Source organism: Cololabis saira, chromosome 10 (genome assembly GCF_033807715.1).
Source record: "Cololabis saira isolate AMF1-May2022 chromosome 10, fColSai1.1, whole genome shotgun sequence".
NCBI lineage: Eukaryota > Metazoa > Chordata > Actinopteri > Beloniformes > Belonidae > Cololabis > Cololabis saira.
This window is the reverse complement of record NC_084596.1, coordinates 8,566,636-8,638,516: the sequence shown is the minus strand read 5'-3', so window position 1 is coordinate 8,638,516 and position 71,881 is coordinate 8,566,636. Positions and strand designations below refer to the sequence as shown.

The 71,881-nt window shown below is 44.8% G+C and overlaps 3 protein-coding genes across 3 annotated transcripts in view; 1 reads left to right on the top strand and 2 right to left on the bottom strand.

The window, feature by feature from the left end:
* Positions 1-229, bottom strand: part of dusp28 (dual specificity phosphatase 28) — a 3,089-nt gene extending 2,860 nt beyond the window's left edge. The window contains exon 1 of the mRNA XM_061731652.1: positions 1-229. This exon is cut by the window's left edge and continues 390 nt beyond it. The gene's annotated coding sequence lies outside the window, so the exon portion shown is untranslated.
* A 12,414-nt stretch (positions 230-12,643) lies between these two features.
* LOC133452171 (oocyte zinc finger protein XlCOF8.4-like) lies at positions 12,644-37,579 on the top strand. Its single transcript, XM_061731391.1, has 6 exons — positions 12,644-12,785; positions 19,174-19,551; positions 20,780-21,927; positions 32,171-32,236; positions 32,324-32,507; positions 36,326-37,579. Exons 1-6 carry the CDS (start codon positions 12,644-12,646, stop codon positions 37,342-37,344), a joined length of 2,937 nt encoding a protein of 978 aa, XP_061587375.1. The 3' UTR covers positions 37,345-37,579.
* Positions 37,580-43,582: 6,003 nt separating this feature from the next.
* vcpip1 (valosin containing protein (p97)/p47 complex interacting protein 1) lies at positions 43,583-67,287 on the bottom strand. Its single transcript, XM_061731643.1, has 5 exons — positions 66,750-67,287; positions 58,607-59,411; positions 54,615-56,145; positions 50,253-50,339; positions 43,583-44,725 (listed from the first exon to the last, which is right to left on the bottom strand). The coding sequence occupies exons 1-5, from the start codon at positions 67,121-67,123 to the stop codon at positions 43,986-43,988; spliced, it is 3,537 nt and encodes a 1,178-aa protein (XP_061587627.1). The 5' UTR covers positions 67,124-67,287; the 3' UTR covers positions 43,583-43,985.
* Between the last annotated feature and the right edge of the window lie 4,594 nt (positions 67,288-71,881).

Genomic DNA, 71,881 nt, shown 5'->3' with positions numbered 1-71,881 from the left:
CTCTTGCCAGAGGCCTGCTGGGTAGAGCAGGAAAAGAGAGAACAGACAGAGAGAATTGTCATAACCTGGCCCGTAGGCCATGACAAAAATGGACAACAACACAGTGCAAATAAAAATATGCTATTTATTTTTAAAAAAAATACGGCAAATGCAAAGCAAACCAACTTGTGAGGTGTGGAGGTCAGCATCAGTAGTGTCAGTGTGTGTGAATGTGGAAAATGTGTGGTGCGTGTTGTTAAGAAAAATAGAATCAAAACCAAACAAATGAATGGGGCTGGCAGGGAAGGGTGAGCCACACTGAAGGCAGGGAGGTTTTATAGCCTTGGACACTGGGCCCAGGTGCTCCAAATCAGCCCAATCAGCTCATCTCACACCAGACTCCTCAAAGACAAACAGAGAGAAAGTCAGGCATGCCCACAATTAGACAGGGTCGTCATTGAATATAAACAATTTAAATTACTCAAAAGATCAAAAGGAAGAAAAAAAAACAAATGTACACTTAACTTCCCCCTGCACCCCCAACTTGCTACTCCCCCAACCCATCCTCAGCAACCTCGGTACCTGAAGAAGTCATTTAAGACAATAGGCAGAGCAATAACAAGTTTAGCATGCAGCATGAAACAGTATACACTAGCTCAAAAATTCAGCTGACGTCAAGATCATAGGCCTGCAAACACAGGCACCACCTCATTAGCCTTTTATCCGGGCATCTTAGGGATTGTAAGAAGGTCAGCCTATTCCTACAGCAGGAATAGGCTGCAGTGGAGCAAGTTTGATACTCTGGTTTGGTTTTCCCGTTACCTGACACACGACAGGTTTTTATGTAACCAGCAACATCCCTTTTAACGCACGGCCAAAAAAAATGCGTCAACATGTTGAGATAAGTCTTTCTCACACCAAAGTGTCCACTCTCATCATGGGCCATTTTTAAAACCAAGGGACGAAACTTAGCCGGCACAACCACAAATCACAAATTTCTTGTAAGGATGAATCACCCTGCTGCTCCTGCAGCAGCTCATGGTGTGACACTGACAGTGGAAAATCAGACAGAGAGGGAACCGCCAAATCCACGTCACCACATGTCCCATCAGGTAACACCACCTGCTCAGATTTAGCCATGGCGCGTGTGACAACACAAGCTGAAGAGACCTCATGTGAAGAGACCTCACTGGAGCCATCAGGAACAGAGTCAATCGGACAAAGTGTAACTACTGGTGATGGGGGAGTGTCAGCCCAAACACGGCTACCAGCCGAGCCATTGCCCAATACAACCTGCACCCCTTCAATGGGCAGCCCCGGCCGCACCCCTACAGCCACCTCGCCTTGCACCAGCTCACAGTCAAGGATAGTTTTGTGCAAGGGAATAGGCAGAATTGTTAAACCCATCCCCCGACTGAGGATGCGGTCACCGGTGTCAGTTTCTCCTGAAAAAGGCAACACAGAGTCCACTATGTACGATTCATAAGCACCTGTATCCCTCAAGATTTTTACAGGAACTTTTGCCTCGCTTCCAACTAGTGACACAAAACCATCTCTTATAAAAGGATGATAGGCAGCTAGAACCTGAGGTTCACAACTAGAGAGAAGCGCATCAGAGACACCCCCTGTAGCAACAGGTGCAGCAGCCGCAGCTGGTTTAATGTTAGGCTTCGCCCCCTCTTTCCTAGTCTATAACACAGGACAGTCAGCTTTCCAGTGGCCTGTCCCGTGGCAATAGTTACAGCTTGTACCCTGACATTACCTCGTGGTTTAGGGTCAAACTTAAACAAGCAAGCTTTCCCTGGCCACATCTGGTCAGAAGAAACAGCGCCAAACTGATTTCCTCTCCACGTGTCATCACGCACAGCCGTGCCCTCTCTAAAACTCCCCTTGTGGAGCAGCATATATTCGTCTGCTGACACAGCAGCGTCCGCAGCAGTGGTCACCTTCTTTTCATTAATGTATGTTGCATTTGGCCAGGGAGAACATTTTTGAACTGCTCTAAAATAACCAAATCACACAAGTCATCAAAAGTGGTTACCTCAAGTGCAGTTATCCAGCGTTTAAAATGACTAGCCAAGTCCCTAGCAAATTCAACATACGTCTGGCCATTTCTCCTCTCCCACGACCTGAATCGCTGACGATATGCCTCTGGCACAATCTCATAAATCCTGAGCACAGCAGACTTTATCTTCTGATAGCTAACGCTATCTTCAGAGCTCAAAGAAGAATATGCTTCCTGTGCCTTACCCGTTAGAACGCACTGGAGCAGCAATGCACAGTCCGCATCAGACCAACTCCTCGCCTTGGCAACACGTTCAAACAATGCAAAAAAAACATCTGGGTCCCTCTCATTGAATTGTGGCACCAATCGCAGATTATTAATATCAAAAGGACACACTTGTCTGCCCTGATCTTCAGACCCCTCACTATCTTTACCCAGAGACAGACGCTGTACCTCCAGATCTAATTTGATCTTTTCGTTTGTTGGCGGATCACCTCCACCTCAATCTGTTTTTTCACCTCCAATTCCTTAAATTGCAGTTGCAGCAAAATAAGCTCTTTTTGTTGTTCAAAAGTGAGCCCATGTGTCTGGATAGGCATAGTAGTGGAAACTGGAGGAAATGCCCCAGGATCAAAAGTCATCACTCCTATCTCAACTAACTTCGCCTTCACAGCCGCTTTAATATTCTCGAGACGTTTATCCCCAACAATAACCCCTGAATAATGCTCAGCAATTCTAAGCAACTGCTCCTTTGTGCATTTCTCTAAGGCGTCCTCAGACGGAGCAGCAAAAAACGCCTCAATTTCAGCCATTTCAACCCTGAATTCACACACTACGACCAGTCCACTAAACAACTTTATACGTAACAGGTGCAGCAAGCCAGTGAAATGATCTGTGCGCGCCGAGCAATCACATCCCCCAGCTGGGTCTGGAGCTTCCACGCTATTTTTTCAAAAACAAAGGGAAAAGGTTAACCCAAAAGTAATGAAACAAAAGGAGATGGAGATCCCAGCCAAAAAGAACAAAAGAGGGGTCAGCACAGGGCCAGCCACGCAATGGGCCGTCGGACCACGCACTTTCCCCACTAAATGAGAAAACCCAGGTAAACTTATAACCAAACAAAACCGATAACAGGACTACAAATCTCCAAAATAGAAAAATAGAAGGGTCGTCACAGAATGAAGAACAGATAAAGGAGACACAGACACAATAGCTAGCTGCTGCGCTACTGAGATGACTATATAAGCAGGTGGAAGCAGCAGTGGGATGATCGGAGGGGGGGACTGCAGGTCAGGATGGAGCTCCTGAAGCTCTGGCCTGCAAATGAAGAAGAAGAAGAGAAAAGGAGGGGGGGCTTTACTGAACACTAACTAGAGGCTTTACTGAACACTAACTAGAGGCTTTACTAAACACTAACTAGAGGCTTTACTAACCACTAACTAGAGGTTTACTGAACACTAACTAGAGGCTTTACTAACCACTAACTAGAGGCTTTACTGAACACTAATGGCGCTTTTGCACTAGTCTCACTTCTCCTCGGTTCTACCCGCTACGGCCCCATTTTGCGCTTTCGCACTAGGGCTGAGACGGGTAAAGCCGTTCCAAGTCGATACTTTTTTCTGTAACCATTTCAGTGAGGTTCTTTGCAGGCTGAGTAGGGACTATTTCTGAGGTCACCACCCTCCGCGCCACCGATTGGTCGGGGGCGGGGCCGTCACCACCCTCCGCGCCTCTGATTGGTCGGGGGCAGGGCCGGCAGACGTTTGAATCAGGAAGCGGGAGTCAGTGCGAGGCGACTCGCGGCTCGCAGCGATTTTATTATAAAGCGCAAAACGTCTGTTTGGTGATCCAACTCTGAGGTGCAGATGTTCATAAACCTGGTGGCTGTCGAGAAAAAATTAAAAAAGCGATGTAGACGGGCTGTTTTACTCTCAGCCGCTCGCGGCTCCAGCTGATTTCTCATCAGCGCCGACATGAACAAAGCGGTTGCGCAATCGAGTACGTCACAGCAGCTTCACCACAACCCCCCCACTTCTCACCTGGCAGTGCGAAAACACACGTGTGGAACCGTGCCGTACCGCGCCGAGCCGAGCCGGGCTGAGCCGATACTAGTGCAAAAGTGGCTTAACTAGAGGTTTACTAAACACTAATTAGAAGCTTTACTAAACACTAACTAGAGGTTTACTAAACACTAACTAGACGTTTATTAAACACTAACTAGAGGCTTTACTGAACACTAACCAGAGGTTTACTAAACACTAACTAGAGGTTTTACTAAACACTAACTAGAGGTTTACTAAACACTAACTAGACGTTTATTAAACACTAACTAGAGGCTTTACTGAACACTAACTAGAGGTTTTACTAAACACTAACTAGAGGTTTACTAAACACTAACTAGACGTTTATTAAACACTAACTAGAGGTTTACTAAACACTAACTAGAGGTTTACTGAACACTAACTAGAGGTTTTACTAAACACTAACTAGAGGCTTTACTAAACACTAACTAGAAGTTTATTAAACACTAACTAGAGGTTTTACTAAACACTAACTAGAGGATTTACTGAACACTAACTAGAGGTTTACTAACACTAACTAGAGGTTTACTGAACACTAACTAGAGGTTTTACTAACCACTAACTAGAGGTTTTACTAACCACTAACTAGAGGTTTTACTAAACACTAACTAGAGGTTTACTAAACACTAACTAGAAGTTTATTAAACACTAACTAGAGGTTTACTGAACACTAACTAGAGGTTTACTAACACTAACTAGAGGTTTACTGAACACTAACTAGAGGTTTACTAATCACTAACTAGAGGCTTTGCTAAACACTAACTAGAGGTTTACTAAACACTAACTAGAGGCTTTACTGAACACTAACTAGAGGTTTACTGAACACTAACTAGAGGTTTACTGAACACTAACTAGAGGTTTACTAAACACTAACTAGAGGTGTACTGAACACTAACTAGAGATTTACTGAACACTAACTAGTGGTTTACTGAACACTAACTAGAGGTTTACTAAACACTAACTAGAGGCTTTACTGAACACTAACTAGAGGTTTATTAAACACTAACTAGATGTTTACTAAACACTAACTAGAGGTTTACTAAACACTAACTAGAGGTTTTACTAAACACTAACTAGAGGTTTTACTAAACACTAACTAGAGGTTTACTAAACACTAACTAGAGGCTTACTAAACACTAACTAGAGGTTTACTAAACACTAACTAGAGGTTTTACTAAACACTAACTAGATGTTTACTAAACACTAACTAGAGGTTAACTAAACACTAACTAGAGGTTTACTGAACATTAACTAGAGGTTTACTGAACACTAACTAGAGGTTTTACTAACCACTAACTAGAGGTTTACTGAACACTAACTAGAGGTTTACTAACACTAACTAGATATTTTACTGAACACTAACTAGAGGTTTACTAAACACTAACTAGAAGTTTATTAAACACTAACAAGAGGTTTACTAACACTAACTAGAGCTTTACTGAACACTAACTAGAGGTTTACTAAACATTAACTAGAGGTTTACTGAACACTAACTAGAGGTTTTACTAAACACTAACTAGAGGTTTACTAACACTAACTAGAGGTTTACTAAACACTAACTAGAGGTTTACTGAACACTAACTAGAGGCGTTACTGAGCACTAACTAGAGGTTTACTAACACTAACTAGAGGTTTACTAAACACTAACTAGAGGTTTACTAACACTAACTAGAGGTTTACTGAACACTAACTAGAGGTTTACTAACACTAACTAGAGGCGTTACTGAACACTAACTAGAGGTTTACTAACACTAACTAGAGGTTTACTAAACACTAACTAGAGGCTTTACTAAACACTAACTAGAGGTTTACTAAACACTAACTAGAGGTTTACTAACACTAACAAGAGGTTTACTGAACACTAACTAGAGGTTTACTAAACACTAACTAGAGGTTTACTAACACTAACTAGAGGTTTACTGAACACTAACTAGAGGTTTACTAAACACTAACTAGAGGTTTACTGAACACTAACAAGAGGTTTACTAACACTAACTAGAGCTTTACTGAACACTAACTAGAGGTTTGCTAAACACTAACTAAGGGTTTACTGAACACTAACAAGAGGTTTACTAACACTAACTAGAGGATTACTAAACACTAACTAGAGGTTTACTGAACACTAACTAGAGGCGCTACTGAGCACTAACTAGAGGTTTACTAACACTAACTAGAGGTTTACTAAACACTAACTAGAGGTTTACTAAACACTAACTAGAGGTTTACTAACACTAACTAGAGGTTTACTGAACACTAACTAGAGGTTTTACTAACACTAACTAGAGGTTTACTAAACACTAATTAGAGGTTTATTAAACACTAACTAGAGGTTTACTGAACACTAACTAGAGGTTTACTAACACTAACTAGAGGCGTTACTGAACACTAACTAGAGGTTTACTAAACACTAACTAGAGGTTTACTGAACACTAACTAGAGGTTTACTAACACTAACTAGAGGCGTTACTGAGCACTAACTAGAGGTTTACTAACACTAACTAGAGGTTTACTAACACTAACTAGAGGTTTACTAACACTAACTAGAGGCTTTACTAAACACTAACTAGAGGTTTACTAACACTAACTAGAGGTTTACTGAACACTAACTAGAGGCGTTACTGAGCACTAACTATAGGTTTACTAAACACTAACTAGAGGTTTACTGAACACTAACTTGCTTATGGCAGTCCATCGTTGTCGATGATGACTTCATATCTCCCAGGGGGGGGGGGGGGGGGGGGGGATTCAGCGCTTGGTGCGCTCATGCCACCTCTTGTGGCTGTGAAGACCAATTGCTGATCCGCACACTTTTCCACACAAGGGGCAGGTGTGTGTTGAACCCGGTTGAGCAGTCCTTGCAGCGCGCTCATGCCGCTGCCTGCGTTTTTCCGCACGTGTTCGGGATGACTTCTCCTCCAGGTGGGAGACACCTGAGAGGCAGGAGGATCGCCAGATGTCTCGGTCTGCTGCTGTCTTTTCCAGGTTGGTTGGTGCTATGTTGCAGTTCTTGAGCAGTGCCTTCATGTGGTCCTTGTAGCGCTTTTGTTGCCCTCCTGCAGACCTCAGGCCGGATTGAAGTTGACCATAGAGGACCTGTCGAGGTAGGCGGGCTGCAGGCATGCGGATCACATGACCTAGCCAGCGTAGCTGTCTGCGAGCCAGAATTACCTCTATGCTGGATGAGTTGGTGCGCTCGTAAATCTCTGCAAAGGTCATGTGATGTTCCCATGTGATGCCCAGGATCCTTCGCAGACAACGGATGTGAAAGGCCTCCATAGACCTTATGTGTCGTCTGTATGGTGTCCAAGCTTCAGAGCCATACAGTAGTGTGGACACACATACTGCCTGGTACACTGCTGCCTTGGTTGATGCCTTCAGGTTCTTGTTGGTGAAGACCCGTGATCGTAGGCGACCAAACGCGGCAGAGGCAAGGTTGATGCGAGCTTGGATGTCGGCATCAACATTACAACTGTCTGAGAGGATGCTGCCGAGATACTTGAAGTGTGGTACCTTTTCCAGAGGGGTGTTGTCAATGTAGAAGACCGGTGTGGGAGTGTGTGTGGAACTTGGTTGGTGGACTATTTGCGTCTTCTTGATGTTGACCTGAAGACCAACAGCTCTGTAGGTGGCAGCTACCACATTGAGGGCATGCTGAAGGGACTCGGGGGAGTGAGCAACCAGTGTGCAGTCATCAGCATACTGGAGTTCACAGACTTGGAGGGCAGTAGTCCTGGTGGATGCCTGGAGGCGCCGGATATTAAATAGGTTTCCATCCAGGCGGTAACTAATGCTGACTCCATCCGTGTTCCTCAGATGTTTATGTGAGATGAGTGTGACTGCTGTGAGGAATATATTGAAGATAACGGGGGCTAAGACGCATCCTTGTTTTACTCCAATCTTGACATCGAAGGGGTCGGACAGTTGTCCACCAATTCGAACCCTGGCTTGCATGCCATCATGGAACTGTTGGAGGATGGAGAGGAAATTGGATGGGACCCCAAACCGGGTGAGTATGCCCCAGAGTAGCTTTCGATCTACTGTGTCGAAAGCCTTCGACAGATCAATGAAAGCCATGTACAGATCTTGCTTGTGTTCTCTGGACTTCTCCTGTATTTGCCTGGCAGTAAAAATCATGTCTGTTGTGCTACGGTCCTTACGAAATCCACATTGGGTTTCTGGCAAGATGTTCTCTGATATGTGCATAGCCAGGCGGGAAAACATGATCCTTGCCAGGATTTTGCCTGCAACTGACAGGAGTGAGACACCTCTGCTATTGTCGCAGGAGGACTTATCGCCTTTCTTTTTGTAGATGGTGATAATGGTGGCATCTTTCCAGTCTTGTGGGACAGTCTGAGTTGTCCAGATGGCAGAGATGAGTTGGTGTAGCCGGCGTGTGAGGAGGTAACCTCCACACTTGAAGACTTCGGCAGGGATGGAGTCTGAACCTGCGCTTTTATTGTTTTTAAGGCATTTAATTGCTTTCTTAACTTCCTGAAATTGGGGAACTTCATCAAGTTGGTGAACTGAGGGGAAGCTGGGGAGTTCATCCAGGATGGACGTGTCTGTGGGGTTGCTCTGATTTAGTACAGTGCTGAAGTGCTCTGCCCAACGTTTTATTATATGTTGCTGATCCTTTATGAGCGTGGTGCCATCTGCAGATCTGACTGGTGCGATGCTTCTTCTCTGTGGGCCATAGATGGTTTTAATGGCATCATAGAAGCCGTGCGTGTTGTTGATATCTGCGAAGGATTGAATTTCCTCCGCTTTCTTGACCCACCAGTCATTTTCCATCTGCCGGAGGGCTCTTTGAACTTCCCATTTGACAGTGGACAGTTTTTTCCTGAGGGCTGCCGATTGAGGGTTGGCTAGGGCGCTGGTATGTGCCTCGCGTTTTACCTTGAGAAGGTCATGAATGCCAGGTGCATTTTCGTCGAACCAATCTTGGTGACGTTTTTTCCTGAATCCCATTGATTCTTCGGCAGCATGGTAGATGGAGGAGCGCAGTGTGTTCCAGGCAGCATTAGCATCCTCGATGGCAGGGCTTTCTGGGATGTTGTACAGCTTGGCAGCAAGTCGGTCTCTCAGATGGTCAATGGCTGTGCGGGATTTAAGGGCACCACAGTCAAGCTTCATGCTGGAAGCCTGTTTGCGTTGCTGCGGGCGGATCTCCAGGTTGACTTTTGACCGAATCATCCTGTGGTCCGTCCAGCATTCTGCCCCCCGCATAGCCCTGGTGAGCTGGCATTCTCGCTGGTCAGACCGTCTGATGATTACATAATCTATCAGGTGCCAGTGTTTGGATCTTGGATGCTGCCAGGAGGTCTTCAGTTTGTTTTTTTGCTGAAAGATTGTGTTGGTAATGACAAGATGGTGCTCAGAGCAGAGTGTTAGTAGTCTGAGACCATTGTCGTTCAGCTTGCCGATCCCATGCTTGCCAAGTACGCCTTCCCAGAGCCCGTAGTCAGAGCCCACACGAGCGTTAAAGTCGCCCATCAAAAGGAGTTTGTCCTCAGGCGGTGTCTTCTGGATGATGGAGTCCAGCGTGTTGTAGAAGCAGTCCTTCAGGTCCTCACTGGCATCTAGGGTTGGTGCGTATACACTGATGAGAGTTGCATGTCGGCCTCTCGTGAGGGGAATCCGCCATGTCATCAGCCTTTCATTGATGCCTGTTGGTGATTCTGGGAGCTTTTTGAGCAGACAGGTCTTCACAGCAAAGCCTACCCCATATAGGCGGCGGGAATCTGGGGGGAGCCCTTTCCAGAAAAAGGTGTAACCTTCTCCAACCTCCGTTAGAGAGTCCTCACCATGGAAGCGGGTTTCGCTGAGTGCTGCTATATCCACGTTGTACCTCTTCAGCTCGTGGGCAACCATTGCTGTTCTCCTGCATGGACGGGTGGATTCCTTGGGTGCGTCTAAAAGGGTCCGGACATTCCAGGTTGCAACTGTAAAGGGTATCTTCTTTTTCTTTGTATTTCGACCGCAGAAAGGGATGACCCGACAGCCGCGGTGAGCTGTCCGGGTTGAGGAGGAACCGGCTATTTTTGGGCCACCTTTTCTAGGCCTTTCCCTCTTCAGGGTGAGCAGAGCGGGGCTGCTCAGTCACATGAGTAGCTGCCGAGGAGACGTGCAGTTCCGTCCCACGTCTCAGCGACCATCACTCCCATGCCGCCTGTGTGTAGGGTTGGGCTAGGTGCTTCCAGTCACATCCTGACCTCCACCCACCGCACTTCCCCATCGCCACAGGGCTTTGAAAGGGGTCGGGGGGGGTATGGGCCTGCGCAGAGAGTAGATTTAAGTGTGCTTAGGGGCGCGCAGTCCCTGCTCTCACTATCTTGGCTCCATCTAGCGTCTTCCAGTGGCATGAGTATCATGACGACCTTCTGCTAGATGCAGTTGCAGGGGACTGCCAGAGATCCGGTCTGTCGGTATCCTGCCCAATGTGAATCCCCAGAACACAGATTTTTCGTTCGGGGTTTACTCCCGTAGCCATACACCCCCCCAGGCTTACCCACATGACAGTGGGGCAGTGGTTGGTGGGGTGCCAGGGCGTGTCCACATTACTGTGGGCCTGCACACCCCACCTCTAGGGACCACTGCTGCTCCGAGATCCCCTACTGGTTTAGCCTGGCCTCGCAAGAAGCCAGCCCGTGTGCTGCCACGTGGAGGCACAATAGGAGTCTTGGTGAGGGAGAGGCTATGTACTGACCTCGGAAGACTTACGCACTTGGCTTCCTTTACCCATACTGGGTTGGTCAGCGGCAGGAACTAAGGGAGGAAGGTCACATGCATCCCTGCATGCAACGTCTCTCTAGCATACTGCACTAGACGCATCACTACACCCTGCGAGCAGAGCCCGCATAGCACACAACACTAACTAGAGGTTTACTAAACACTAACTAGAGGTTTACTAAACACTAACTAGAGGCTTACTAACACTAACTAGAGGTTTACTAAACACTAACTAGAGGTTTACTAACACTAACTAGAGGTTTACTGAACACTAACTAGAGGTTTACTAAACACTAACTAGAGGTTTACTAACACTAACTAGAGGTTTACTGAACACTAACTAGATACTTTACTAAACACTAACTAGAGGTTTACTGAACACTAACTAGAGGTTTACTAAACACTAACTAGAGGCTTTACTAAACACTAACTAGAGGTTTACTAAACACTAACTAGAGGTTTACTAACACTAACTAGAGGTTTACTGAACACTAACTAGAGGTTTACTGAACACTAACTAAAGGTTTACTAAACACTAACTAGATATTTACTAAACACTAACTAGAGGTTTACTAAACACTAACTAGAGGTTTACTGAACACTAACTAGATGTTTACTAAACACTAACTAGAGGTTTATTAAACACTAACTAGAGGTTTACTAACACTAACTAGAGGTTTACTGAACACTAACTAGAGGTTTACTAACACTAACTAGAGGTTTACTAAACACTAACTAGAGGTTTATTAAACACTAACTAGATGTTTACTAAACACTAACTAGAGGTTTATTAAACACTAACGAGAGGTTTACTAACACTAACTAGAGGTTTACTGAACACTAACTAGAGGTTTACTAACACTAACTAGAGGTTTATTAAACACTAACTAGAGGTTTACTGAACACTAACTAGGGGTTTACTGAACACTAACTAGAGGCTTTAATAAACACTAACTAGAGGTTTACTAACACTAACTAGAGGCTTTACTGAACACCAACTAGAGGTTTACTAACACTAACTAGAGGCTTTACTAAACACTAACTAGAGGCTTTACTGAACACTAACTAGAGGCTTTACTGAACACTAACTAGAGGTCACACCGGAGCCCAAAGTTGCTTTGGGTGGTTTTTGCTGACCAGAAGGAGGGAGACGGTGACGTCATCTCAGAGTCCTTCAAATGAAATTCAAACTGATATTTTAACATAAAAAAACCTCTCCTTCACATAGACGGTGTTTAAAGACGATCACCGATAATCAATATATTGACCCTCCGACCTGCATTCACCAGAGACTTGTCTCACCTGTAAAATGTCCTACCGGCTGGAAACTGCAGTGAAGCTCCGTAGAGCTGCAGCAACTCAGCCCATACGTAGTTAGCAGTTATTAAAATCATTAATAATAGCTACTCAACTAACTGAAAAGAAAGTACTTTTATTTTGAAAATCAACAATCAAATATTGAAAAGAAGCTCTTTTTTATTCATTATTTTTTTAATAAACATGTTTACATTTATTTCAGATTGTAACATAAGTAAAAAAAAAAAACAATAAATATTGCTGAGGCTCAAAGTTGAAAGAGCCAGCAAAAACAACGGTCAGTGAACGCGTCGCAACACCGGACCCGCAGGACGCTCAGACTGACCTGCAGCCGTCAGCTGGTCTCCAGCTGGTCTCCAGCTGGTCTCCAGGTGGTTTCCAGGTAGTTTCCAGGTGGTTTCCAGGTGGTTTCCAGGTGGTTTCCCAGTGGGTTCCTGCTGGTGCCACTTCAGACGTGTCTGTGGCTCCGTCCTCGGTCCTGATTGCGGAGAACCGAACCCTCAGACCCGGTCCAGGTCATTTAAACCTCCACATGACCCTGAACGGCTCATCAACTCTGCTGCTATATTTACCGACCTGCTCCGCCCCGGGTCCTAGTGCCGGACTGTTCCAGGCTGGAAATGTGCTGATTCCTGTTTCCATGTCCTTCAGAAATCATCCCATCATCGCAGAAGGTGACGGGGGGATGAGGGGGGATGGCATCCCCCCCTGAAATAAAAACGGTCCAAATCATCCCCCCTGTAAAACTGCCATCCCCCCTTTCCATCCCTTATGTCATTTCATCAATGAATGTGGTTTTACTGCTATTTCAACATTTAGAGTCATCACCAGAAAAATAACACCAGAAAAATAACTTATTTGACCATTTTTACCCGTTTCAAGTAAATTTTCACTTGAAATAAGTAGAAAAATCTGCCAGTCGGACAAGATTTATCTTCTCATTAGAAGCAAAAAAAACTTGTTCTACTGGCAGATTTTTGTACTTATTTTAAGTGAAAATCTACTTGAAACAGGTGAAAATTGTTGTTTTTTCCAGTGATGAGTCTTGTTTTAAGTGTAATGAGATTTTTTTTTACTAAAATGAGACATTTTAACTAGAAATAAGACAAATATTCTTGTTAAGATTTTGAGTTTTTGCAGTGATCCATTTTACTTAGCCTGTGAAAGACAGAGTCACATTTATAAGTTCAGAAAAGTGTTTTTTATTGTTGTGTTTTGATGTATTTGATGTAAGCCCAGTGGATATTTAAAGCTTACAGAAGGCTGCATTTAACTGCTGCTATGTCATTCCTGCAGTATTTCTGCAGGTGTTTTGGTCACTGCTATTATTTGTAATATATTATATTATTTGTAAGCAGCACAAATTATCTGTCCCCATATGATAAAATCCACCATCCCCCCTGATTTGTGTTTACAACTTGAGTACTGGTGACAACAGAACCTCAGAGAAACCTTCAGTGCAGCAGAACCCAACACAGACCCGAATACAGAACCAAAGTATAAAAATGGGGACCTCTAAAGGGCTCAATTTGCCTTCTGTATGTATTTCTTTTATTATAATTCTGTTCCTTTTGTGATACATCATATACGATCCAAATGTAACTCCCTGCATTCATGGCTGGTCATGGATCATCAAAAAAGTGACTGGGAAATTACATTTTTGAGTTTAGGATATTGTGGGAGGCCGGTTTAATTATGCCTTGATCTTTGTTTATTGGTTGTTTGTGTTGTATTTATTTATTTTTTTGTTGATATTTTGTCTTTTCTTTCTTTTCTTATTTTATTTTATTTTAATTTGTAATTTTTATATTTTCTATGGCATATATGATATGATATTGTGAGGAAGGGACGGGACTAAAAAAGCGTTCTGCTTCCTCCTGTTCCCTCTCCAACACATTGTTTTGCTGTCATTCTTTATTTCTGGATGAGACTGTTAAATTGTTTTGCTTTTTTGATATTTTGACGCTTTTAATTTGATGGGTTTTGTTGTTGTTCGAGACAAAGCCAACAATAAACAAAATAAACACGTTCATCATGAATCTTTATACTTTACATATTGTTTTGCTATTTGATCTATTTGAAAACAAGACATTTTCTAAATTGTTCTAAATGGTTTTAATGATCATATGTATTTTATTATTTATATGGTTAAATATATATAATTTTGTTGTTATTGTTATTTTATTTTTTTCATACTGTTTCATTTTTTTACATTTTGTACACTGGTGTATGCTATGGTTAACATGCTTATTCAAAATCTTTGTAATTAGCATTCAGCATTACACCTTTGTTACATTGAGAAAACCTCAATAAAAAATATCTTGAATTTAAAAAAAGATATATCATTTTTCTAAGTGCCCCCCTTCAAATTCTACCAGTGTTTAGCTGTTTGTGTCATCGACCGTCACGTGGCTCAGAAAGAGCTGATGCTGCAACCTCTGGAAAGATGAAGGGGTCACCGTTTCTAAAGATGCTCTTCAAAAGATGCACAAACAGGAAATGTGGAGGGAACGTGTGAACGAGGTAACGTTAGTTAGTGGTAGTTAAGCATAACTAAAACATAGCAGTCAACATCTGTGTCGTAGGACGGATGTTTTTGAATCCGCTGCAAAGGCATGTTGACCTTTGCTGCTCATCAGTTTTTAATGACACTTTCTGATCGTGTGGGAACTGATAGATGTAATTGTTGTGGGTTTTCTGGCCCGGAGCCATTTCTTAGTCAGTGGAAACAGAAAGCCCGGTTCCAAACTCAGCACTGGCCCAGAACCAGAAACAGAACCAGAACCTGGAACAAGTTCGGTGGAAAAGGAATAGCGTCATGTATCAAATAATTCACATAAATTATTTACTGACTTAACTGGTATACTGCAAACTAACCTCTAACGAACCATAATCCAGGCTGTTTCTATACCGTGAGGTTTTAGTTGATTCTGACCAGAGCCGGCCCAAGCCATAAGCGAACTAAGCGGCTGTTTAGGGCCCCGTGACCACTAGGGGGCCCCCAAGAGTTAAAAAAAATGTTTCTGGTACCTCTGTTCATTTTACGGAGCCCTAAAGGGACACAGATTTTTTTTATATATATTATGAGTTTTACGCGCGCGCGTGAAACCTTTAAGTGAGCACGTAAGTTGTTTACTTGCAAGCAAAGTGGTAATGTCCTTATATTGAAGTCCCAGGTTAAAATATAGCTCAGCTAAATCCAGTAATGTCATTTCCATTCAGGGCACAACTTGATGGTCTCCTGTTCCAGCAATACTCCCATGTACTTGTTTTTACGTGCTCACGTGGAACAACTTTTAGGCGCTCACTTATAAGTTTTGCGAGAGCGCGTGAAACTTTTTAGTGAGTGCATAAACGTTTTTCGTGCTCACGTAAACAACTTTATGTGCTCACTTAAAGGTTTCACGCGCGCGCGTAAAGGTTTCACGCGCGCGCGTAAAGGTTTCACACGCGCGCGTGCAGTGACACAAGTGTCAAGCGCAAGTGTCCAGACATGAACGCCAGTGGTTCCACAACATAGATGTGAACCTGACTGAGCTAAGTGCAGGATTCGTTAAGCAGGTAATAATGCTATTTAAAGGGGACCTATTATGGCATTTAATGTGTATTTTAAACAGGCCTTGAATGTCTTAAAAACAATCTAAAGCTTGTTTTTTCTACATGAATAAGAAATCCAGCCTGTGGGCCATGTCTCTAGTTTTACCGCTTCTAACCCCAGAATCTGTGCTGGATTCTGAGGGGGCGGGGCTATGATAATGAGGCTCTGTGCTGATTGGCTGCTTGAATGATGTGTAGCAGGGGAGGAGACAAAGCCTCTCTCCGGGCTGAAGAGCAGCGGCTGCGTACACAAAGCGTGTCCCATGCGAGAAGCTTCTGCGACAAAATAAATTCTGAAAGAAACGCGTGTTTGTTTGTCTGGTGAATCAAGAAAGACTAGTGGAAAGAATCACAGGTTAACAACTTTTAATCTTTTCAAGCACAAGGTTTTTTCCGGCCGGAGGAGACTTCTCTCAGACCACGTAGGTACAAGAGAAAATCACCCCGAGGTCATCGATCCAATCTATTTTATATGAAAAGGGGGATGTTCTTTGCAAATGATTTTCATTGGTGGAGGGAACGGGAAAAAAAACCCCAAACGTGTCACTTCCATCTTCCTTTACTGTCTCCCATCTGAGGTGTCAAACAGACCGCAGACCAGACCCCCCAATGTTAAACATCTGTTTCTCTCCATTTGTCTTATCTTCAACAAATTGTATGTGTATTGCTAATTAATTTAATTGGAAGAGCCAGCTTCAAGGAAAGTCACCTTAAGGTGTCACCTTTCCCCAGTCTCTTCTCCAACAATATGTGTATTGTATTTTAACTTCATTAGTAGAGCCAGATGAAGGGGAAATCACCTTAAGGTGTCACCTTTCCCCCGTTTCCTCTTCAACAATGTGTATTTGTATTTAACTTCTAATCTAATCTCTGTCTACTCTTTGCTCTTAATCAGAATGAGATTAGCCTACTTTGAAGAGAGAGCCCAGACAGTTTTGGGCTTCAATAATTTCATAAAATCCTAACAATTCCATGCTTTATTTTTTTTGTATTGGACTGTCCTAACTGGCTGCTAGTTTAACGGTTTCAGTGTGGACAGAGAGCGTCCGATGTCACGCAGCTTGACGCGATAGTCGGACGCTCGCATTCAGTTACACGGTGTAAACGGATCTTAAAGCCTGATTTACGGTTCTGCATTAAATCGACGTGTACCCTACACCGTAGGCTCTGCGTTGGTGTAACGCGGAACCAAAAATCAGCCTTTAGTTCCCTGAAGGGGGATCCGGGTCACCTCGTCTTCACAGTAATTCACACAGGAAGATTGAATTGAATTCTAAACAGGTACACCACAGTTATTTACTCAGATTCCTCATCATTTCATTTCTTATGTTACAAGACAAATGAATCATGTTAACTGTGAAGAAATCACAACACTGAATTTTCAAAAATGTCAACTTTATTGTTAAAATAAGAACATAAGTTGTATAAAATAACATGTATGCACAATCGCTGGCTCAAGGAAGGACCGTGCGTCTTCTGAAGGTGTTGTTGAAGCTTCAGGTGCTTGGAAGATCTGAAACCATGAACAGAAGAAAAATGTATTACTAATAGAGCTCCAGTGTTACCTAACACTCCGTTAGGGAACACCGGAGCCGCCGGGGCCCGGGGCTCCTCACCGGTGCGGTCCGGTGAGTGGCCCCGGTGTGTGGCCTCCGGCAGCTCCGTGAGCGGCCCCGGTGCTCCGGAGCTAAGCTAAATACTTAGTCCATGCAAAGATCATACTTGTAGACAAATATAAAAAACATAAAAAAATAACGTCACTTACCGCTGACTCATGTGCAGTTGCCGGGTCCGTGCTGTTGGAACTGATCCTTTTATGAGGTCAAGTGTCGATGCAAAACCTCATTTTAACTGTCCCTCGCTGTGGAAACCGGTGGAAACAGCCACCGCTTCTGAACAATGGCGGAGCTCCAGCCGGCGGAGTTAGTTGTGGGCGTGGTTTCAGCAGCGGAGGCCGACCTATGGAAATCTGCTCCTGTCGTTACGTAACGATGGGAGCAGATTCTGAACGGCTCGCAGAAGTCACATGACACTAGAAGATTCAGCCGGGCGGGGGTACAGACCCTGCAGAAATTCATGGGATTTCATCTTTCCTGTGGTGGCAGGGTGAGGGGAGACCACTTTATATATGTTAAAACAAGAAAAAACGTGTTTTTCATAATAGGTCCCCTTTAAAGAGTTAGATACTCTCCATATAAATTTATATATCAAGTTCCGTAGCACAGCAGCACAGGTTGGTACTCCAACACTAACAAACAGATGACGGGCACTACAGCTCCTTGGGACTTTAAGAAGCAGCTTCATACAGTCATTATAAGCCACAGTTTAGCCTCTGCATGCTGCTTTTCTTGTACCGACACTCAGTGTTGGACAGTAACGGAGTAAATTTACTTGAGTACTGTACTTAAGTACATATCCAGAGGATTTGTACTTTACTTGAGTATTGGATTTTTTTGGTACTTATTACTCTTACTTGAATACATTTCCAAGACAAATATTTTTACTTTTACTCGAGTAAATTTCTAGGGAGGCTGAAAAGTACTCGTTACTTTCAGGTCTGCTCTTTTTTCTTCTTCGCTAAAATCCTATTGGACACAAGCTGTTTTTGTCAAAGGAGGAGACCTATCACAGTGCACGCTCTCCACTGGGATGTACGTAAAGCAGAAATACGTCAAGCCTCCTCAAAACGATACCGCCAAAGTAGCCTGCGTTTGTCAAGACAGAGCCGCAACAAGTCAAGACAGAGCTGCAACAACGGCTACGCCTGCGTCAGGAGAAGAAAGACAATCCGCTGAGTCGTCTGAGTCTGATAATGAGCCGGACTCGGAGCAGGGACTTTCACTAAATCCTTGGCCGTATCTTAACTCAATGTTTGAGTTCGACCGAGTAAAAAACGAGGGCACGGACAAACCACACACATTTATTTTCAAATGTTTATTGTGTCTGCCGAAGCAGAACTACCTCTCTGCTTTCAACAACTCAACATCGAATTCTCAGAAACAAGAGTTAAAAGATCCTTAAATTAATTTAGAAAAATATAGTAATTTACTGATGTGGAAAATAAGAAATTTACTCCTACTCTTACTCTTACTTTTACTTAAAGTAAATTTAAAGCATTTACTTTTGGATACTTAATGGATATAAAAGCAAGTACTTTTCTACTCTTACTCGAGTAATATTTTGACTGAGCTACTTTTACTTGTAACGGAGTAAATTTTGACCAGTAGTATTTGTACTCTTACTCAAGTACTGGGGTCGAGTACTCTGTCCACCTCTGCCAACACCACAAGTGGCCAGTGGATAGGGTGGACAATATATATATATATATATATATATATATATATATATATATATATATATATATATATATATATATATATATTATGTATTTATATACTTTTATCTGCTTTTAACTCTCACAAATTATTTTGGTTAAAATTGCCTTTATTTCTCTTTAAATTGAAGGACCCCTGCAGTACCTCCGCGGCCCCCCTAGGGGTCGCGGAACCCCGGTAAAAGACCCCTCCTTAAACGGAGTACCGACTCCGCCCACCCGGTTCCCGGCGGTGTGCGCCGGCGCCGCAGCGGAGCGGACCCCGGAAGTAAACAGAGCTAACGGCTACTCCAGCAGCATGTCCTCGTGTGAGCTCCTGCGGGACTTCATCCAGCACAGACTGGCGGCCGCCGCCCAGGAGATCTTCTCCGAGGTGGAGAGGACCGTGGTCCGCTACCAGGACCAGCTGGACCGGTACCAGCAGGAGATCAGCCGCCAGAGGAAGCTGCTGGACCGCAGCCGGACCCCCGACCCGGACCCGGACCCGGACCCGGACCGGGGCTCCGCAGGTACCGGGGTCTGCTGGGGTCTGGGCGGACCTCTGGTTCTGGTTCTCTGGGGGGGTTCTGTCACTTCTCTGTTTAGCTCTGGTTCGGCTGACGAAGCGGGTTCGGACCACCAGGGGGGGGGCGGTTCTGATCAGAACCAGGTGGTTCCGAGACCCAGAACAGATGTTTCTTTACCTCCTCGAATCTGACTTGATATACGAACTTTTTAGAGGATTTTAGGGGCTAAAGTTGAGAACAGTTGAGTTTATGGGCCATTTTGTATTGTATTTTATTTGTACTTTAGGGGCTACTTTATATATTATTATCTTATATATTTTGTTATATTATATATTTTTTATTTTATATATTTTTATATATTGTTTTATATATTATTTTTATATATTTTATTTTATATAGTTTGTTATATTTTATTATTTTATATATTTTTGACATTATTATTATTATTTTTTATTTTTGTTTTACATATTTATTTACATTATATTATTTTACATGTGTTTTAAATTGTATTATTTTAATATTTTTTATATTGTTTTATTATATTTTATCTTATAATTTTATTTTATATAGTTTGTTATATTTTATATATTTTTTACATAAAAATTTTATATATTTTATTATTTTACATATTTTTTTTACATTTTATTATTTTTATATTTTTATATTCTATTTGTTTTTTACATTTTGTTATATATTTTTTATATTGTTTTATTATATTTTATCTTATATATTTTATTTTATATAGTTTGTTATATTTTATATATTTTTAACATTTTATTTTTACATATTTTTTTACATTATATTATTTTACATATGTTTTTGCATTTTATTATTTTAATTTTTTTATATTTTATTTGTTTATATTTTATTTTATATATTTTTTAATATTTTATTATTTTATAAATATTATTTTATGGGCTGCTTTTAAGACATTTTAAGCTGCATTCATTAACATTCTGGAAATGGGAATTTCGAGTTTCATACCGAGGAAAAAAAAGAAACACCACCTTGTCACATATTTGTTTACTGTGATAAAGGAAAATGCATAAAATGGCGAAAAGTGCAATTAAATGATAAACCTCTTGTTTATGTTTATTGGTTTCTAATATCGGTCAGTATCTGACGGTGCAAAAGAAATCGGCCAAACGTTGGTGGGGCATCAGGACAAAGGAAAGTCCCTCAGTTTGCTCCTATTATTGTGTAACAGCTTGTGTCCCTCTGCCCCCCCCAGACCCCGCAAAGAAAGATGTTCACCAGGAGGAGGCGGTTCCAGCGGACCAGCAGAACCCCGGTCTGGACCAGCAGAACCCCAGTCTGGACCCGGAGGAACCGGGGCGTCTGCAGATTAAAGAGGAGGAGGAGGAGGAAGTGGGCGGCAGTCGGGACGGAGAGCCGCTGGTTCTGAAGCAGGAGACGGAAACCTTCATGGTGACGCTGACGTACGAAGAGAGCGACCACAACGAGACGGAACCAAACACTGACCCGTTTCAGGACCAGGACCCGGAGGCGGGTGAGGATGTAGACCTGGGGGCCACCAGCAGTGCGGAGCTGAAGGTCCGGGAGGGTCTCCGTGTGGTTCTGGGTACCGACGGAGACGGTTCCTCCGCGGCGGAGCGTCCGCGGGACGCCGATGCCGACGCCCCCAAACCGACCTACAAGTGCGGCGTCTGCGGGAAAGTGTTCAAGAACAAGTACCACGCGAAGATGCACCAGCGGATCCACTCGGGCGTGAAACCGTACGCCTGCAGCCACTGCGCCAAGCGGTTCAACGACGCGTCGACGCTCAAGTACCACACGCGGACGCACACGGGCGAGAAGCCGTACGCCTGCGAGACGTGCGGCAAGAGCTTCCGCTGCAGCTACAGCGTGCTGGTGCACATGCGGACGCACACGGGCGAGAAGCCGTACGCCTGCACCACCTGCGGGAAGCGCTTCACCAACCTGTCGGCCTTCAAGTGGCACACGGCCATCCACACGGGCGAGAAGCGCTACTCCTGCAAGGTGTGCGGCAAGAGCTTCACGCAGAGCGGGAACCTGACGGCGCACATGGGGACGCACACGGGCGAGAAGCGCTACTCCTGCTCGGTGTGCGAGAAGAGCTTCAGCCGCAGCAGCAACCTGATCGTGCACATGAGGACACACACGGGCGAGAAGCCGTACCCCTGCGCCACCTGCGGCGAGCGCTTCAAGTACGCCTCCACGCTGAAGAAGCACCTGAGGACTCACGCCGACGGAGACTCGTACTCCTGCGAGACTTGTGGGCGGGGCCCCGCGGGGGGGAACCCCTCGGCCCAAACGGCAACTCACGCCTGCGGGCAGGGCGGCCCGGAGACCTCTGCAGGGAAGGGGGTCCGGGTACCCAAGCTGGAAGGAGACCTGTGAGGGGTCACGTGGGTGCTCTGGATGTTGATGCACAACATGGCTGGAACCTAGGGATGGGAATTGATAAGATTTTTTCGATTCCGATTCAATTTTCGATTCTTTATCGATTCTCATTTGGAAAAAAAGAGAAAAAACTATTTTAGTATCAACTTTATTTTATATCTTTGAACAAAAAAATATAAGTGAGGTCTTAAGACGCCCCCAGCCTTGGACTCCTCCATGGTGCCAGGGGGTCCCCAGAAAATTATTTTTAATATAAAATATGTATTTAATATAAAATAATAATAATAATAAAATAAATATTCTTCTGTAGAAATGAACTAAATACAATAAATTATTTTGTGGCAATTACACAATAATGTCCAATAACATGTTCAACACCACAAACTTAGTCACTGCTGGTAACATTCATCTATCCTGGCCTGATTCTCTTCCCTGCCTGGATGAAAGGAGAATCTAGCGGTAAATGCTCTTTAACTTCTCCCATAGATGCGTTGATTTAACGCGGAATCATAAATCAGCCTTACCACAAGCCGGCTGACTCAGCCCGCCGAGCCCTAGTTTCCCCCCTTTGTTAAAATGTCCACATTTCAAGAATTGTCGCCCTGTTTTCATCCTTTTTGGTAAAATGTAACCAAACTTTCGAGCGTTTATGCCGCTTTGTCCCCGTGTTTTCCTGCTGGGCGCGAATGCGCACGTTGCGCAACGTGCTTGGTGACGTCATTCACGCCCACTGGAATCGATAAGGGAATCGTTTGCGAAAAAGGCAAACGATTCCAAGGAATTGAAACACTGGGAACCGGTTCTCAACAAGACCCGGTTCTGGATTCCCATCCCTACTGGAACCGGCCCCTCGGATCGGCCCCCAGGACAGACGCCCGCAACAGAAAGACGGTTGAAGCTGGAGGGTTCAGAGGCGACCGAGGAAACGGTTCTGTCCGGTTCAACGGTCCAATCCTTGAGCTTTGACACGACTGAACCTTGTTTTTACTTTCTAGCATTTAGGAAATGTTTCGTTTGCATGTGAATTTATTGTAATCCCGTTTGTAAGAATCCACGATGGCTCTTACGTCCTGATGGTTGGATTAAAACCAACTTCCTGTTCAGTAACGGACGGATGAATCGCAACCAACACGTCTGTAAACAGCTGGACTCTAATGTTTTATATGCAGCTGCACTTTTATTAAATAAATCAGTACTCGGAGACGCCGGCGCTGCTGAACGTCTGTCCTTCATTTATAATCATACCCCTTTTCCACCAAACGGGTTCTGGTTCTGGGCCAGTGCTGAGTTTGGAACCGGGCTTTCTGAGGTCTGGACCGTCCGGTTGGTCGGGTCTCCTCGGAGACCAGCAGCAGGCCGTCCTCAGTCCTGAGAGCGATGAAAACCCGCATCAGTCTCCGGGTCATTTTCTCTGAGGTTTTGGGGGAAAAAGAGAATATTGAAGCGAGGAGCTTGTCACTGTGGGAAATAGTTTCTTAAAGGAGCCGTCTGTAAAAAATGTCCAAAACTGATACTGCAGTCACTTTCAAAATATTGTTCTATATTGCGTGTTCCCTCCCCCTCCTCCCCCCGACCAGAGGTTGCCAGGTAGGCTGCAGAATGCAGCAGGAACGTAGGCTGCCATGGCTGCGATAATTAGAGCCGAGCTGGCAACCCGGATGCCGAAACAATACTGACTTGGTGATTGGGAGATAGGTGGAGGGTGGAGCTTCAGAAACAATACTGACTTGGTGATTGGGAGATAGGTGGAGGGTGGAGCTTCAGAAACAATACTGACTTGGTGATTGGGAGATAGGTGGAGGGTGGAGCTTCAGAAACAATACTGACTTGGTGATTGGGAGATAGGTGGAGGGTGGAGCTTCAGAAACAATACTGACTTGGTGATTGGGAGATAGGTGGAGGGTGGAGCTTCAGAAACAATACTGACTTGGTGATTGGGAGATAGGTGGAGGGTGGAGCTTCAGAAACAATACTGACTTGGTGATTGGGAGATAGGTGGAGGGTGGAGCTTCAGAAACAATACTGACTTGGTGATTGGGAGATAGGTGGAGGGTGGAGCTTCAGGCCAAAACAAAAAATGACAACATAAACATCAGTTGAGGGCTGCAACTCCTCTTTTTAAACTGGAATATCCTGGCTTGAGTGCTGTTGTCAGTGACATAAGTATTTGAAATCAACATGATTTTTAAATGTCTGTTGACATATCGGGGTCATTTTATGATTCGTTTTATTATTGCTCTTACATACGGCTCCTTTAAATGACTAAGATTTAAACCTGCGACCATCACCAGGTTCATGTTTCCTGGTAATGAAACATAAAGACGACCTTTGGGGACATTTAAAGGGTCTTGTTAATTTTTTTGCAGAGGTAAACCATGAAAGTACCAGGAAACAGGAATGGTTCGCCGTTAAAGAAGACAAAGACTTGTCTTCTCACTGCAGAGACCAAAGTTTTATAGTTTTTATAGTTTTATCTGGATCCCCATCAGCAACAGCAAAACTGCAGCTATTCTTCCTGGGGTCTGACATATAATACACAGTACATTACAACAAAACATTAAAAGCAAACCTAAAGCGTATAAAAAAAAAAAGAAAGGAAAAACAGAAAATAAAGAAAAAATAAAAAGTAATTCCGTTTAACATTTAGATATAAATAAAAACAATACATATTCATATATTTTATAACATCATCAAATTCAAACAATGTATATAGGACTCTCAGAAAATTAGAATATTATGATAAAGTCCTTTATTTTCTGTTATGCAAAAATGTCATACATTCTGGATTCATTACAAATCAACTGAAATATTGCAAGCCTTTTATTATTTTAATATTGCTGATCATGGTTTACAGCTTAAGAATACTCAAATATCCTATCTCAAAAAATTAGAATATTCTGGGAATCTTAATCTTAAACTGTAAGCCACAATCAGCAATATTAAAATAATAAAAGGTTTGCAATATTTCAGTTGATTTGTAATGAATCCAGAATGTATGACATTTTAGTTTTTTTAATTGCATTACAGAAAATAAAGAACTTTATCACAATATTCTAATTTTCTGAGACAGTCCTGTAGTTATCATAGTTTGCACCAGAGTTGGGCTGAAACTGGAGTGAAAACGGATTTGGTTTCTCTTTTTCCGTCTTTATTTAACTCAGAGTTGAAACTTCTGAGGACGTGAAAACGAAAATCGGCCTCACTGTCCGGGTTTCAGTCTGGCCAGCAGATGGTGGGGATTTGAGGCCCCACATCCGCCTCTGGTTCCCCACCGGGCCCATATCGGGCCTCCGGGGTCCGAACATCAAACAGAAGAATGCAGCGCAGCGATGGAACCAGGAACCTTTTACTGGAGCCAGAAACGTTCGTAAATAAACTGAAGGAGAAGCTAAAGGTGTAGAAGATCAGAGATCTGGTGTCGAGCAGAGGTGTCTTCAGTATTCACATTCATTACTCAGGTAGAAGTATAGATACTAGAGTTTAAAAATACTCCTGTAGAAGTTGAAGTATCAACTCAAGTTTTTTACTCAAGTAAAAGTATAAAAGTACTGTTTTCAAAACTACTTAAAGTATAAAAGTGAAATTAATGTAAGGGTGGGGGGGGGGCATTAAGGTCAAAAGCCATTGAAAATGAATGCATCTTAGTATAATGCAAATATATTAAAGAACCATATATGTGTACTATTGAGCATTAACATGTGTTTCAGAGAGCAGCAGATATGATGACTAGTTGCCTATAAGTATTGTAATGGTGCAAAAAGTCAAACTTCAGAGGCATGTTATCATTTATCCTAACCTTTATTGGAATGTACATCCAAGTTTAGTTGCAGGAATCTGAGGGAACGGATGTAAGAACAAAACTGGACAAGAACATCTGAAACAACCACAACCAAATTCACTCTATCCGGATGGAGCAATTTAACTGGATAGTTTTTTTTTAAAGGCCAAAATGAAATAGAGTAACGAAGCTGTTTTTAAAATGTAAGGAGTAAAAAGTACAGATAATTGCGTGAAAATGTAAGGAGTAAAAGTAAAAAGTCGTCTGAAAAATAATTACTCCAGTGAAGTATAGATAACCAAAATTTCTACTTAAGTAAGGTAATAAAGTATTTGTACTTCGTTACTTGTCCCAACCGGTGTCCTGGTCCTGGAAATGAGGTCAGAGGGTGAGGGGTCGGGTTGGGACCAGGCTGGTCCCAACCCGACCCGTCACCCTCTGACCTCATTTCCTGTCTAAACGCCATCGAGACGCAGCACCAGAGCTGCGTTTTTATTTAAAGGGGACCTATTATGGCATCTAATACCTATTTTAAACAGGCCTTGAATGTCTTAAAAACAAGCTTTTGATTGTGTTTGCTAACTAAATTAGAATTTCAACCTCTAAACCATGTATTTTAAAGACAAGAGACTGGGATGCTAAAGACTTTAGCATCCCATTCTCTAACCTCATTATCTATGCAGGATTCTGAGTGGGCGGGGCTATGATAATGAGGCTCTGTGCTGATTGGCTGCCTGAATGACGCGATACACTGCTACGGAAAAATGGCGGAAGCTCCGACTGGCGGAGTTACGCCGTATCCTAACTGCATGCGATGCGAGTGAGAGTCAGCTACAAAATCAATTCCATTGCTTTATTTTCTATTGGACTTTCCTAACTGGCCGTTTTGAGCTGAACATTTGTCGGACGCCCTGCTTCTATTTTCTTCCTGTCGCTCGCGTTGAAAGCCGGTTGAAATCGCTGTATGGATGAGGAACGGCTGATCCAGTTAGTTGAAATGAGAAGTTATCTCTATGATTCCTCCTCATTTCACTACAAAAACCTCAATAAAGTGGCAGCTGCTGGAGGGAGATGGACAGAGAGCTGGAAGTTTCTGACCGTTGTTTTTGTGTTTTGTCAGGATGCTGAGCAGACGATTATTTACCGTTCTGTTAATGTACTCCGTAAACCGTCGAGGGAGGGTAGTTAGCAAATTCAGCACAATAATATGGCTTGTTAGAGTTGAACAAACATTAAGAACAGAACTGCATATTAACGGTTTCAGTGTGGACAGAGAGCGTCCGATGTCACGCAGTGTGACGCGATAGTCGGACACTCGCATGCAGTTAAGACACGTTAGTTGTGGGCGTGGTTTCACGCATCGGAGGCCAACCTATGCCAATTGCATTTTGGTTACGTAACGAAGGGAGCATAGAGCATATGAGCATAGGCTCATAGATCCACATCACACTGGATGGATCATCCGGGCGGCTGACTGTACAGACACTGCAGAATGTGGTTGCTTTCCTCCTTCTCTGTGTTGGCAGGCTGAGGGGAGACCACTTTATAAATGTTAAAGCAAGAAAAAACCTGGTTTTCATAATAGGTCCCTTTTAAGGCTGACGAGGGAGAATAATAGAACAAAAAATGGACCTAATACTTTTCTTTCATCTATTTATTTTAATATGAAGAATTGTCTTCTTCACAGAACTAAAAAGTGGCAAAATTATATAAAATAACAGCAACATCGTTTGGTTCTGTGTTGCATCATTGAAAAGAGCTTCATAAACACAGTGTCTGACCTCAAGTACGGCTGGGCGATTTTGGACAAAAATAAAATCCAGATTTTTTTTCTCTGAAAACCCGATTTTCGATTTCGATTTTTTTGGTAAAACTACAAAAGACAATGGAATAAATCGTTTCAAATATTTTATCTTTATTTTTAAAGAAAAATAGCAAACACATTTCCCTATTGGGAATGAAGTGCAATTGAAAGATACTGTAAATCCTCCTTGAGTTTAGTAAAGTGACAACATTTAAAATTTTCTTGACCAAACAAAGATGACTAGACGAGCTCTGTCTGTAATGCAGCTGCAAAAAAGGAAAATTGATTTTCCGATTTTCATTTTTTTAACATCGATTGTGATTAATAAATCCGATTTAGATTTAAAATCGATTAATCGCACAGCCCTAACCTCCAGTATCTGAACCGGCAGAAACTGATGAGGCGAGAGGTTGAAGTCGCTGATCTGAGGTTTTCTGCCCTGAACGTGATCACAGCTGCAGCAAATCACTAATTAGTTCTCCCCCGGTGATGAATCAGACGGTTGAGACGGTTGAAGCTGGAGGGTTCAGAGGCGACCGAGGAAACGGTTCTGTCCGGTTCAACGGTCCAAGTCTTGAGCTTTGACACGACTGAACCTTGTTTTTACTTTCTAGTATTTAGGAAAAGTTTTGTTTGAATTTATTGTAATCCTGTTTGTAAGAATCCACGACGGCTCTTACGTCCTGATGGTTGGATTAAAACCAACTTCCTGTTCAGTAACGGACGGATGAATCGCAACCAACACGTCTGTAAACAGCTGGACTCTGATGTTTTATATGCAGCTGCACTTTTATTAAATAAATCAGTACTCGGAGACGCCGGCGCTGCTGAACGTCTGTCCTTCATTTACAATCATACCCCTTTTCCACCAAACCGGTTCCAGGCTGGTTCTGGTTCTGGTTCTGGTTCTGGTTCTGGTTCTGGTTCTGGGCCAGTGCTGACTTTGTAACCAAGCTTTCTGTTTCCACTGACAAAGAACTGGCTCCGGGTCAGAAGAACCGGTTCCAAGGTACCAACTCATTGCTGGACTAGAGGAAAGAACCGCTTACGCAAGCCGGAGGGGGGGGGTTATTAAGACCAACGGCAACAGCAAGACTGGGAGACGGAGACATTTTCAAATAATAATGAATCTGGATGCAGCAAAGCATCATGGGAGGAGGAGACAACCTGTCTTTTAGAGATGTGTCCACGGAGGAACTACGTGGACCAAGTCCTGTTAGAGCAGATACCTGGTTGTTGCTGCAACTTTCACACAAACACAGCAACGTAACCAGTACTGGAGTTGAGGGGGGATGAGGTGAAATAAAAAGGGTCAAAATCATCCCCCCTGTAAAACTGACATCCCCTTTTCCATCCCTTATGTAATTTCATCAATGAATGTGGTTTTACTGCTATTTCAACATTTAGAGTCATCACCAGAAAAATAACACCAGAAAAATAACTTATTTGACCATTTTCACCCGTTTCAAGTAGATTTTCACTTGAAATAAGTAGAAAAATCTGCCAGTGGGTCAAGATTTATCTTATTATTACAAGCAAAAAATCTTGTTCCACTGGCAGATTTTTCTACTTATTTCAAGTGAAAATCTACTTGAAACAGGTGAAAATTGTTGTTTTTTCCAGTGATGAGTCTTGTTTTAAGTGTAAGTAGATTTTTTTACTAAAATGAGACATTTTAACTACAAATAAGACAAATATTCTTGTTAAGATTGTGAGTTTTGGCAGTGATCCATGTTACTTATCCTGTGAAGGACAGAGTCATATTGATAAGTTCAGAAAAGTGTTTTTAATTGTTGTGTTTTGATGTATTTGATGTAAGCCCAGTGGATATTTAAAGCTTACAGAAGGCTGCATTTAACTGCTGCTATGTCATTCCTGCAGTATTTCTGCAGCTGTTTTGGTCACTGCTACTATTTGTAATATATTATATTATTTGTAATCAGCACAAATTATCTGTCCCCATATGATCAAATCCACCATCCCGCCTGATTTCTTTTTACAACTCGAGTACTGGACGTAACTGACGTTTGCAGTGTTGAAAAATAGTATAAAATCCAGTTCAGAAGTCCGCTGTGGTGTAGTGAGTTCTATTCAGTAAGCCGGCGGTGAACAGACCTACTGCGTGTCTGGGTTGGTGTGCTGACCAAGAATGATTTGAAATCATGACTTTTATACAGTAAGTTCAAAGCACAAAAGGCATGAATAAACGAGCCAAGTGAGAGACAAAAAGCCATTTACAGTCAAATGTGATCTGTGGCCAAATGCCGTTATCGGGCATTTGGCATGACTGTCACTAAGTTATAAATTACCCCATAGGATGTTCTCGTGATTCAAGTCTGTGGCCAAATGAGTTGGTATTAACATATCAGTCAGTCAGGAACTTCATCATATGGCATTCCCGTGGTTTCAAGTCTGTGTTTGAGCCCAGTTCAAAGCTTGTGAGCCCTGCAGGGGGTAGGAAGCTGGAGTTTCACGTCACAATGGTGTTGCAGTGTCTAAACCGCAGCGACGTAATGACGAGGCTCTTCTTAGCACCCGAGCTGTGGAGCTGTTTTCCCGGTGTGTCCCGCACGTCGCCACAGGTCGGCAGCCCTTCGGCAGCTTTTAAACTGTAATGTAAACTGTAAGCCATAATCAGCTATATTAAAATAATAAAAGGCTTGCAATATTTCCGTTGATTTGTAATGAATCCAGAATGTATGACATTTTTGTTTTTTTAATTGCATTACAGAAAATAAAGAACTTCATCACAATGTTCTAATTTTCTGAGACAGTCCTGTAAATTCCAGACAGAACAATGGAAATGTCAATGTTTTTTCTTCTCTCTAATGTGTAAAATAAACTGAACCCAAACCAGGAAGGAAAAAACAATACAAAATAACGGTGGACTTGTTGAAATGTTAAACCTCTACTTACTGTTCAGTTTTCTTTTTCCACTGCAGCAGAACTGAACTGCTTCACTAAAACCTAGGACCAATAAGCCATTATTGTTGGATGGTTACATTTTTCTAAATTAAAGGTCCAAAATATTATTTTCTACCTTCTTTTTTCCCCGTTGTACCAAGCTGGTACCTGACTGTGACTTCTGGGTACCGTTACACCCCCACGCCAAGGAAGATTGTGCCCCCCGAAAGATTTCAGCAACAGCCGGACTGGATACTGGATACCAGTGAATGTTCGGAGTCAGCTTGAGTCGTGTCTGGGATTTTCTTCGTTCAGTTTTTATTTTATTTTATTTTATTTTATTCTTTATTTCATTCATTAAAAGAAAAACAAAACAGTTCAATATAATGACAACAAATCTCTTTCCTTGTATGAAAGGGAGCAGAAAGAAGACTAAGCTTATTTTATCTGTCCCTTTTTCCTAAGAAATCAAATTTCAATTAATGTAATAATAAAAGAAAAAAAAGAAAAAAATAAGCAATTTAAAAAAACACTTTCCAATAAACTTAATTAAAAAAAATAGTAATAATAATAATAATAACACTAAATAGCTGTCGTCAAACACAGATATTCTTTTTTGATTCAAAGAAAAAAATATGACAATGGTGCTAAAAAGAGAGAGAAAAAAGCCTAACTTAAAACCCACCTAACTTAACAATTATCATGTTATTTCTTCATCAAACTTTTATTATTCTTTTAAATGTAATGTTTGATTTGCATTCTTTGACTTCTGTATCCAGATTTTTTTTTTTAAGATCTCTGTTCCTTTTAAGTTATACTTATTTTCTCTTTTTTCTAACTTTTTAACAGTTAACAGTTCAGTTATTTACTAATTTATAACATGTTTATAACACATTTATTACATGTTTATAACACAAAGGGGGTCTTTTCAGTTATTTACTAATTTATAATATGTTTATAACATGTTTATAACACAAGGGGGGGTCTTTTCAGTTATGTACTAATTTATAACACATTAATTACATGTTTATAACACAAAGGGGGGTCTTTTCAGTTATTTACTAATTTATAATATGTTTATAACACATTTAATACATGTTTATAACACAAAGGGGGGTCTTTTCAGTTATTTACTAATTTATAACATGTTTATAACACATTAATTACATGTTTATAACACAAAGGGGGTCTTTTCAGTTATTTACTAATTTATAACACATTTATTACATGTTTATAACACAAGATCTCTGTTTAAGATCTCTTTTCCTTTTAAGTTATACTTATTTTCTCTTTTTTCTAACTTTTTAACAGTTAACAGTTCAGTTATTAACTAATTTATAACATGTTTATAACATGTTTATAACACAAAGGGGGGTCTTTTCAGTTATTTACTAATTTATAACATGTTTATAACACATTAATTACATGTTTATAACACAAAGGGGGGGTCTTTTCAGTTATTTACTCATTTACAATATGTTTATAATATGTTTATAACACAAAGGGGGTCTTTTCAGTTATTTACTAATTTATAATATGTTTATAACATGTTTATAACATAAAGGGGGGGTCTTTTCAGTTATTTACTAATTTATAATATGTTTATAACATGTTTATAACACAAGATCTCTGTTTAAGATCTCTGTTCCTTTTAAGTTACACTTATTTTCTCTTTTTTCTAACTTTTTAACTCCACGTGACTCTCGTCAAACTCTGCAAAAGTATTTTTTAATCATCTCTTTTTAATCCAGCCTGGTGCGCTGGCGCTGCAGTTCCGCTCGCGGCCGCCAGGGGGCGGCGGCGGCGCCTCCACCGCTGTGACGCGCTGAAACAAACCCGGAGAAGAAGCTGTCTGCAGGGAGACTGTAAACAACAGTTTCACCATGGATGTTTTATGATAAGAGGTTCACCGATGTGGACACGCGTTTCAGAGCGCAATTCCCGTTGCCATAGCAGCCATGTCTTCGGTTGAACGTCTGACGGAGTTTATAAGCGAGCGGCGACGTCCAGCCGCGGAGAAACCCGCCGTTAACGACGATATTCTGATCGATATTCCCCGCAAAGCACCAATAAACCTGAACCCAGCAGGTATGTGGCTTGTTTTAAAAAGCACGAGTGAAATAAGAAGTGAATAAAGCTGTTTGTTTCGAGGGAAGCAGGAAGATGATGATGATGAATGCGCAGCAGTGAAGTTGGTTTCAGTCTGGGAGCCAGACGGGTTATTATTACCTTTATTTTCATTTTTATATCGCTTCTAAAACACCCAAACAAGTGACTCCAAACCTGAGCCCAACTGCATTAGAAAAGGGGAAAAATACAAACCTATTCGGGTCTTTTGATTGTTTGGTTGGTTTTTCAAATTTGTGTCAATACTGGTTTTTATTTTTTTCAACAGCCTAAAGACCTTTTAGTGTAATAACTTCATACATAGGCCACATTCAGTTGCTCCAAGAGACAAAATAAGATGCACATATTTTGATTTTATTCGGTCACTTGCTTTGAAAGCTGCTGAAATAAATAGATAAATCATAAAATAACTGATGCTCAGTGAACGTCCAACCTAAAACAGACTTCGCTGTAGTGCTGCAGCTAGAGCAGGGGTCGCAACCCGCGGCTCTAGAGCTCTTTAGCGCCGCCCTAGTGGCTACCTGTGCCTACTGGCAATATTTTTTCTTTTTTTTCTTCTTTTTTTCCTTTTTTTCTCTTGTTTTTATTCTTTTTTCCTCTTTTCTCCTTTTTTTCCTTTTTTCTCTTTTTTTCTTCCTCTTTCCTTTTCTTTTTTAATCTTGACATTTTGACTGTTTCCTCGACATTTCAACCTTTTCTCAACATTTCGACTTTTTCCTTGACTTTTTTCACGAAATTTTGACTTTTTTCTCGAAATTTTGACTTTTTTCTCGACATTTCGACTTTTTTCTCGACATTTCGACTTTTTTCTCAAGATTGTACTTCAACATTAATCTTGACATTTCGACTTTTCTCTCGAATTTCGACTCTTTTCTCTACATTTCGACTTTTTTCTCGACATTTCGACTTTTTCCTTGACTTTTTTCACAAAATTTTAACTTTTTTCTCGAAATTTTTACTTTTTTCTCGACATTTCGACTTTTTTCTCGACATTTCGACTTTTTTCTCGATAGTATTTCAACATTAATCTTGACATTTCGACTTTTTTCTCAATTGTATTTCAACATTAATCTCGACATTTTGACTTTTTTCTCAACATTTCGACTTTTTTCTCGACATTTCGACTTTTTCCTTGACTTTTTTCACGAAATTGTGACTTTTTTCTCGACATTTCGACTTTTTTCTCAAGATTGTACTTCAACATTAATCTTGACATCTCGACTTTTTTCTCGACATTTCGACTTTTTTCTCGACTTTTTTCTCGACATTTCGACTTTTTTCTCAACATTTCGACTTTTTTCTCGAAGTGCATAATGAAAAAAACAATCTTCTCCCAGTTATAACTAATATAGAAACATGCAGCATGTGTTGTCTTCATTCTAAGGCTGATACAAGACTTTTAATTTTTTGCGGCTCCAGACATATTTGTTTTTTGGTCCAATATGGCTCTTTCAACATTTTGGGTTGCCGACCGCTGAGCTAGATGTATACAGTATTTGAAATGCATTAATATGCATTTTTTTAAAGAATAACAATAGCAGATGCTCATGTCAGTATCTGCATGGTTAATCTCAGTTATTTCTCCGGGTCTGGATAGTTCCTGTAACCAAGCTTACTATAATAATGACCCCCCCTTCAGGGCTCCAACAGATTCAGTTCAATAATACTTTATAATATTGATTAATAATAGTTTATAATATTGATTAATAATACTTTATTCAGCCCAGAAGAGAAACTGGATGTTACATAAGTGGCCACTATTAAAGTCTCTTTAAATAACCTTTATAAAAAGTTGTAGCCGTGTCCTGAAGGATCTCCTGTAGAGGTCTGAAGGATCTCCTGTAGAGGCCTGACGTTCCTGTAGAGGTCTGAAGGATCTCCTGTAGAGGCCTGACGTTCCTGTAGAGGTCTGAAGGATCTCCTGTAGAGGCCTGACGTTCCTGTAGAGGTCTGAAGGATCTCCTGTAGAGGCCTGACGTTCCTGTAGAGGTCTGAAGGATCTCCTGTAGAGGCCTGACGTTCCTGTAGAGGTCTGAAGGATCTCCTTCTCCTCCCTCATCTCCAGAATCCCCAGAAAAGAATCACCATTCTTCATCGGTTTGTTCAGTTTCTTTAAGTTTCCGGTTCTGATGCTGCAGATGTGACTGAACTCTCCACAACAGACTGATGGAAGAGATTAAACATCTCGCTGCAAACGCTGAAGAACCTGAACTTCCTCTAGAAGTAAATAAAGATTGATTAAGGAATCCAGAGGAGCTTTAACCTTTTAGTCCAGAAGGTCCTCTAATAGGCCTCTAATGTTGCTTTGTTTATTGTTGGCTTTGTCTCGAACACAACAAAACCCAATCAAATTAAAAGCATCAAAATATAAAAAAAGCAAAACAATTTAACAGTCTCATTCAAAAATAAAACACACAGCAAAACAATGTGTTGGAGAGGGAACAGGAGGAAGCAGAACGCTTATTTAGTCCTGTCCCTTCCTCACAATATCATATCATATATAACCTATAAAAATTTTAAAAAAAGAAAAGAAAAGAAAAGAAGGAAAAGACAAAATAACAAAAAATAAATACCACACAAACAACCAATAAACAAGATCAGTCATAATTGAACCGGTCTCCTACAATATCCTAAATTCAAAAGTCCAATCTCTCAGTCTCCTCTACCATGATCCACGAACAACCTTGAATGCAGGCAGTTATATTTATATCATATATAATCCATCCCAAAAAGAACAAAATAATAATCAAAGAAATACATATGTAAGGTAAATTACGTTCTTTAGAGGTCCCCATTTTTATACTTGTCAAGAATTGCTTTCTTGTTTGTTTTTTTAAACTGTATAGAGTTAGTGCTATGTTTGATTTCATCCTCTAAACCAGTGTCTCCCAACCTGGGGTCCGGCCCCCCCTGGGGGGGCGCCAGAGATCTCTGGGGGGGCGCGAAATTTTGTCTGCTTTGATATTATGCGGTTGTAAAAATTATATTTGTGAATGAGTCATTCATAAGACATTGTTAGGAATAATTTATGAATGTCTTGAATATCTTTTGTGTTTTTTATACACTGGTGACAAACACAGGAAATGATTTCATTCCTTATTATTATATCATTACTCAACATTTAATCTACTCCAACAGGTTGTTAAAGGGAAAGTTCGGTTTTTTACAACCTGGACCTTATTTCTGGCATTTTTTATGGTTGTATACTCACCCAGGCAAGTTTGGTGTCATTTGGAGTCCTTCGGAAGATATTAGGATTTTTTTTGCGAGACCGCTTCTCCATATAACGGTAGTGAACGGGGCACAGACGGACACAGACGTTGCAGCGTCTAAATAACACATGATTGCCGCGAAACTCTTCATTTCTTTTATGAATCACTAGATCTGCTTCCAGGACCCGTTGTCTTCATCCGGGGCTTTGTGTGTATTAAATAAATCCATTTGTAAACAAGACCTCTGACCTGCGTGACGTCATCTCGAAAGTTCGGTTTTTTACAACCTGGACCTGGCTGGTCTTAGACACAAGTAGGGGGGGAACAAGGAAAAAAGGTTGGGAACCGCTGATCTAAACCATTCCACAAAGTTTCCCCACAGACAGATATGCACATGCTTTTAGGAGTAGTGTGTATACGTGGTTGTTTAAAATGTAATTTTCCTCTTAGAAAATATTGTCCTTCTTTAGCTTGAAACATTTTAGTTTCAGCTTTAGTTGGCGCAAATGTCATTCCTCTCAGGAAGACTCGTGAGTCTGAACTGCTTTAACACCCGTCTCTCCCCAGGTGGCCCCCAGGGGCCCGTGTGGAGGGAGGAGGCTGCCGCCCAAGGGTGCTGGGACCGGGACAGCAGCTCCAGCCTGGACCCGGAGGAGCTCCTGCAGGTGAAGGAGGAGCAGGACGAGCTGTGCGCCGGTCAGGAGGGGGAACTGGTGGTGGTGACGCTGAAGGAGGACCCGGACTCTGAACCGGACACGGACCCGCGTCCGCCCCAAAACCCTCCTGGAGAGGACACGGCGGACCGGGACGGAAACAAGCACCTGGACTTGTTGAAATGTGACATTTGCGGTAAAATCTTCAGCACGAAGCAGCAGATGAGGAAGCATCACAGGAACCACACCTGCGAGAAGCGGTTTCCCTGCAGCACCTGCGGCAAGCGCTTCAAGGACGCGTCCTCCCTGAAATACCACGTCCGGATCCACACGGGCGAGAGACCCTACTCCTGCGAGACTTGCGGGAAGTCCTTCTCCTGCTGCGGGAAGTTGATGGTCCACAGCCGGATCCACACGGGGGACAAGCCGTACCTGTGCAACACCTGCGGCAGGGGCTTCTCCCAGTCGTCTGCGCTGAAGCGGCACACGGCCGTCCACACGGACGAGAAGTCGTACTCCTGCAAGATCTGCGGCAAGAGCTTCAGCCAGAGCAGCGACGTGACGGTGCACACGAGGACGCACACGGGCGAGAAGCCCTACCTCTGCAAAACCTGCGGCAGGAGGTTCTCCGACTCGTCGGCGTTCAAGCGGCACGTGGCCATCCACATCAACGAGAAGCCGTACAGCTGCAAGATCTGCGGCAAGAGCTTCCGGCAGAGCGGCCACCTGCTGCGTCACAAGACCATCCACACGGGCGAGAAGCCCTTCTACTGCGAGGAGTGCGGCAAGAGCTTCAGGCAGAGCAACAACCTGCTGCGCCACCTGCGGATCCACTCGGACGAGGGCTCCTTCGTCTGCACTTCCTGCGGGAAGCAGTTCATCCGGCCCTCGTGGCTGAAGAGGCACATGGAGACCCGCGCCTGCGAGGCCTAGCGCCAGGTCTCGTGTTCGCCGTTGATGCTGCCACGGATTCACGTTCGCTTCCGTTTCTGGACATTTTGGAGAACTTGGGTCATCGGATAAACCGCTTTTTTAACTTTGTACCACCGATCCGTGACAATGATTACCGTGGTACTGAAGAACTTGTCTCTACGGAAGAGTATTAAGGCCATGCAGGAGAAAAAATATTTGAGGTGAAGATTTTTTTTTATTGTGCACTTCGAGAAAAGTCTAAATGTCGAAATTAATGTTGAAATACAATTTTGAGAAAAAAGTCGAAATGTCGAGAAAAAAGTCAAAATGCCGAGATTAATGTTGAAATACAATTTCAAGAAAGTAGTCGAAATTTCGCAAATAAAGTCGAAATTTCGCCTTTTTTCTCAACATTTTACCTTTATTCACAAAATTTCGACTTTTTTCTTGAAATTGTATTTCAACATTAATCTTGACATTTCGACTTTTTTCTCGACATTTCGATTTTTCTTCGACATTTCGACTTTTTTCTCGAAGTGCATAATGAAAAAAAAAATCTTCCTCCTCTAACATATTTTTATTTTTCTCCTGCCTGGCCCTAATAATCTTCCGTACGTCTCAGATCTGATTTGATAAAGATTCAACCCTCTTCCTGCTTGCATGCACTTATCCTGGAGCGCTGTGATGTAAATACAGGGGGGCGGGGCTGCATCAAGCTCCGCCTCCTGATCATCTGCTGATCTGCAAGCTTTTGGGACCAAAGACAAATCTGGCGTAAAATCATGTAGTCTTCAAACACGCTTTAAAGACCTGAACTAAACTGTTATAACTTTAAATACTCTGGTATGTGTTTTTGGGTGGAGCTACTGGGAACCAGTTCTGCTACATGAAGATCGTGTCTCACATTTCTCTCTGCATAACTGCATGAATGTTTGTTTTCTTTTCTTTTTGTTAAAAGCTTTATAAATGTAAATGTTCAAGTTGTGCAACATGTATTTAATTTAAGGTGTAACTGACTTGGAGCATGAACATTCGTGCAGGTGTCGGTATTAAAGGGGACCTATTATGAAAAACAGGTTTTTTCTTTCTTTAACATATATAAAGTGGTCTCCCCTCAGCCTGCCAACTCAGAGGAGGAGGAAAGCAACTAAATTCTGCAGTGTCTGTACAGCCGCCCGGATGAGCAATCCAGTGTGATGTGACTTCTACGAGCCGTTCAGATTCTGCGCATTTTCGTGACGTAACCAAAATGCAAACGCCCACAACTGTAAAACCGTGTAACTGCATGCAAGCGTCCAACCATCGCCTAGCACTGCGTGACATCGGACGCTCTCTGTCCATCTCCCTCCAGCAGCTGCCACTTTGAGGTTTTTGTAGTGAAATGAGGAGGAATCAGAGATAACTTCTCATTTCAACTAACTGGATCAGCCGTTCCTCATCCGTGACTGTTTCCTACAGCGCTTTCAACCGGCTTTCAACGCGAGCGAAAGGAAGAAAATAGAAGCAGGGCGTCCGACAAATGTTCAGCTCAAAACGGTGCGCTGCGTCGCTGTGGCCATTTAGGACAGTCCAATAAAAAATAAAGCAATGGAATTGATTTTGTCGCTGAGCCTACCCAATGTCGAGAAAAAAGTCGAAATTTTGTGAATAAAGTTGAAATGTTGAGAAAAAAGGCTAAATTTCGGCTTTATTCTTGAAATTGTATTTCAACATTAATTTCCTCATTTCGACTTTTTTCTCAAAGTGCACAATAAAAAAAAAAAAATCTTCCCCTCAAATATTTTTTCTCCTGCCTGGCCCCAATGCTCGTACATTTCCCTTTGGGGGTTAAGAAGTATTATTTAATGTTATCTTTTATTGCTGAGGTATGGAGCCACTGTGGCCAATTATCTAACACAAAAACATAAATAGATTTTTTTTCTTCTTTATTTTAAACAAAAAAGTTAGTTTTTTTTTAAATCACATTTAGTAGCAGAGACAGAAAAACCAGAGGGAACGAGTGAAGGAGGTGATTTTTATTGTTGAGGTTGAAAAGCTGTCACACATGCAAACAGCGATGTTGAAGCCGAGTATCATCAATATTTTATTAGCAAACCAGAGAGAAGTTAACAAAAAAAAAGGAACTGAACAAACTTTCTGTACAGGTCCAAATATTCTACAATATGTACTATTATACAAGTGAATTACAACTCAAATCTTTAGTGCAGAAGTCACAAAGCAGGACTGGGAGTCCGGCCGAGTCGTTGGTCGGACACCTTCCTTCCTTCTGGTCCGACCATCCGACCGGTTTCCCCGGCGACCGGTCAGCGCTAGCACGCGCCGCACCGACCGTCCCTCTTGCTCCACAAAGTGCTAAATTTATATTTGTTCACCTCAAACTTCAAACGGCTGAAAAACTGCGGTTCACTTTTCCGAAGCAGAGTTCAAAAGGTCAGACGTGGAGGTCCGAGACGGACCAGAACCAGGAAGTGAAGCAGGTCCGAGACGGACCAGAACCAGGAAGTGAAGCAGGTCCGACATGAGAGGCGGACCAGAACCAGGAAGTGAAGCAGGTCCGACATGAGAGGCGGACCAGAACCAGGAAGTGAAGCAGGTCCGACATGAGAGGCGGACCAGAACCAGGAAGTGAAGCAGACGAGTTTGTGTTGAAGTGAAGAATCTTAAGGCTGGATGAGGAGTTCTGCCGCCGTTTCCACGGCAACGAGAAACGTGGTGCTTGGCAACAGAAGAGGAAACTGGCTTTCAGCTTTGTATTTCTAAAGTTCAGCCCTCAGACGAGTCTTACAAGTCTCTAGTCTCGGGCCTCTAGTCTCAAGTTTCAGGTCTCAGGTCTTTAATCTCAGGTCTCTAGTCTCACGTCAAAACCTGTCTTTAATGTCAGGTCTTTAATGTCAGGTCTTTAATCTCAGGTCGCTAGTCTCAGGTTTCAGGTCTCTAGTCTTTAATCTTAGGTCTCTAGTGTCAGGTTTCTAGTCTTCAGTCTCAGTTCTCAGGTTTCAGGTAAATACTCTTTAATCTTTATCTCAGGTTTCAGGTCTCTAGTCTCAGGTTTCTAGTCTCAGGTTTCAGGTCTCAGGTCTCTAGTCTCAGGTCTCTAGTCTCAGGTTTCAGGTCTCTAGTCTCAGGTTTCAGGTCTCTAGTCTCAGGTTTCAGGTCTCAGGTCTCTAGTCTCAGGTCTCTAGTCTCAGGTTTCAGGTTTCAGGTCTCTAGTCTCAGGTTTCAGGTCTCTAGTCTCAGGTTTCAGGTCTCTAGTCTCAGGTTTCAGGTCAATACTCTTTATCTCAGGTTTCAGGTCTCAGGTCTCTAGTCTTTAGTCTCGGGTCTCTAGTCTTTAGTCTCGGGTCTCAGGTCTCTAGTCTCAGGTCTCTAGTCTCAGGTCTCTAGTCTCAGGTCTCTAGTCTCAGGTCTCTAGTCTCAGGTCTCTAGTCTCAGGTCTCTAGTCTCAGGTCTCTAGTCTCAGGTCTCTAGTCTCAGGTTTCAGGTCTCTAGTCTCAGGTTTCAGGTTTCAGGTCTCTAGTCTCAGGTTTCAGGTCTCTAGTCTCAGGTTTCAGGTCTCTAGTCTCAGGTTTCAGGTCAATACTCTTTATCTCAGGTTTCAGGTCTCAGGTCTCTAGTCTTTAGTCTCGGGTCTCTAGTCTTTAGTCTCGGGTCTCAGGTCTCTAGTCTCAGGTCTCTAGTCTTTAGTCTCGGGTCTCAGGTCTCTAGTCTCGGGTCTCTAGTCTTTAGTCTCGGGTCTCAGGTCTCTAGTCTCAGGTCTCTAGTCTCAGGTCTCTAGTCTCAGGTCTCTAGTCTCAGGTCTCTAGTCTCAGGTCTCTAGTCTCAGGTCTCTAGTCTCAGGTCTCTAGTCTCAGGTCTCTAGTCTCAGGTTTCAGGTCTCAGGTTTCAGGTCTCTAGTCTCAGGTTTCAGGTCTCTAGTCTCAGGTCTCTAGTCTCAGGTCTCTAGTCTCAGGTCTCTAGTCTCAGGTCTCTAGTCTCAGGTCTCTAGTCTCAGGTCTCTAGTCTCAGGTCTCTAGTCTCAGGTCTCTAGTCTCAGGTCTCTAGTCTCAGGTCTCTAGTCTCAGGTCTCTAGTCTCAGGTCTCTAGTCTCAGGTCTCTAGTCTCAGGTCTCTAGTCTCAGGTCTCTAGTCTCAGGTCTCTAGTCTCAGGTTTCAGGTCTCTAGTCTCAGGTTTCATGTCAATACTCTTTATCTCAGGTCTCAGGTCTCTAGTCTCAGGTCTCTAGTCTCAGGTCTCTAGTCTCAGGTCTCTAGTCTCAGGTCTCTAGTCTCAGGTCTCTAGTCTCAGGTCTCTAGTCTCAGGTCTCTAGTCTCAGGTCTCTAGTCTCAGGTCTCTAGTCTCAGGTCTCTAGTCTCAGGTCTCTAGTCTCAGGTCTCTAGTCTCAGGTCTCTAGTCTCAGGTTTCATGTCAATACTCTTTATCTCAGGTTTCAGGTCTCTAGTCTCAGGTCTCTAGTCTCAGGTCTCTAGTCTCAGGTCTCTAGTCTCAGGTCTCTAGTCTCAGGTCTCTAGTCTCAGGTCTCTAGTCTCAGGTTTCATGTCAATACTCTTTATCTCAGGTTTCAGGTCTCTAGTCTCAGGTCTCTAGTCTCAGGTCTCTAGTCTCAGGTCTCTAGTCTCAGGTCTCTAGTCTCAGGTCTCTAGTCTCTGGTCTCTAGTCTCAGGTCTCTAGTCTCAGGTCTCTAGTCTCAGGTCTCTAGTCTCAGGTTTCAGGTCTCTAGTCTCAGGTTTCATGTCAATACTCTTTGTCTCAGGTCTCAGGTCTCTAGTCTCAGGTCTCTAGTCTCAGGTCTCTAGTCTCAGGTCTCTAGTCTCAGGTCTCTAGTCTCAGGTCTCTAGTCTCAGGTCTCTAGTCTCAGGTCTCTAGTCTCAGGTCTCTAGTCTCAGGTCTCTAGTCTCAGGTCTCTAGTCTCAGGTCTCTAGTCTTTAGTCTCAGTTCTCAGGTCTCTAGTCTCGGGTTTCCGGTTTCGAGAGTTTCCAGCTGACGTCGGTTGGATGAATCGGAGAAACCCAAAATAAAAACGAACAGTCCTCCCGTAAGCCCCGCCCCCACCCTGCTGTGATTGGCTGTGACCGGGAGGAGAACCGGACCCGTCTGAGGGCTGAACCGGGTTCTGGGGAACCTGACCCGGGTTCTGGGAACCTGACCCGGGTTCTGGGGAACCTGACCCGGGTTCTGGGGAACCTGACCCGGGTTCTGGGGAACCTGACCCGGGTTCTGGGAACCTGACCCGGGTTCTGGGGAACCTGACCCGGGTTCTGGGGAACCTGACCCGGGTTCTGGGGAACCTGACCCGGGTTCTGGGGAACCTGAACCTACTTTGGCTTGAAGCGAAACTCACTCTGAGCGGTTGCCATGGCAACACCATCCCCCCACACGTCTGTGTGTGTGGGAGAAGCCGGGCCTGGACCCGATTGGAGCGGGTCAGAACCAGAAGAACTTTACTGGACTGCAAACTTGAACTTTGTTCTTCTTTGGGAAGTTTAAACACGAAGCGCCGGCGTGACAGGAGCGGTTTTGGACAGTTCTGTTCAACAGAACCGAGCTCTGTCCAGAACCGAGCTCGGCCCAGAACCGGGCTCGGCCCAGAACCGGGCTCGGCCCAGAACCGGGCTCGGCCCAGAACCCCCCCGGAGTTCTGGTGCTTCCAGAAATAAAAACGGCGTGAAGGAAAAGCTTTTGAGCGCGAGAGAATCCCCTGGTTTGGACCTGGACCCGGTTCTGGACCCGGTTCTCTCCTCCGAACACAAACCGGGCTTCAGGGTCGGCCCGACGACCCGCGGTTGGTACGGGTCGGCCTGAGGGTGATACGGGTTGGCCCGATGGCCCAATGGTGGTAAGGGCTGCCCCGGGGTTGGTACGGGTCGGCCTGACGACCCGGAGTCGGTACGGGTCGGCCTGACGACCCGGAGTCGGTACGGGTCGGCCTGACGACCCGGAGTCGGTCCGGGTCGGCCTGACGACCCGGAGTCGGTACGGGTCGGCCTGACGACCCGGGGTTGGTACGGGTCGGCCCGACGACTCGGGGTTGGTACGGGTCGGCCTGACGACCCGGGGGTTGGTACGGGTTGGCCGAAGGGTGGTACGGGTCGCGGGTCGGTACGGGTCGTTCCCATCAAGGGAAGACCCAACTTCTGTAGCATTAAACCTTCGTGTTGATAATTTGACAAAAACTCATTTCTCGGGTCAAGACGGGTTCAGAACCGGGTCGTCCCTCAGACGGACAGAAGAAGAGCGGATCAGCGATGGCGGCGTAGACGTGGTGGGAGTGTCTGACCACGAGGGGGGGGTTCTGAAGGCCGCAGGTCCGATCCCGCCACCGAGCAGGCGACTCCAGAGTCTCTATGATGCGTCAACGGAGAAAACCTACTTTTAAAAAGGCAAAAGAACGTCTCCCAGGAAGCCAGAATCTACTATTTATTAACTGCAGCTGAGATGAGAGCGAGCACCGCGGCGTAGCCGGGTCGCCGCGGCGTGGACACCAACGCCGCCGGGTCGCCGTGACGTCGGTATGAATGATGGTCGCCGGCGGCGTGCGGCGCGGTCGCGGACTCTGGTCTGCGGCGGCGAGGACGGCCTGCGACCCGGTGAGGACCAAAGCTCGGGGACCCGACCTGAGGCGCCGGCCCGGCGGAGCTGGGGGCGGAGCTGGACGCCGGGCGCCATCAGGAGTGGTCCATGGGTTCGGTGGCGCCGGCGTCCTGGCTCTCCATGTCCTCCGGTTCCTCCGGCTTCCCGCCCGCCGCTCCCTCCGCCGCCGGAGGCTTGGCGCCGGCCGCGGTAGCAGGCGCCGGCTGGTCTGTCTTAGCCCCGCCCCCGGCGGCAGCGGCGGCGCCCTGCTGCTCCCGCAGGTGGCGCTCCATGGACGCCTGGATGGAGGACACCATCTCCTGCAGCTTGCGGCGCTGCTGCTCCATGAGGGACGGGTCCAGGCCGCGCCCGTCCTTGGTGGTCACGAAGCCCGGCGCCATGCGCACCAGCTCCCGCGTGGTGTCCTCGGGGATGTCCGACAGGTCCGGCGGGCCCCGGGACACGCTGGCGCTCAGGTCCACGCCGCTGCTGTGCTGGCGCGTGATTGGCCGGTGCTCCGGGGGGGAGGAGCCCCCAGAGCTGCCCAGGGAGTGGCCCTTGCCCTGGAAGGCGGTGACATTCTGCAGCGCCTCCTTCTTCCGGACGACGCCCCCGCTGCCGAGGCGCAGGACGCCGTGGGACGGGCTGCCCTCCCGGCTGCCCCTGGAACCCCCCAGCTGCAGCAGGGCTTCCTTCACCAGCTCCTCCACCTCGGGCCCCACGGGGAAGTGGCCCGCCGCGTCCACGCACAGCTCCAGACGCTGCTGCGCCGCGTTGAACACGAAGGTCTTACCGGTCAGGTGGGGCAGCGTGCAGTGCTTCCCGTCCATCAGGCCTGCAACAGACAAGGGGGTCAGGACTGGACCGTGGGGGGGTCCTGGACCTGAACTAGCCCTGGACCCTAACCCGTCCTGAATTAGTCCTGGACCCTGACTAGTCCTGGACCCTAACCCATCCTGGACCCTAACTAGTCCTGGACCCTGACTAGTTTAAAAGTTTACTTACTTTAAAATTAAACTTAAAACCTTTCTGTTTAGTAAAGCTTATAGTTAGTGTTTAGTAAACCTCTAGCTGGTGTTGGTAAATCTCTAGGTAGTGTAAACTCTAGTGTGTTAGAGTCAGTAGTCATAGTTGCAGCTATAGAACAAGACTATAATAAGTTAGTATCAAATATAGCTTCGCGGTAGATATGCTGCTATAGGCTTATGCTGCAGGGGGGACTGACATGATCCGCTGGGCGGTGCCTCTCACCCTTCTTCTCCTCTTCCCTTCCTCTCTTCTCCATTACCATTTTTATTTATTATAAATATCTCATAGCTATCATTTTTGTCCATCGTTCCTGTAGTTTCTTGTGCCGGCCCCCCTTTTTTTTCTCTTTTGTGCATGTTTGCAGGCCGGAGCCTCGGGAGCTGCGTTCTGACCTGCGGTCCCGGTCCCCCCCACCATCCCCGGTCATCCCATTGCTGCTTCCACCTGCCTGCTGTGTGCTGCCGACGTTCCTGACCCCCCCAGTCTGGTCTTCGGCAGGAGGGTCCCCCCTTATGAGCCTGGTCCTGCTCAAGGTTTCTTCCCTCCTAAAGGGGAGTTTTTCTTGCCACTGTTTGGCTTAAGGCTGGGAGTTTTTACCTGCCATTGTTTACATAATAATTGCTCGGGGGTTTATGTTTATGTTCTGGATCTCTGGAAAGCGTCTAGAGACAACATCTGTTGTATTAGACGCTATATAAATAAAATTGAATTGAACTAGTCCTGGACCCTAACTAGTCTGGACCCCGACTAGTCCTGGACCCCGACTAGTCCTGGACCCTGACTAGTCCTGGACCCTAACTAGTTCTGGACCCTAACTAGTCCTGGACCCTAACTAGTTCTGGACCCTGACTAGTCCTGGACCCTAACTAGTCTGGACCCCGACTAGTCCTGGACCCCGACTAGTCCTGGACCCCGACTAGTCCTGGACCCCGACTAGTCCTGGACCCCGACTAGTCCTGGACCCCGACTAGTCCTGGACCCTAACTAGTCCTGGACCCCGACTAGTCCTGGACCCCGACTAGTCCTGGACCCTAACTAGTCCTGGACCCCGACTAGTCCTGGACCCCGACTAGTCCTGGACCCCGACTAGTCCTGGACCCTAACTAGTCCTGGACCCCGACTAGTCCTGGACCCCGACTAGTCCTGGACCCTAACTAGTCCTGGACCCCGACTAGTCATGGACCCCGACTAGTCATGGACCCTGACTAGTTCTGGACCCTAACTAGTCCTGGACCCTAACTAGTGGTCTTAGATTTATGCATTAACATCCATAAATGCATGTTTCCCGTACGTTTCCTCCTCGCTGCTCTTCTCTTCATCAAACATGTGTGGGCTTTATATCGACTCACATTTCCTTCCACTCTGGCTTTACTTTCATATTTACAGTCTCCAGAGACTCCTATCGTGTTGTTCTAACATGATTATGGTGCATTTCAGCTGCCCAGCATCCCTCCAGAAACCTCCTCTAACTCATTTCCTAGAGCTGCAGTCGTGACTCAGACCTGCTGGGGGGAGGACGAGGTGGGAAGACTCCTCAGCTCTAGTTCAAGTCTCGAGTCTGAGAGTCACCACCAGAACCACCGTCAGATTCGCCCCCAAATCCACCTCCAGAGTCACCCCGAGTCACCCCAAATCCACCTCCAGAGTCACCCCGAGTCACCCCCAAATCCACCTCCAGAGTCACCCCCAAATCCACCTCCAGAGTCACCCCGAGTCACCCCAAAATCCACCTCCAGAGTCACCCCGAGTCACCCCCAAATCCACCTCCAGAGTCACCCCGAGTCACCCCAAATCCACCCCAGAGTCACCCCGAGTCACCCCAAAATCCACCTCCAGAGTCACCCCCAAATCCACCTCCAGAGTCACCCCCAAATCCACCCCAGAGTCACCCCCAAATCCACCTCCAGAGTCACCCCCAAATCCACCACCAGAGTCACCCCGAGTCACCCCCAAATCCACCTCCAGAGTCACCCCCAAATCCACCACCAGAGTCACCCCGAGTCACCCCCAAATCCACCTCCAGAGTCACCCCCAAATCCACCTCCAGAGTCACCCCGAGTCACCCCCAAATCCACCTCCAGAGTCACCCCGAGTCACCCCCAAATCCACCCCCAGAGTCACCCCCAAATCCACCTCCAGAGTCACCCCCAAATCCACCCCAGAGTCACCCCCAAATCCACCTCCAGAGTCACCCCGAGTCACCCCCAAATCCACCACCAGAGTCACCCCGAGTCACCCCCAAATCCACCTCCAGAGTCACCCCGAGTCACCCCCAAATCCACCTCCAGAGTCACCCCGAGTCACCCCCAAATCCACCTCCAGAGTCACCCCCAAATCCACCCCAGAGTCACCCCCAAATCCACCTCCAGAGTCACCCCGAGTCACCCCCAAATCCACCACCAGAGTCACCCCGAGTCACCCCCAAATCCACCTCCAGAGTCACCCCGAGTCACCCCCAAATCCACCTCCAGAGTCACCCCGAGTCACCCCCAAATCCACCCCCAGTCACCCCGAGTCACCCCCAAATCCACCTCCAGAGTCACCCCCAAATCCACCTCCAGAGTCACCCCGAGTCACCCCCAAATCCACCCAGAGTCACCCCCAAATCCACCCCAGAGTCACCCCAAATCCACCTCCAGAGTCACCCCCAAATCCACCTCCAGAGTCACCCCCAAATCCACCCCCAGAGTCACCCCGAGTCACCCCCAAATCCACCCAGAGTCACCCCGAGTCACCCCCAAATCCACCCAGAGTCACCCCCAAATCCACCCCCAGAGTCACCCCGAGTCACCCCCAAATCCACCTCCAGAGTCACCCCGAGTCACCCCCAAATCCACCCAGAGTCACCCCCAAATCCACCCCAGAGTCACCCCAAATCCACCTCCAGAGTCACCCCCAAATCCACCTCCAGAGTCACCCCCAAATCCACCTCCAGAGTCACCCCCAAATCCACCCCAGAGTCACCCCGAGTCACCCCAAATCCACCTCCAGAGTCACCCCCAAATCCACCCCCAAATCCACCCCAGAGTCACCCCCAAATCCACCACCAGAGTCACCCCAAATCCACCTCCAGAGTCACCCCCAAATCCACCTCCAGAGTCACCCCCAAATCCACCCCCAGAGTCACCCCCAAATCCACCCCCAAATCCACCCCAGAGTCACCCCCAAATCCACCACCAGAGTCACCCCGAGTCACCCCCAAATCCACCCCAGAGTCACCCCAAATCCACCTCCAGAGTCACCCCGAGTCACCCCCAAATCCACCTCCAGAGTCACCCCCAAATCCACCACCAGAGTCACCCCCAAATCCACCCCCAAATCCACCCCAGAGTCACCCCCAAATCCACCTCCAGAGTCACCCCCAAATCCACCACCAGAGTCACCCCCAAATCCACCCCCAAATCCACCCCAGAGTCACCCCCAAATCCACCCCAGAGTCACCCCAAATCCACCTCCAGAGTCACCCCGAGTCACCCCCAAATCCACCTCCAGAGTCACCCCCAAATCCACCACCAGAGTCACCCCCAAATCCACCCCCAAATCCACCCCAGAGTCACCCCCAAATCCACCACCAGAGTCACCCCGAGTCACCCCCAAATCCACCCCAGAGTCACCCCAAATCCACCTCCAGAGTCACCCCGAGTCACCCCCAAATCCACCTCCAGAGTCACCCCGAGTCACCCCCAAATCCACCTCCAGAGTCACCCCGAGTCACCCCCAAATCCACCTCCAGAGTCACCCCCAAATCCACCACCAGAGTCACCCCCAAATCCACCCCCAAATCCACCCCAGAGTCACCCCCAAATCCACCTCCAGAGTCACCCCCAAATCCACCTCCAGAGTCACCCCCAAATCCACCCCAGAGTCACCCCGAGTCACCCCCAAATCCACCTCCAGAGTCACCCCCAAATCCACCTCCAGAGTCACCCCCAAATCCACCCCAGAGTCACCCCGAGTCACCCCCAAATCCACCTCCAGAGTCACCCCCAAATCCACCCCAGAGTCACCGCGAGTCACCCCCAAATCCACCTCCAGAGTCACCCCCAAATCCACTTCCAGAGTCACCCCCAAATCCACCTCCAGAGTCACCCCCAAATCCACCTCCAGAGTCACCCCCAAATCCACCTCCAGAGTCACCCCGAGTCACCCCCAAATCCACCTCCAGAGTCACCCCGAGTCACCCCCAAATCCACCCCCAGAGTCACCCCCAAATCCACCTCCAGAGTCACCCCGAGTCACCCCCAAATCCACCCCCAGAGTCACCCCCAAATCCACCTCCAGAGTCACCCCCAAATCCACCCCAGAGTCACCCCCAAATCCACCTCCAGAGTCACCCCGAGTCACCCCCAAATCCACCTCCAGAGTCACCCCGAGTCACCCCCAAATCCACCTCCAGAGTCACCCCGAGTCACCCCCAGAGTCATTGCAGAATCCACCGCAAGAGCCACTGCTACAGTCACTCCCAGAGTCACCACCAAATCCACCCCCAGAGTCACCCCCAAATCCACCTCCAGAGTCACCCCAGAGTCACCCCCAAATCCACCTCCAGAGTCACCCCCAAATCCACCTCCAGAGTCACCCCAAAATCCACCCCAGAGTCACCCCGAGTCACCCCCAAATCCACCTCCAGAGTCACCCCCAAATCCACCCCAGAGTCACCCCGAGTCACCCCCAAATCCACCTCCAGAGTCACCCCCAAATCCACCCCAGAGTCACCCCGAGTCACCCCCAAATCCACCTCCAGAGTCACCCCCAAATCCACCTCCAGAGTCACCCCCAAATCCACCTCCAGAGTCACCCCCAAATCCACCTCCAGAGTCACCCCGAGTCACCCCCAAATCCACCCCAGAGTCACCCCCAAATCCACCTCCAGAGTCACCCCGAGTCACCCCCAAATCCACCTCCAGAGTCACCCCGAGTCACCCCCAAATCCACCCCCAGAGTCACCCCCAAATCCACCTCCAGTCACCCCGAGTCACCCCCAAATCCACCCCCAGAGTCACCCCCAAATCCACCTCCAGAGTCACCCCCAAATCCACCCCAGAGTCACCCCCAAATCCACCTCCAGAGTCACCCCGAGTCACCCCCAAATCCACCTCCAGAGTCACCCCGAGTCACCCCCAAATCTACCTCCAGTCACCCCGAGTCACCCCCAGAGTCATTGCAGAATCCACCGCAAGAGCCACTGCTACAGTCACTCCCAGAGTCACCACCAAATCCACCCCCAGAGCCACCGCCTCCTCGGCCGCCTGGCGGTTGGTCAGTAAAGAGAACCCAGAGAGAACCCAGTAAAGGACCTGAGGACCCAGTAAAGGACCTGAGGACCCACTCACCCATGTCTTTCTTGACGATGTTGTAGAAGACGCCTCCCTGCTGGAACAAGTGCGGCAGCTTCTTGGCGTACGACCAAACGTCCTCGCCTGTAGCAGAGACACAGTTCAAAGGTTAAAAACGAATCCTCCAGACTGACAACAGACCAGACAGCCTCTTAAAGGGGACCCATTATGGCATCTAATGTCTGTTTTAAACAGGTCTTAAGAACAAGCTTTTGATTGTTTTTGCTAAATAAATTAGAAATTCAGCCTCTAAACCATGTCTTTAGCATCCCAGTCTCTAACCTCATTATCTATGCAGGATTCTGAGTGGGTGGGGCTATGATAATGAGGCTCTGTGCTCATTGGCTGCCTGAATGACGCAATACACCGCTACGAAAAAATGGCGGAAGCTCCGGCCGGCGGAGTTAAACCGTGTCCTCACCACATGCAATGCGAGCGAGCGTCAGCGACAAAATCAATTCCATTGCTTTATTTTCTATTGGACTGTCCTAACTGGCCGCAGCGCTGCGCAGCACAATGCGGCGCACCGTTTTGAGCTAAACATTTGTCGGACGCCCTGCTTCTATTCTCTTCCTGTCGCTCACATTGAAAGCCGGTTGAAAGCGCTGTAGGAAACAGTCATGGATGAGGAACGGCTGATCCAGTTAGTTGAAATGAGAAGTTATCTCTATGATTCCTCCTCATTTCACTACAAAAACCTCAATAAAGTGGCAGCTGCTGGAGGGAGATGGACAGAGAGCGTCCAATGTCACGCAGTGCTACACGATAGTCGGACGCTCATGCAGTTACACGGTTTTATAGTTGTGGGCGTGGTTTGCATTTTGGTTACGTAACGAAAATGCGCAGAATCTGAAGGGCTCGTAGAAGTCACATGACACTGCACGGATCATCCGGGCGGCTGTACAGACACTGCAGAATTTGGTTGCTTTCCTCCTCTGAGTTGGCAGGCTGAGGGGAGACCACCTTATATATGTTAAAGCAAGAAAAAACCTGTTTTTCATAATAGGTCCCCTTTAAAAGGAGCATGAGGCTCCTTTTAAGAAATGAGACTCTCTAGCACCACCCTTCACCACGACGGCCGCCGGGGGTACTGCAGCCAACAGTGAAGCCGGCACGGGAGAACGGGGAGAACGCGCATGCAGCATCATGTGACGTCACATCCGCAGCCCAGCGCGGGAAATTCCGGTCACAATTGCAGCACATTTTGCAGCACACAGCCTGTTCAAGGCAACGGAGAGATACGCTAGAGGGCTCATTCTTTTTGGTTTGGAACGCTTCATCTGACATTACTAGAAAACTTTAAACATATACGAATTGTTTTCATAAATCCTGCCTCAATCCTGCCTCAAGCTCCTTTAAATATGCCTCCATGTGACGGCCGGAGCAGTTTGCCATCATGTCTCACGCGGGAGTCAGATTTTTGACCACAAGTTTAATTTCGAGAGTCTGCCGTCAAGAGGCATGACTCAGCATTTACTTTTGTCTTCCTTCAGCCTGGTTATCCGCACGCCGCCGCTCCTATCTCAGGGTAAAACGTTACTTATTTCTGGTGGTGGATGTTTTGTCTGACAGGTTTTGATGGGGGGGGGGGTCACTAAACATGAGCGGACAGGAAGTGCAGACTAAAAGAAAAAAAAAAGGCGTCGCCGCTTGAAGCTTCTCTCAAATGCCTCAGGCCTCCGAGTGCAGATTAAACCTCCCTGGATGTCGATGCCTGCTGGCCCGACAGTCTGTTTATCAGAATGTAGCTGCAACCTTTGACCCCGTTGGCAGGTGAGGCGGGCAGGGCGAAGCCTGAGTCAGCACATTCACAACAGACACGCACGCATCAACACACACATACAGTGTTTCTGGAAGCTGATCCTGAAAATTGTAAATTATTAAATGCGTAATTCATTTCTAGCTTAACAACATCACTAAATAGTCCAAACAATGTTCAGGCTCCAAACAAAGACTACAATGAAAATGAATAGATTAAAGCAAATCAAATATCAGGGAGTTTATTGTGTACGTTTCTACTTTTCTCTGCCATAATGGAAACGTTTTTGTTAATAATTTGTCCTAAATATTTATTAATAACCAGAAAAAGCAGCCCAAATATGTATTTTTCAGCCCAATTGGGCTAAAACCTGCCCAACATGGCAACACAGATTTAGAACCTCTGCAGGAGATTCTCCTCAAAATGATGAAATAAACTTTTGACGACTGGATACATTCCCTCTAAAATTAAGACCCTTGGATTGATATTTAAGACAAGTTAAGACATTTAAAGGCCTTATTTTAGTAAAAATTGAATTTAAGACTCTTTAAGGAACCTGATAAAACATTCGTACCACTACCGAATAAATAACCTTCAGTCAGGGATCATTTTAAGAAGCCTATCTTTTAGTATTAGTCTAATTGTTTTAGATTCATATCCAACAAAAATGATTAAGTAACTATTTTAAGATGAAGAAGAACATCCGTCACAAAGAAAGTCAGTTTTCCAGACGGCTGCAGCCCAAAAAAGACACTGCGAAAAATGATAATACGTTCATTTTGTGAATCTCCTCAATAACAGCTGAGGTGAAGACGTGCTGAGCTGTGTTTTGTTGTTATGATATGGTTAATATGACTAACGTAAATGAAAACACCAACAAATTCAGAGCTGGACTGCAGGAAGTGAACTGGGTTTTTATGCTTTTATGTTTCACGTGTTCGTCTTTACGCCTTTACAATCTCCGAAGGACTAACGTTTGTGTCGTGTAGCAGTTTTCTAGGATCACATTCTTGTCTTTTTAAAACCTTTCGCTGTTTGGTTGAGAATTGCGTTTGTTTATGTTAATTTGGTCGACACGCATTTAAAGCAGAGACCTTCGTCCTCCTCATATGACCTCATCATGGTGCTGAGGAGAGAATTAAAAAAGGGATGTAGACGGGTGATAAGGAACGACCAGATCTACCAGGAGCTCTGTCACTTCATAGCTGTTCCCGGCTCCTAGCTGACTTTTCAGCAACGCAGAGACAAACTACAAAAAAAAAAAAAAGCGTCGCCACTTGAAGCTTCTCTCACTCTCATTTTTTTACTTGATATCAAACACAAGCCACAGACCCAGCAGCACATCTATCATCTCCTCCAGGTTCTACATCTTTAGTGTTGTTGTTTTCTTCCTTTAGATCATACAATCAAATATGTCACAGCAGCTTCACTCCAACCTCCTACTTCTGCTCAAAGTGATGGATTGTAGTGGAAAAGAAACCAGGCCAAGTTGAGATGAGTAGGTTCTAGTGGAAAAGTGACATAAAAGGAAGATGTCCCAGAATACACCTTTAAAGGAGCTTGAGTTCCTTTCAAGCCTCTAACGAGAGATACAAATACAACCGCGGAGATCCTGCGAGGTCACAAACATGTTCCTCTTGCAGCTTCAGTAAATTAACACTGAAGATGTTTTTACACTAAATGGAAAACGATCAATAATCAGGTTGACTCCTCCCACAGTCTCCAGTAAAGCGGTCTAGTAGGAGGTTCACGGGGGATGGGATGTAAAGTTGCTTTCGTCAACGAAAATAATGACTAAATATCATTATCAACGAACCTTTATCACCTGAGGAAAACGAGACGCAATGAGAATGCTGGTCATGTGACGATAACGATAATTAAATATATAATCTAATATTTTAGAGGAATAAAAACAAGACTAAAATGTAGATTACAAAATAAAAACTTCTCTGGGGCAGGGAGAAGAAGAAGATCCATCTTTGGATCCACTTTCCTACATAGACGTGGAAAAGAAAACCCAATGTGTCGTAGAAAAAGAAAAAGACGGGGAGAAATGCAGAAATATAAATATGTTGTAAACTCAAATTAGTGTCTTCTGTATCTGGAATGAATGTTTTCTTGAGTCTATAAGGTAACAATAATATAATAATAATAAGATAACCTTGTTTGAATTGTAAATGGGTTTGGCTAAATACAATCTTTGACTAAAACTAGATTAAAATGGTCCTGGACAATTCTAACTAAAATAAGACTAAAATGACTTTCAGTCGACTGAAACTTGACACGAATAAAAGGAAAATGAATGTGACTAAAACAAATAAAAACTAAAATTATAGCTCGACCCAAAGACTAGACTAAAACTAAAACAGGCTGACAACAACAACACGATATCCATCCATCCATCCATCCATCCATCCATCCGAGATGGAGACCAAAATGTCATCAGTTTTCGTCGACTAAAACTAGATTAAAATGGTCCTGGACAATTCTGACTAAAATGAGACTAAAATGCTCAGACTTTTAGTCGACTGAAACTAGAATTGAAACAGGCTGACAGAAACAACACTAGTGGGATGAGAGGGAAACGTGTGTGTTCTTACCCATCAGGGTTGCTAGGAGACAGAGGGAGGACATCTCCAGGTCGATGCTGTCCTGTAGCTCCCGGCTCGCCGCCCTGCTGGTCGCCACAGCGGCGTCGTCGCTCTTCCCCGGGTGGGGGGGCGCCGCCTGCGAGCCGGACGCCGGGGTCTCGGCGGGCGTTGGGGGGCCCTGGTCCTCGGGGCCCTTCAGGATCTCCACCGTGACCCTGTCGCCGTGCTGCAGCGCCACCGGCTCGTCCTCCTCGCCGTCCCGCGGCGGCGCCAGCTCCCGCGGCGGAAAGCCGTAGCGGATGCACTGCTGCGCGGGCGGGACCCCCAGCTGCGCGGCGATGCTGCGCTGCAGCTCCGGGAAGGTGGTGCCGGGCCGCAGCGTCAGCGTGGCCTGCCGCCCGTCGCTGGTCGTCACGCGGATCTTCTTCTCCCCGCCGGACTGGGACGGCGAGGAGGACTTGGTGGGCGTGGCCGGGGCAGAGGAGGAGGAGGCCTCGGGCGACCCGCCGGCGGGGGGGGACGTCCAGCCCTGGCTCCGCTGCTCCTGCCTCAGCTGGTCGGTCCGGCGCCGCTGGGCGACGGCCGCCTGCTCGCTGATGCTCTGCTGCACGCTGCGCTCCGCCCGGCTCATCGTTAGCTCCTCCTTGTGCAGCGTCTTGGCCTTCTGGCCCGTCAGGATGATCTTGGTGGGGGGCTGCGGGTCCGGCGGCGCCGCGTCGTCGGTGAGGCGGCGGGCGTGCGCCCCGTCCACGGACACGGGGTTGTACTCGTCCGGGTTCCTCCGGGCCGTGTGGTGCAGGATGGTGTTGACCACCTTCTGCACCAGCAGCTCGCTGCCGAACTCGCCGGGGAAGTGCTTGGTGACGAGCCGCATGGCCACGTCGTACACGTTGCTGTTCAGCGCCGCCTCCGCCTCGTACTGGAACCAGTGCACGCTCTCGCGCACCACCCGCCCCCCCCACTCCAGCGTGATGGGGAAGGCCTCGGGCAGGTTGTCGTACTCCTTCCCGTCCCAGTAGTGCTTGAACCCGCAGCCGCACTTGCCCCCGTGGGAGCGGGTGTTGGTCCGGTCCCCGTCCAGGTACACGGCAGACCCGTCGCCGCGGACGTGGCGCACCGAGGTGCCGTGGCACCAGGTGCAGGTGCCCAGGGAGCTGAGCTTGTAGTCCGGGACCAGGACGTCGGCCTGCGGCTCGTAGGAGCAGACCACGTTGTTGAGGGGGAAGCTGTAGTTCTTGTCGGGCCGCAGCTGGCCGTGCGTGGACTTGGCCAGGTTGTAGAGCTTCCCGCCGGGGCTCAGCCAGTCCGGCGGGACGTGCAGCTCCGAAAGGGCGCCGCAGATCAGGCAGCGGTGCAGCCGGTTCTCCGTCACCGACCTCTTGGCCGCCTCCGTCACCTCCTCGGGCTGGACGCCGATGACGCCGGTGCGCCGGTACACGTACTGGTGCACGTCGGCCACCAGCGACGGGTGGATGCCGTGCTTCTCCATGAACACCTCCTCCATGGCGTTGACCAGCCGCATCAGGTACTTGTCCTGCAGGTTAATGAAAATCATGACTAAACATCGTCGTCAACGAACCTTTACCACCTGAGGAAAATGAGACGCAACGAAAATGCTGGTCATGTGACGATAACGATAATTAAATATATGATGCAATATCGTAGATGAATAAAAACCAGACTAAAATGTAGATTACAAAATTTAAAAAAAACGATCCTAATCATGAGAGTTCAACGTAGATCTGGGTATCATCTGCATAGCTGTTACAAGAGACCTCAAGATGGTGGAGAGTCTGGAACAGGAGCGAGGAGCCCCAGAACTGGTCCCTGTGGGACTACGGTTGTCTTGGTTAGGGGTGTGCAAACAAGGGTACCTCACGATTCGATTTCGATTATTGGAGCTTCGATTATAACGATATTCGATTATTGGTGCCACGATTCTTCGATTATTGTGATTTTTAATGCTTTTTTCCATGCAAGATTGATTTTGTCTTCATCTGTGGCTACATTTGTAAATAAATAGCCGATAAATTAACTCAGTTCCTCTAACAACACTCATTAAGTAAATAACAAGGTTTTTTGAACATTTGACATGTATTTTTCAAAGACACAAAATAATGTATTTTATGACTATGTAAACATTTGCTCTTTGAATTACTTAACTTTGACCAGGGAAAGCTGCACTTGCATGAGAGCGCCCTCTATTGGCGGAAAACACTGAAAACGGTCGAGCCCTGGATTTAATGAGTTCATTAATTCAAGTAAACAAGATATGTACTTCCATCAAATGTATTTAGTGTAAACATATCTGCCATATTTCAAGTGAACAATAAGAAATGTGCATTATTGAAAATGAAATGATTCAGCAGCTTATTCAGTCTGGAATCTGGATAGGATAACTTAAAAAAAAAAAAAAAAAAAATTTTAATTAAATCGATTCCAAATCGTCACGTGACGCATCGCGATGCATCGACACATCGATGAATTGCACCCACCTCTAGTCTTGGTGTTTCTTAAAGATTCATATTCAAGGCTGTTACCACGTAACAGACTCGTTAGAAGTAAAGTTGCTTTCGTCAATGAAAATTAAGACTAAATATCGTCGTCAACGAACTTTTATCACCAGAGGAAAACAAGACGCAACGAAAATGCTGGTTATGTGACGATAACCATAATTAAATATATAATGCAATATCGTTGACGAATAAAAACAAAACTAAAATGTAGATTACAAAAAAAAAGCTCTGCTAAAATGTGTCTTAATTTTCGTTGACCAAAACAAGACGAAATGTTCCAACAAAGATCCTTAATCTCCATGTTTTAAGTAGTTTCCTTTGGTTTAGTCTTTAAAACCAGTTTAGCCTTTAGATCAGGGGTGTCCAAAGTCGGTCCTCGAGGGCCGGTGTCCTGCAGGTTTTAGATGTGTCCCTTTTTTTATCAAACCGTGATACAAGGAGCTGTGTCATCAACAGAACTATCCAGACTTTGATGACAAGGTGGTGACGACCGTTAATTAGAATCAGGTGTGTTGATGCAGGAAACAACTAAAACATGCAGGACACCGGCCCTCGAGGACCGACTTTGGACACCCCTGCTTTAGATCTTTGGATACACTTTCCTACATAGACGTGGAAAAGAAAACCAAATGTGTTTTGGAAAAGAAAAAGACTGGGAGAAATGCGGAAATATAAATATGTTGTAAACTCAAATTAGAGTCTTCTGTATCTGGAATGAATGTATTCTTGAGTCTATAAGGTAACAATAATACAATAATAAGATAACAGTTTTTGAATTGTAAAATGGGTTTGGATAAATACAATCTTTGACTAAAACTAGACTAAAATGGTCCTGGACAATTCTGACTAAAATAAGACTAAAGTGCTCAGACTTTTAGTCGAAACTTGAAACTTGACACGACTAAAAGGAAAATGAACCTGACTAAAACTAATAAAAACTAAAATGATAGTTTGATCCAAAGACTAGACTAAAACTAGAATTGAAAAAGGACGACAAAAACAACACGACATCCATCCATCCATCCTGGAGACTACAGCGTCACTAGTTTTCTTCAACTAAAACTAGAGTAAAATGGACAATTCTGACTAAAATAAGACTAAAATGCTCAGACTTTTAGTCGACTGAAATTTGACACGACTAAAAGGAGAATAAACGTGACTAAAACTAATGAAAACTAAAATGATAGCTGGACCCAAAAAGACTGGACTAAAACTAGAATGGAAACAGTCTGATAAGAACAACCTTCCATCCATCCGAGATGGAGACCAAAATGTCATCAGTTTTCGTCGACTAAAACTAGACTAAAAAGGCCCTGGACAATTCTGACTAAAATAAGACTAAAATGATCAGACTTTTAGTCGACTGAAACTTGACACTATAAAGACTATAAAGGAGAATGAACTATGAAACTAATAAAATGGTGCTTTTCCACTAGCACCTACTCGGCTTGGCTTGCTTCCCCACTAAAACAACGTTACCTGCAGGCTGCGGTCGCCGCCGATCACCAGGCTGCCGTCCGGCTCCAGCCGGACGTACCTCCGGATGAGCTCCTGCGGGACGCCCCAGGCCTTGGGCAGCAGGTGGGGGGGCAGCCTGGGCAGTGCCGTGTTCTTGATGCCCACCAGGGGGATGTAGTGGTTGCGGCTGGAGCTGCTCCAGGCGATGCAGATGGGCCTGTGGAGGCGGCCGTCCTTGCCGCGGCAGCGCTCCTCGGCCACCAGGCCCGGCAGGAAGGTGGCGGCGTAGTCGCCGGAGCTGCTCATGCCGCTCAGCGAGTCCAGCAGGATGATGGGCCGGTGCAGCACGTTGGCCAGGCCGAAGATGTGGATGTTGCGCAGCCCCAGGGGGACGCCCTCGGGCGGCACGAACAGCGGGTCGCACTCGTTGATGATGTCCTCCCACTCCGCTGCGTCGATGAAGTCCTGGAACAGGGCCTTGTAGCGCTCCAGGTTCTGCTTGAAGTTCTGCTTGAGGTTCTCGCGGAGGGCGTGCCAGAACAGCTCGCGGCCCACCAGCGCCCGGGACACGGCGTGCACCAGGCAGTGGCCGTCCCCGTCCACGTGGACCGGGATCAGGCACTCGCGGTCGCCGTTGGCCCGCTTCACCTCCTCCAGGGTGTCGTGCAGGTAGGCCAGGCTGCCGGACCGGTCCTTGCCGTAGCCCATGGTGGCCACGTGGTCCGGCTCGATCAGGAAGGCTCGGTCGCCCAGCAGCGCGCAGTCAAACATCTCCCCCTGGTTCATGTCCCGCAGCAGCTTGGCCCGGCCGCTCTGCTTGTCCATGCCGTACCTGCAGGGGGGAAAGTGGATCCGGAAAGAGAGATTTCTTTAGAGATTGTTAAGAGATTATTCTTCTTTTTTACAACCTATTCATAAGCTGCGTCCGAAATTCCAAACTTCCACCCTAATGAGTAGCAAAAACAGTATGTGAGATTTTTTAGAGCGTCCGAAACATCAGTACGTACTCAATAGTATGCGCTATCCATACTCATTTCAGAGAAATGTATTAGTGTGGATTGATGGACACTAGCTAAGCAGAAACCTCCCACAATGCAATGCAGCAGTGTTTGGTTGCTAAGTGCTGCGCAGACACTTAGCAACCCAAAAAAATGGAGGATAACGTTAGCGGTACCAAGCAAAGCTGCAGCTGCAGCACCATCATAATCCCGCTACAATTCAAATGTGAGCAATTAGGTGTGATTTCGCCTTGGTTTCCATGAGATATTAACCAGATGAGTTCGTCATTTATCACATTATTGTGTGGATAAACGGGAAAGTGCGGAGCGGTGCGCTGCTACTGCTGCTGTGACAGGAGTTGTTAGTAGTACGTCCGAATTAATGCATACTACTGATATTCACTCAAAAGTGTGCTGAACTGAAGTCTAATTTTTGAGTATATACTGTTTAGTATGGTATTTCGGACGCACCGATAGACTTCAAAAATATTTTGTAAGAATTGTTACCAACTCTCCACGTTTAACACCATCCACACCTCTGTTTAAAAAAATTACAAATACTAACAATCTATGATGTGAATAAGTATCAAACAGGAATCCTGATGTATAAAGTCATATGGCAAGCAGGAGAAAGATAAAAATATTTTAGAGGAGGAAGATTTTTTTTCATTATGCACTTCGAGAAAAAAATCGAAATGCCGAAAAAAATAGTAGAAATGTCGAGATTAATGTTGAAGTACAATTTCGAGAAAAAAGTCAAAATGTCAAGTAAAAAGTCAAAATTTCGTGAATAAAGTTGAAATGTTGAGAAAAAAGGCGAAATTTCGACTTTATTATCGACATTGACTTTTTTCTCGAAGTGCACCATAAAAAAAATCTTCCCCTCTCAAATATTTTTTTTCCTGCATGGCCCTAATACTCTTCCGTATCATTCATACTCCACAAGAAGAAGGAATGATTTGCATATCATATCCCCTTCTGTAGAACCGCAGTTGTTAAATTTTCATTTATATATCAAGGTGTTGTGCTGTGGAACAGTTTAAAACATCTGAACATGCTGAACATTATCTGCGTTCAAAAGAAAGCTGAAAAAAAGTTTATAGATTTTTAATATATCTGTGTTTTTCATTCACCATTATTCAAATATATTTCTAAGCTATTTAATTGTATTCTGAAGTATTGTATAACTGAGTTATCAGTTATACTGTATAGGCCTATGTATTGTGCTTATATGGTTTTTTTGAATTATTATTTTTAATTTTTTCTTGTTTTTAGGAGGGGGGAGTCGCTTATAAGCCCTTCAGGTTTTTATGACCTCTCCTGCACATCTTTTCTTAACTTTTTCCTCTATGTAATGTTCCTTTTTACGAGTGCAAACAATAAAACACACAAACAAGATATAGACCCGGATCCCACAGGAAGGCGTTTTGAGCAGAGTGGGAGGAGAGAAAAGAGTGGAGAGGACGGATGATCCACCTGTTATTCCCAGTTTTCTGATGCTCACAACATGAGCAGAAACGAATCAAATGTTAACTAGAAGACAAACGTTTCCCTTTATCTAACGTGACACTGCCAGATGAGCAAACTACACTACAGCGGCGTAACGTTATATACACACCGCTGTAATGTAACGAGCAGAACACAGGGCCTCATTTCATTTCGCTTTATTTTGTGTAGAGGGACATTGTACATTGATAAGCATTTTAAAATGTAAATATGCCCAATTGTAATTTGCATTGGCAGTCCCCGTGCAAGACTCAGTAATGGCACTTTTCCACCAGCACCTACTTGGCTCTACTCAGCCTGGTTTCTTTTCCACTACAATTTAGCTCCTGGAGCAGAAGTAGGAGGTTGGAGTGAAGCTGCTGTGACGTATTTGATTGTGTGATCTAAACGAAGAAGACAACAACACTAAAGATGTAGAACATGGAGGAGATGATAGATGTGCTGCTGGGTCTGTGGTTTGTGTTCAATATCAAGTTAAAAAATGAGAGTGAGAGAAGCTTCAAGCGGCGACGCTTTTTAATGTTTTTAGTTTGTCTCTGCGCTGCTGAAAAGTCCGTTGGTAGCTGAGCAGCTATGAAGTGACAGAGCTCCTGGTAGATCTGGTCGTTCCTTATCTCCGTTTAGATCCCTTTTTAATTCTCTCCTCATCACCAGGTTTATGAACATCTGCACCTCAGAGTTGGATCACCAAACAGACTTCTGCTGCCGTTGCTGGTGGAATAAAATGAAGAAGAAGCTCAAGAGTCTCTTTCTTTGACGTCACATCCTGACTCAGACGTCTGACTCCAACCCCCCGACCAATCGGTGGCCTGTAGTGTGATGACATCACAGCCCGACTCAGCTGCTTAGAACCTTGGCGGAGTAGAGACAGAAAAAGTATCTACTCGGCACGTTAGACGCCTAGTGAGAAAGAACCAAACCCAGTGGAGGAGAACAGAGTCGGTGCTGGTGGAAAAGCACCATAAGAAGAAACAAGCAACATTACACGACACACAATACACAACAATTAAAAATCGCAACAATAAACAATTAATGATCGCAAATTTGAGACGTTTTAAGCCATTCCTTGAGATTACCCTTAAAAGGAAGTAAGAGGGACAATCCCTTCCGTGTTCTCCTGGTGGCAGAACACGGCACAGGAATATACAGTTAACACATATACAGAATCCTCATCAAAATTTAGAGAAAGATTTACGACATATTTAAGAGAAAAAGGGAGTCCGACTCCGAAGTTAGAGATGAAGAAAAGAGGGAGGAAGCAGCAGCAGAACCAAAAAGATCCGGTAGGCTATTGACAGACCAGGGTCAACTAACTAAATAATGTTAAGCCTAAAAATGTTAAACTTTACTGTCTCAGAACACACACACACACACATAACATTACACTGGAAATTATTAAAAAAATGTTTTTTTTATGTATTTAGATTGAACAATACATATTGATAGCTGTTACAACTGTGGTCGTATTTATGTTAAAGTCTTTGTGTTTTTCAGAGCGGACATCTGTGTCAGAGGTGTCTATCCACTTCTGATGATAAGTAAATAGGTGTGCGAGGACCAGGAGGTGATTGGGGGATTGTCCTTCAGCTCGGCCGTTGATTGGCTCTTACTAGAGATGCAACGATCGATCGGCAACCGATATCTGTTTTGGTATCGGTTTTGATCGGCGTTCTCAACATAATAGTTCAAAGCAGCCGATCCGATGACGTTTACAACAAAACGCCGCCAGCGCTGCGTTCCCTCATCTCAGACCCAGATGTCCTGAGGGGGCGTGGTCGTCTCTAGAAGTATCAATACTGAAAATGGCAGTGTGGGAGTTTTACAATGTCCGAAAAGGACAACTAATTTGCAGTTTGCAAGGTGTGTGCAAAGGAAATACCCCGAAGAGGAATGTTATAAAAGAATTTCAACACAACGAAGCTGATAAGACATTTGAAAGTTTCTCAAGTCAAGGAGTATATAAAGAACAGGAAGCGCATCGCTTCAGCAACAGAAAGAAAAATAAAGAAGTACATCCTAAGGTAATGAATTCATAAGCCTTGATCATCAGCCGTTTGTCGTTGTAGCAGATATCGGGTTTAAACGAGTCGTTAGCTGCTTGGATCCACGGTACGCGCCGTAATTATTTCACTGATACACGACGACAGTCGTGTAAGTCGCTTCACGAGTGACATTTACAGTTCTAGTGTGAAGAGATGAGCTTCACTCACAAGGGTTTCCTCACACCGCTTTAGCAAACCTTAATAATTCATAATTAAGTTTTTATTTTAAGATTTATTCCTTTTTCCTCAGGAAAACTAAAGGTTTATAATTTACAACTTGTATCAACTCTAAGAGAGTGACATGTCTACTGTTGTCTGTGTTAGTAGACATGTTGTGTTGTACACATTTATTACCACAGGAAAGCTTAAGTTAATAAGCTACACAAGTCCAAGTCGTCTCTAAGAGTCTCTAGAGGGTGAAATATTGCATATTGCCTCATCGTGTGAATGTGTGTGAATGTGTATGAATGTTTGGTGGTGGTCGGAGGGGCCGTTTGGCGCGATATGGCAGCCACGCTTCCGTCAGTCTGCCCCAGGGCAGCTGTGGCTACAAATGTAGTTTACCACCACCAGTGAGGATGTGTATGAATGAATAATGATCTCTGCAAAAGCGCTCTGGGTGCCTTGAAGGGCGCTATATAAATCCAAGTCATTATTATTATTATTATCCTGCAATAAAACAGACAATTCATGATACTTTCTCATCTCCTAATGTTGATACCTAATAACACAATGTCAGCGTTGTACTTGAGACAATATTGACGAATTTATGGATTTCACGCTGATCGGCCCTGATCGGTGAATCCTGATCGGTGAATCTCTAGCTCGTACCTGCTTCATAAAGGGCCTGGATGACGGTCCGGGCAGGAGAGGGATTCCCCATCTCCCTCCTCTCCCAACCAGCCACACTTCAGATCCCACTCTTAACAGCAATCACATTTTAATAATAATAATAATTTTTATTTATATAGTGCTTTTAAAAGATGTCAACGATGCTTATTATCTTTTGTTGGAGCTAATTAGGGGTGGACTGCCATTTTGGTTAACCTTATTTTCTCATGTTTACGTTAGTCAGGGAGGTAGGTTGTTGTTGTTTGGTTAGGTTAGATTGATTACTCCCCAGTTAGATCTGTTGTGTTTGTTATGTTGAACTTGGTCCACCCTGAAGCCAGATCAAGCTCCATCTCATTTAATTCACTTCCTGTAAATGAATCCACCTTCGTATCCGTGGCTGCTTGGGACCGGGGGAAGAGGGGCTCTTCCCTGTCGTGTCTCTGACACCCCTAGACACGGCAGAACATGAATTGGGGGCTCGTCTAATTTCTTTTCTCGCTTCGGTTCCTCAACACACACATAAAGCAGTGTAAATACACCGGATGTAGCATGAACCTTTTAATTTATGTAGGCTATTAGCTAGCTCTGTGCAGCTCTCATCTAGAACTACATGTCTATTTGAGAATAGCCCTTTTACAGTTAGGCTTACTCTAATTAGGTAAACAAACTATAAGCATAATAAAACTAGTCTTGTTTAAAGGGGACCTATTATGGCATCTAATCCTTATTTTAAACAGGCCTTGAATGTCTTAAAAACAAGCTTTTGATTGTTTTTGCTAAGTAAATTAGAAATTCAGCCTCTGATCCATGTCTTTATCATCCCATTCTCTAACCTCATTATCTATGCAGGATTCTGAGTGGGCGGGGCTATGATAATGAGGCTCTGTGCTGATTGGCAGCCTGAATGACGCGATACACCGCTACGAAAAAATGGTGGAAGCTCCGACTGGCGGAGTTACACCGTGTCATAACTGCATGCGATGCGAGTGAGAGTCAGCGACAAAATCAATTCCATTGCTTTATTTTCTATTGGACTGTCCTAACTGGCCGCAGCGACGCAGCACGCCGTTGTGAGCTGAACATTTGTTGGACGCCCTGCTTCTATTTTCTTCCTGCTGCTCGCGTTGAAAGCCGGTTGAAAGCGCTGTAGGAAACAGTCATGATGAGGAACGGCTGATCCAGTTAGTTGAAATGAGAAGTTATCTCTATGATTCCTCCTCATTTCACTACAAAAACCTCAATAAAGCGGCAGATGCTGGAGGGAGATGGACAGAGAGCGTCCAATGTCACGCAGTGCTACGATAGTCGGACGCTCATGCAGTTACACGGTTTTATAGTTGTGGGCGTGGTTTGCATTTTGGTTACGTAACGACGGGAGCAGAATCTGAACGGCTCGTAGATCCACATCACACTGGACGGCTCATCCGGGCGGCTGTACAGACACTGCAGAGTTTGGTTGCTTTCCTCCTTCTCTGAGTTGGCAGACTGAGGGGAGACCACTTTATATATGTTAAAGACAGAGAAAACCTGTTTTTCATAATAGGTCCCCTTTAACTATTGTGAACAAATCCTTCGGATGGATGATGGATGGAACAAATCCTTACAATTTGTTCACAATAGGTAAACAAGACTAGTTTTAGTATGATTATAAACTATAAGCATACTGAAACTAGTCTTGTTTACCTTTTGTGAACAAATCCTTCAGATGGATGTATGAATGGATGGACCGATGCAACAAATCCTTCAGATAGATAGATAGATAGATAGATAGATAGATAGATAGATAGATAGATAGATAGATAGATAGATAGATAGATAGATAGATAGATAGATAGATAGATAGATAGATAGATAGATAGATGGGATGTGTGGACTAAAAAATGTATCACGATAATTTCTGGCATTTATCCCGATAACGATAAAAGAAATACCAATTCAACTCCACCTTTGTAACTATAAATCTATCACCACATTCAGTCTTTGGAGCCCCCAAAACACTGCTCTGAAAGAATACTAAATGCTACTAAACTACACCAATTAAACTGAATTAATAAAAACCAATTCAATGAGTTACACCTGTACTGCAAAACTGTAATGACTCAGATCCGCCATGTTTGTTACACAAACACGTATCAACGGGAATTTATCTTTCTTTCTTTCTTTCTTTCTTTCAGGCTCATTTCTTTCTTTCTTTCTTTCAGGCTCATTTCTTTCTTTCTTTCTTTCAGGCTCATTTCTTTGTTTCTTTCAGGTTCATTTCTTTCTTTCAGGCTCACTTCTTTCTTTCTTTCTTTCTTTCTTTCTTTCTTTCTTTCTTTCTTTCAGGCTCATATCTTTCCTTCCTTCCTTCCTTCCTTCCTTCACGTACATTGTGCGTCGATTTAACGCTGTCTTCGCTTTACACAAAAACGTCATCAACGGGAATTTATCGTTTTTAATACGAGATGACAAATTCTTACCGTGGGGAATTTTTTTGACGGTATATCGTGAACGATAAAATATCACCCATTCCTAATAGATAGATAGATGGATCAAATGGATGTATGTATGAAACAAATCATTCAGATAGATAGATAGATAGATAGATAGATAGATAGATAGATAGATAGATAGATAGATAGATAGATAGAATCCTTCAGATTTGTTCACAACAATTCTGTTCTGCAATTACTCCCATATAAACAAATATTTCCCAGTAAACTGCTGTGTGTCTGACTGGGGTTGGGCCCGTGTGTGTGTGTGGTTCTGTTGTGGGTTTGATTCCTACAGGAACCTTCCCCTCCCTCGTACCTGGTGAGCACCGGCGACAGCAGCTTGCAGTGGTAGTTGGAGAGCCCCATCACCTTCACCAGCTCGCTGCCCTTCCGCGGGCCCCCGGGGGCCCCTGCTGCCCCGGCCCCGGCCCCCCCGGGGGCCCCGGCCCCTGCTCCTCCGGCCCCGGCCGCGCCGAGCAGCGCCGACCGCAGCAGGTTGTGCAGCACCACGTCCGGGTCCGTCACCTCCTCCACGTGCAGCAGGCTGCGCTGCTCGTGCCGCCGCCCGCACTCCGTGCACTCGATGGGGCCGCCGGCCGGGAAGAAGAGCCGCGCCTGGCAGCGCAGGTCCGGGCAGGTGCCCGACAGGACGCGCCGGTCCTTCCGCTTGGAGCCCTGCAGCAGCGACATGTCGGTGGTGGTGGGGAGGGGGGGAGAAACGCTGACTAGAGTACCGGGCTAGGGGTTTACAGAACCATGGTAGGACGAGCTGCCACCCCGCTGACGACGGATATTTGTCAGGAGAGCAGGAGAACAACACGGAAGCGGCTGGGCTTTTTTCTTCCTCCTTTAGCAACTGGCCGTTGCTAAACGTAACTGCGTCACGACGCTACGCTGCTGGGACTTGTAGTTCTCATGACGGAGTATTTTTAACAGCCTTGACGGAATGTGGAAATAGTTTAGTTGTACATTTCCGTTGTAGAAATGTAACTTTAGCGAGAAAAAGTGTATTTTTGTCATTCTATATCCGTGTTTAACTGATGAATATCGGCAAAGTTAAACTTTGTTTGACTACATTTCCCATAATGCAACACTCCGGTTCAACGTTTGTTTTGTAAGGAAGTCAGTTCGGCAGGATCCTGCATAAATGCAGTTGTTTTTATTTGTTATTGTTTTTATTTAATCCATATAAATCCATATAAAATCCATATAAATAAATATATAATCCATATATATAAATGTATATATATATATATATATATATATATATATATATATATATATATATATATATATATATATATATATATATATATACTGACGATTTTATCAATATATTTTATATTAGATGGATATATATCGTCAGTATATATATAAATATATATATATACATATATATACATATATACATAATATATATATATATATATATATATATATATATATACACATATATATATACACACACATGTTGAAATAGTTTAGTTTTAAATCGATATTGTAGAAATGTAACTTTAGCGAGAAAAGGTCTATTTTTATCATTCTATATCTGTGGGTAGCTGATGAATATCGGAAAAGTTAAACTTTATTTGACTACATTCCCGACAATGCAACACTCCGGACCAACGTTTGTTTTGTAAGGAAGTCAGTTCGACAGGATCCTGCAGAAATGCAGTTGGGTGGGTGCAGTTTTGTTTTCCAGAGCATCTTAATTAAAACAGACACCCAGTAGGAAAAGGAATGGATTTTGTTTCCCATCAAAAAATAAAAACATAGATATATAATGTATATGTTCTTATAGTTTTTATTTTTTATGTTATTGTTTTTATTGCATTGTATTATTGTTTTGTTTTTATTTAATCCATATAAAGATTTAACAATAACACAATACAATAAAAACAATAACAACATATAAAAAATACATGACATGCACATTATATACTGGGTATACATATACACCACACACACACACACACACACACACACATATAGTTGCCCTTTTATCTCTCTTCCAGAATGTTTCACGAGCCTGAAATCCTACATATTAACGTACGTGATGAAGCTGAGGAGGAACAAGACACAGAACAACTGGGTTAATACTGTACAAAGAAAAGTCAAATGTAATTTCAGATGTTTTTTTTAATGTAGTCCCAACATTTCTGATTTGGAGGTTGCACCTGCACACGAAACAAAATATTTCTGTATTTACTTTAATACATAATACAACTTTTGTGTTGCTCATCCACATCTGGCACAAGGTACATCACTGCATGTTGGCCGGTGTTCCCCAGGTCCAGTCCTCCAGGGCAGAAATCAGGAACAGGTCATGGGGAACCTCTCTTGTGAACTCTCTCTTGACACAAATCTGGTTCACCTCCCACTGCAACCCGTTTCCACCGCTTCAGGACGTACCAAACCAATCACACAGCCAGGGGCCTCATGCAGGAGCCACTAATCAAAACAGATAATAACTTCTGGGAAGAAGAACTTTTTTACTGTAAAATCAGGCATGATTTTACAGCTCCGGGCTCCTATTGCTCTGACCAACACGGGTCTGGTTGTCGCTCGGCTCACGCCAGGCGCGTAGCCAATAATGGGCCTGGGTGGCACTGGCCCCCCCACATTACTCACTGGCCCTCCCAGCCAACTTTGATCAAAATACATGTTTCACATAAACATATTCTAAAAAATTATATGAGAAAACGTATAAATATAAACGTGATTTGTTGTTGACTTGTGTTCAGCCTTTAAGTGGACCTATTCTGAAAAACAGGTTTTCTCTTGCTTTAACATACATAAAGTGGTCTCCCTTCAGCCTGCCAACTCAGAGAAGGAGGAAAGAACCAAATTCTGCAGTGTCTGTACAGCCGCCCGGATGAGCCGTCCAGTCTGATGTGGCTTCTAAGGCCGCGTTCAGACTGCAGGCAAATATCCGATTTTTAGCCCATCCAGATTGAAACTGGATGACTCTTTTGAAGTCTGAACAGTCCCAAACCGCATGATATCCGATTTTTGCAAACCAGATGGAAACCACCTCCAGGAGGTAGTTTCATATCCGATCCATATCTCATTTGGGCAGATGCGTCTCAGTCTGAACAGCTCCAAACACTCAGATCGGATATGACTGTCCCAGACGCTGCAAACCACCCGCCCATTTCCAGTTGTGGAGCTACTCATCCTTTCACAGAGAGCATGTACAATCTCTGATGTCACGTCAAAAACTATTATTTGTAGTTTGAGTGTTGCAAATTCACATTACAAATCATGTTTTAATAGCAGAAAAAAAGACCGCATTTCCACGTAGGTGCGGGTCGCCGTGTACCCTACGCCGTAGGCTCTGCGTTGGTGTAACGCAGAACCATAAATCAGCCTTCAGTCGCGCTGTGAGCCTGAACCTGCAGCCCGTCAGCCCCTCTCCTCCTAGGAGGACAGGTTATGGAGCGGGGCTGCCAGTTATTAATTGCTGGTTCGTTTTGTTAACTCTGAGCTTTGTTGGTTGGTTTGTTAGTTTGCTGATGGTTTTGTTCTGAACACCTTTCTCTGTTTCTCATTTTGCTGGGACGTCGGGTCCCTCCGCCGATCACACAACTTTTGCGGTATGCGTTCATTGTTATGTCTAAAAATGATGCGCAGTGCCGACCCAATCAGAAACGGTACAGATATTTTGGGATTTTTTTTATATGTAAAAGAATTACATGACTTCACACAATACACGCGCTGGGTGACGCCTCCGCTCCGGCGTCGTTGCTACGGCAACCCGTCAGATCAGTCAATGTGTGGCGCAGTCTGAACAGAGCCAGATCCGATATGGACACTTGCTAAAAACAGTGTGGACAGTCAGCCCTGAAAATCGGATATGAGAAGGAATCAGATATATATCTGATTTGCCTGCAGTCTGAACGCGGCCTAAGAGCCGTTCAGACGGGAGCGATGCGTGAAACCACGCCCACAACTAACTCCGCCGGCCAGAGCTTCCGACATTTTTTCGTAGCGGTGTATCGCGTCATTCAGGCAGCCAATCAGCACAGAGCCTCATTATCATAGCCCCGCCCACTCAGAATCCTGCATAGATAATGAGGTTGGAGAATGGGAAGATAAAGACATGGTTTAGAGGCTGAATTTCTAATTTATTTAGCAAAAACAATCAAAAGCTTGTTTTTAAGACATTCAAGGCCTGTTTAAAATAGGTATTAGATGCCATAAAAGGTCCCCTTTAATTGATATAAGACATAATTGACATAATTGATTGCTCTGGTTCTGACAGATTGAGCTGCCGACTTTATTGCCGCAACAATGGCTAAACAGAGTTCATTGATTACTTATTTAAAAAAAACAAAACTTGAAGAAGACGCGCCACTGCCAGGGCCTCGGACTGTGTCCCCCCAGCCCACTTCTTCTCCACCGGCTCTCTCCCGGTCAACCTACCGTTCCCCTCCATTTATCCGCAATTGACGAACCACCTTCACAGCCAAGTTTGGGTGTGTTTCCAAACATGGTCAAGAATGGAAAATCAAGATGCTTCTCATCAAACTGGTATGGACAGTTTTCTTGGTTTCTCTGCTGTTTGGGTTTATGTTTAGTTGCCACTTCGACAGTTAAATTGTTAATTATTGTGTTGTGCGCTGCAGAGCCAATGCGCAGCCAGTTAAGCTAATAGGCTACAATAGTGGCAAATAGGCTACTGGCCGATATAGACAGGTTTTCATGCTCTGTTGGTTGAGCATGTTGTGTTTAATTGTCATAATGCATTTGTAATGCAGATAACAAATAAAGATTGACACTGCCTTTGATCTGTCTGTTCGTCATGTAACATGACATGTTTTCTGTTAAAAAGTTTTTATAAGTCCGCTTTTTCCGGGACAATATAGCCCACCCATTTTTGTCCTGGCCCACCCAAAAAAACATTTCTGCCTACGCCACTGGCTCCCACACGCTCCGTTTCTCTAGATGGTTATCGGCCCATCCAAAGGCTTCTGGAGAGTAAAACAGAACCAGGACAGGGACACTGATAACAGACTGAAGGAACGGATAAAACAAACGCTCCTTCCTGCCCCCAGTGCTCAGTTTATGAACTACAACTTTCCCTCTTACTACTTTATGTTTGTCAAAACATTTACATGATGCATTCTAGATTCTTGACTCATATCCGGCACTTTAAAACCTCATGTTGTACATTTTCTCTTTTCATTATATATTTGCTCTTTGTACTGCACAAATCCCCACAACAAATTCCTTGTGTGTGTCTAACAAACTTGGCAATAAAATTATTTTTGATTCTGATTATTAGACATTTGGGGATGTTTGGGGAAAAACAAAAGCTAAACCTCTAAATGTTCACACTCATGAAGAAATACATGTTTAACTACTGATTAATAATAATTATGTTTAAACACAGTTCTTAAAAAAGATATAAATGACAACATCAACAGTTGAATTAGAAAATGTTTT

What these genes read in the sequence shown, in the direction of transcription:
- vcpip1 (XM_061731643.1), bottom strand. Translation starts at nt 67,123, where the DNA reads ATGTCGCTGCTGCAGGGCTCCAAGCGGAAGGACCGGCGCGTCCTGTCG. An exon ending in CTGTCGCCGGTGCTCACCAG is followed by an intron (nt 59,412 to 66,749) that starts GTACGAGGGAGG and finishes TCCCCCCTGCAG; the next exon opens with GTACGGCATGGACAAGCAGA. An exon ending in TCTCCTAGCAACCCTGATGG is followed by an intron (nt 50,340 to 54,614) that starts GTAAGAACACAC and finishes TCTCTGCTACAG; the next exon opens with GCGAGGACGTTTGGTCGTAC.
- LOC133452171 (XM_061731391.1), top strand. Translation starts at nt 12,644, where the DNA reads ATGACCCTGAACGGCTCATCAACTCTGCTGCTATATTTACCGACCTGC. An exon ending in GCGGCGGCGCCTCCACCGCT is followed by an intron (nt 32,237 to 32,323) that starts GTGACGCGCTGA and finishes TTATGATAAGAG; the next exon opens with GTTCACCGATGTGGACACGC. An exon ending in AATAAACCTGAACCCAGCAG is followed by an intron (nt 32,508 to 36,325) that starts GTATGTGGCTTG and finishes GTCTCTCCCCAG; the next exon opens with GTGGCCCCCAGGGGCCCGTG.